The sequence below is a fragment of the Eschrichtius robustus genome, chromosome 4 (assembly GCF_028021215.1).
Source record: "Eschrichtius robustus isolate mEscRob2 chromosome 4, mEscRob2.pri, whole genome shotgun sequence".
In the NCBI taxonomy this organism is placed as follows: Eukaryota; Metazoa; Chordata; class Mammalia; order Artiodactyla; family Eschrichtiidae; genus Eschrichtius; species Eschrichtius robustus.
In genome coordinates, this window is record NC_090827.1 from 151,747,001 (window position 1) to 151,815,501 (window position 68,501).

Here is a 68,501-nt window from a genome sequence, read left to right on the forward strand (position 1 = left end):
GGATCTTCCAGACGGCGCATCTCCTGTGTGGTCCTCTGTGCCGGAGAAGAACGCACACGTCGGAAGTGGAGAAGATCTTCCGGAACAGCTCTGGGTCTCGGGCCGCACGGGGAGCCCCGAGGGCACCGTCGCACCTGTAACAGCCATGCCCGGAAGGACCTGGCGATCTTTGTCGGGTGAGGGTAAACCCTCGGTGGCCCCAGCACCCAATACTCCACATCACAAAGGCACGGCCTGTTAGGACAAGCAGCCCCAAGCGCGTCTCCAGAGGGTCAGGCTGAGCAGAAACAGTCAACCTAGAAGGCTGTGTTCTATGTGCTTCCTCCTGTGTAACGTTGGCGAGAGACGGTTACAGAAATGCAGCAGATCAGTGGTTGCCAGAGATCCTATGTATGTAGGATGTGTATCTATCTATACGTCACCTATATTAACCGATATCTGTATCATCTTTATCTCCCTCTAGCTCTGTGCTGAAAGGTCTAGAAACAGGGAGCAACCTGGCAGTGCCCATCCCTTGGCCCCATGTCGTGGTCTTGAAATAGCATTTCTCACGATAAGGGCCTCTTGGAGAAGTGGCCTGTCCGAGGCGTGGGGCAGGAGTGTCCACCGCGAGCCTGGGCGCGGTATCAGGCCGGGGGCCCCGTGTTGAGGTCCAGTGGGGTCATGTCCAAAGGAGTTGGCAGTGGCCTGAAGAGACCCCCTCACTGGCCAAGACCGCGACAATTTGATCTTCAATGGGGATAAGAAACGCAATGGATGAAAACCCATCGAAATGTTTAAGTTCACGAGTTCAGAATGATACTTTGGAAAAAGAGAAATGGGCCACTTTTGGAGGCTGGTGGGAGCCACCTCACTCGTGAGAGCCGGTGGCGGGAGGGGATGGTCCCAGCATCTCTCCGGCGGCCACCCGCACCAAGCTGCACCCTGCGGGGCCCACACTGGACGGTGTCTGCACGAGGACTCTGACGATCAGTGACAAAGAAGGCAGTGGAGTGTCACCCCTGGGACGGCCACTCAGACTTCCAAGTGACACAGCCAGGCATTTAAGCCGCCCCAGCCTTGCCCAGCACCACCTGTAGTTTGGCCAAAGTTACCGGAGTCTGACTGAGGCCCTGGGTCTGGCTGCTGGTCGGCAGGAAACCCAGAAGAAGGAGCCGGCGCTGGGCTTTGCCCACAGGCCGCAGCAGCCACGTGCAGACCGTGGACCACTCCAGGGAAACAGGCAGGACTGAGCTCCTGTGGGGTCTGGGCACTGCCCCCAGGGCCCGTCAGCTGCTTCTAAAGTCAAGGAAATGAGCGTTTCTGGTCCGGCTGGGGGAGGGTGTGCCTCGGGCCCTGACGAGCCCCCTGGGGAGGCTGCCTTCGTCCTGATTTCTCTCTTTTTTAAGCAGCGTTGTTGAGAACGGTTCACATACCGTGCAATTCACAAAGTGCACAATTCAGTGGCTTTTAGGGCCACAGAGTTGCGTGTTCATCACCACAGTCAACGTTTCACATCCACAAAGAACCCTGCACCCCTCAGCTGTTCCCCGGCCCGCAGCCCTAGACAGCCAGTAACCCCCTTTCTTGTCTCTGTACGTCTGTCTTACCTCGTGTTGTTCCTCGAAGCCCACTCCTGACTCGGGGCTGGGCTGTCCCACCTCCGCCCCCAGCACCCAGCCCTGGCCCGTGGTCTCTGCCTGGACCTCCTCAGAGCCCCCATCCTGGCCTTCTGCCGCCCTAGCCCCACGACCGGCTCCACCCCTGCCCTCTGGCCCCTGGTCGTGAGGCCCCGTTCTTACCATCAGCTGCTTCTCTGGGGCTTCCCGACAGCCCAACCAGGGGGCAGCTCCCCCGCCCCCCAGAGACACTCAGCCACCCCACCCAGCCTCCTCGCAGTGGCCCTGCTGGCTTGCCCTTCTCCCGACGCGAAGCCCGGAGCCACCTCGGGGCCTGGACACCGACAGACCCCTCCGGAAGGCCCGCAATGCAGCTCCCCAACACTGGGTGTCGGCCCTGTGCCACGAGGAGAGCTCAGGCGTGGAGCGGGGCAGGCTGGGCTGACCCCAGGAAGCCTCAGGTCGGTTATGGATTTAGATGTAAAAAATAAAAAAGATATCAGAAGGTGATTTTTGAAAATTTTACATAAACTTTGGGATACAGGTCGGAGACCCTCCAAAACAAGGTAGGAGAAATAGAAGCCAAAAAAGAAGAAGGAAGCAGGAAAGAAAAATGAAAACGAAAAAAGTCACAGCTCTTGTTTACTACGTAAATATTAAAAATAAATGTGGGGGCTTCCCTGGTGGCGCAGTGGTTGAGAATCTGCCTGTCACTGCAGGGGACATGGGTTCGAGCCCTGGTCTGGGAAGATCCCACATGCCGCGGAGCAACTAGGCCCGTGAGCCACAACTACTGAGCCTGTGCGTCTGGAGCCTGTGCTCCGCAACAAGAGAGGCCGCGATAGTGAGAGGCCCCTGCTTGCCACAACTAGAGAAAGCCCTCGCACAGAAACGAAGACCCAACACAGCCAAAAATAAATAAATTAATTAATTAAATATATCCCATAGGCTTTAAAAAAAAAAAAAAAAGATAAAGTCTCTGTAAAAAATGAATGAATGGTGTGAGGCACTGTAGAAAAGCTAAAGTTGAACAACAGAAAAAGTGGTGACCCAGGCGGGTGGGGGAGGGTCGGGGTCTCAGGAGCCCACACTTGGACCTACATTTGCACACTTGTGTTCGCCTGCAAGTGGGCAAGCGTCTTGAGACACCAAGCTGCCCCTCGGGGCGTCGGGGAGGCCTGGACAGACTCACACGTGTCTCCTGGGGTGTTCGTTTACAGGGGGCACAATCCTCACAATCAGAAAACTTAACACCACGGGCCTCATGAAAAGTGTCCCAGTGATTTACCGGATAGAAAATTTCTTTCTGGGCCAGGTTCTGATCCAGGATGGCACGTCATCTCCTTCTACCTGGGCTGGAAGCCCTGACTTTGTCTTTCCAACGTTTGAAGGGTGTAGGTGAGCAGTTTGGCGGGAAGTCCTGAGTGTGTTTGTGATTAGGTCCAGAAAGGGGATCTTCCTGTAGGAACACTTGCTGGGGGTGTCCCTTCTTGCGCACTCGCCAGGAGGCACGTGACGTCACACCACCCGCTAGCCACAAAACTGTGACCACCTGCGTCCGCTCCCAGGTAAAGTCACTGCAGGCCTCTCTGCAGGCACAGGTGTCTTTGGGGAGATGCTTGGAAATTGTGTAAACATCCTGTCTGCCCACTTTCGTTAGCATCTGTATTAGTTTTACCAGTATTTTTACCCTATTGGTTTTAGCATCTGTATTAGTCAGGTTTCTTCAGAGAAAGAGAATCAATAGGATATATATATAATGATATTTGTCCTTCTTCATAAAAATATATATATATATATATATATATATATATATATATATATATATATATATATATATATATCATACAGTATTTGTCCTTTTCTGACTGGCTTATTTCACTTAGCATTACATCCTCAAGTTACATCCATATTTAGCAGGTGTCAGAACGTTCTTCCTTTTCAGGGTTGAATAATATTCCGTTATGTGGATGGACCACAGTTTATTATCTGTTCATCCCTCTGTGGACACTTGGTTATTTCCATACCTGGCTGTTGTGAATAGTGCTGCTACGAACATGGGTGTACAAATATCTCTTCAAGACCCAATTTGCAGTTCTTTTGGGTTTATATCCAGAAGTGGAATTGCTGGACCATATGGTAGTTCCATTTTTAATTTTTTTTTTTTTTTGGTTGCACCGGGTCTTAGTTGTGGCTGGTGGGCTCCTTAGTTGCGGCTCACGGGCTCCTTAGTTACGGCATGCATGTGGGATCTAATTCCTTGATCAGGGATCGAACCTGTGTCCCCCGCATTGGTAGGCGGATTCTTAACCACTGCGCCACCAGGGAAGTCCCTCCATTTTTAATTCTTTGAGGAACTTCCTTACTGTTTTTCATAGCTGCCTTTTAATTTTTTAAACAGTGTGTTTGAAGAGCAAACATTTAAAATTTTGATCAAGTTCAATTTATCAATTTTTAAAAATGTATGGCTTGTGCTTTTTGTGTATTTTAAAATATTTTTGTGTTACTGACTGCTAGTTTAATTCTGTGGTCAGAGGAGGAGCCCTGGTGTGGCACCAGCCCAGGCGCTGTCCCCAGAGAGGTGGGAAAGGGCTGAGCACCTGGGAGGTGGGGGGTGCCAGGCCCACATGCACGTACGTCAGGAGGGTCCCTCCCTGGTGCCCTCTGCCCCTGCAGGTGCCTGGCCTCGGCCCTTCTGTCTGGCATCTTTTTCACTCACTGGCTCAGCATCATTGCATCACGGCCGTTGGCTCTGTGGGGTCTGCGGTCAGAAGCTGACTTTGAAATCCCACCTCTGCAGTTTCCCAGGTCAAGTAAGCTCCTGGGCCTCCGGCCTCAGTTTTCTCATCTGTGAAATGGGATGAAGACACTAGCTCGCAGGGTAGTTTTGAGGACTCAGGGAGCTGGGAAACCTAACGTGCTCAGAGCAGGGCCTGGCGCCCGGGCGTTACTGAGCCTCACCTGTGGGCCCTGGCACCGAGCAGGAGGGCGAGACCAGAGGGGCTGCGGCCAGCAGAGCCATCATGCCGGGGGTCAGAGGCACAAACACACAAGCCAGAGCATTCGGACCAGTGCCCCGGGCATGATGCCTTCCTGGGGAGCAGGAAGCAGCTTGGTCCTCATTGCTCTGCACACAGCCAGCAAGAGCTCACCCAGGGGCTGGCCTGGAGAGCTGGAGGCGGGGACACCCCGCTGGTGACAGGACGGGGGCTTAGGAAGGGCAGCCAGCCAGGCTTGGGGAGTGCGGGCCCGCTCCTCCTGGCCGGGGCTGCTCCCGACATTCAAATTGGGATGGGGGTGGCATCTACCTCCATCACATCTCCTGGGTTCCTGGATGTGCCCCATAACGGAGGATGAAGTGGTGTGCAGGCCAGGGGGCTCCCCCAAACCGCAAGAACCCCTTTTAAGGCTCCAAGGAGTGGTGGCGAGGCTGTAGGTCTGCCGGGCCTGGACCGACTTCGCCCAGGCAGGAACCCCTGCAGGTGGCAGGCAGCTGGCAGCCCGGGCCCTGCGGTCATAGCCTCAGGACGCCCAGGGAGGGGCCTCCTTCCCGGTCCCGGACTCATGGTCTCAGACCAGCCTCAGTCTCGGGACTGTCACCACGGAGGCTGGCTGACCATGGCTTCCTCTTGAGGCAGCTCTGGTGGGGCAGCCCGTCCAAAACACACGTCTCATGGTCCCCGATGGCTACTCAGCCTCTCCCTTTCTGCCGAGGTGACAGAATTATTAGCTCAAGGCCACATTTCCTCAATAGCTGTGGCCACGTGACGAGGTCCTGCCCAGTGGCCTATGACCCACTTCTGGGTTCTGCCCTGAAGGGGAGGGCGTGCTCTCCACTTCCCTATGGTTGGAATGCAGATGAGACGAGCGCAGCTGGGCAGCCGCCTTGCAGCAGGAGACAAAGCCTTCCGTTAAGCCTGGCAGAGCAAGAGGTGGGAGGAGCCTGGTCCCCACATACCAGCTATGCTCAGCAGGGTTTCCCAGAGAAACAGAGCCAACAGTGTGTGTGTGTGTGTGTGTGTGTGTGTTTGCTTTACTCAAAGTCCACCCATCTGAATGTTAATCTCATCCAAAAACACCCTCACAGCAATCCCAGGATAACATTTGACCAAATGTCTGGGCACTCAGTGACCCAGCCAAGCTGACACAGAAATTAACCATCACCCCAGCCTCGGGCTATGACGTGGGGCCTCTAGGTCAGGGCAGCTGGGCCGTGTCCTGTGGGCTCCAGGGTGCTGCCCCCAGGTTAGTGCAGCCCGGCTAAAGCAGCAGGTGCCACCTCAGAAGCACTGATTTCTTGCTTCCCCCAAAATGCTGTGTCAGACACAGGTCAGCCCTGGAGCCACCTCCGTGACGGGCTTGGCTGGGGTGGTCCCACTCCTCCCAGCTGGGAACCCGCTCCTGCTCAGATGCCCCGACAGACACTGTCCCGTGGGCCACACCCCTGGACGGCCCAGCTGGTTGCATAAGGCAGGCAGCCCCACCCGGGCACCTCAGGGGCTCTGGGGTCCCGCTGGCCAGGTTCCTCTGCCCTGTGCCCTGGGCCTCACTTTCCCAAGCGCTTCTGCCCAAGCCTTGCCCTGCGGGCTGCCCGGTGGCGTCCAGAGCAAATCAAGGATTCCGCTGTTCCCTGGGTGGTCCTCCGCTGTCTGTCCAGCGCGATGGCCCTCACCTCACCCAGCCTCTGGACCCTCCTGCCCTGGAGGAAGGGTCTTGCCCCAGAGCATTGCCCCACAGTTTTGGCCCCTAAGTTCCCATGCCCACTCCCCCTGGAGCACAGGACACGTTCTGCAAACCGAGGTGGCACCACAGGCCTGGAGCCCGAGCTCGAAGGGCGGCGGGTTCGGGAGGGAGGCCCCAGGGCCGCCAGGTGGCTCAGGTGCATGAGTGGCACCCTGGAGTCGGGCTGCCTGACTTGCTGAGCCCCTCGGTCCAGACTACCCCGGTGGCTGTCAAGGCTGGTGCTGGGCCACAGGAGGACCCGGACCCCAGCTCTGAGTGGCCGGTTTCCAGACCCATCTCTGGCACAAATGTCACAACCTCCCTGGGTCTCGGTTTTCTTTTTTTTTTTTTTTTTAATCTATTTATTTATTTTTGGCTGCATTGGGTCTTTGTTGCTGCGTGTGGAGTTTCTCCAGTTGAGGGGAGCGGGGGCTACTCTTCGTTGCAGTGCACAGGCTTCTCATTGCGGTGGCTCCTCTTGTTGCAGAGCACGGGCTCTAGGGGCACGGGCTTCAGCAGTTGTGGCTCATGGGCTCCAGAGCGCAGGCTCAGTAGTTCTGGCACACAGGCTTAGTTGCTCCGCGGCATGTGGGATCTTCCCAGACCAGGGCTCGAACCCCTGTCCCCTGCATCGGCAGGCGGATTCTTAACCACTGCGCCACCAGGGAAGCCCCTCGGTTTTCTTATCTGAGAAGTGGGAGCTGAGCCTGAAGGGAAGGACTGGACCCAGGACTCTCTGGAAACAGGATGGCCGCACCCAGAGGCGGACACTGGCGGACGGGCAGGCCAGGGCAGCCCAGGGTAGGCTCTCGCTCCTGGAGGTTAGCCCCTGGGTCAAAAGAGGCGTTCCACTCCTGCCCTCCCATCAGAAAGCCATCCAGGCCCCTGGGGACCCGGAGAGGCTTGTCTAAAAAGCTCTCTCCTCAGCCCAGTCTGAGTGCCGGGTGTCAGGGAAGGGCACGCTGGGCCAGGAAGGCCGGGGAGGCAGGGGGGCGAGGCCCTGGGTGGAAACGTCTGCTCAGGCTTTGTGGGCTGAGAGGGGCCTCCTGGAGACTCTCCCTCCAGGGCTCACCTCCTGACTTTTGCCAGCTTCCTCCTCTCACTTCCACTAGGCTTTAAACCCCCAAGGGGCATCACCTCCTCCAGGCACTTCCTAGCCCAGGTTAGGAGCTCTCCCACCAGCCCACCCATCCTTGCATTCGTTAGCTCGCTCCACACGTGTATCCCTGCTGCGCGCCAGCTACTACCTTTGGTGCGTGGGTGACTCTGGCCGGTGGCAGGTCCCAGGCCTCGTGGCCCCTGCGCAGGGCACAGCGTGGAGCGAGCACCCGCCCCCGCCCGCCCGTGTGGCCAGTGCCCAGCCCTGTCGCTCCCGGTGAAAGCATGAAAGCGCTGCTGGCTTTAAGGCAGCTCCAGCTCCGCCTCCTGGAAGGTGCCCCCGCACCTCCCGCCCCCAGCAGAGGTCAAGCGCCACCGTGCATGCGGCGTGCCCCTTCTGCTGCTCCTGGCCACCCTGGCCGGGGTTGCGGGCTGGGGGGCGCTTGTCCTCACTCCTAACAAGGCTCCGGTAGAGGGAGGATGAGCGCCGGGCGGGGGGGACGAATCCCTTTGCTCCGAGCCTCAGCCTCCTGATCGGAAACAGGTCAGTTCTAGCACCTTCCCTCCCTCGGGCTAATCCATGGCAGGGCCTGACAAAGGGCACTAGTGTGGGCCAAGCCCTCCTGATGGGACAGCCACAGCGGCAGGAGCCCGGAGCATGGGAGCCAGCAAGAGCTGGCAAGGACCTCTGGTCTGTAACTCCATCCCCACAACTTTGTCCCCAGTTGCAGGAGGGTTCTGAGGTGCTTTTCAGTTTTATGTGAAATCATTAAATCCAATGAGAGACATTAATGGGGCACAGACTACGTCTCTTGATCCACTAGAAACCTTCAGTAAATATCCAAATAAGGGCTGAGGGGCAGGGGGATACAACTTAATCAGTCCGAAGGCTTTTGACAAACACAAAGGTGACCTTGGTGACTTGAGGTGGTCATCACGGGTCCAGGTGGGCTACAGCAGAAGACCCAGCTCCCCTCCCCCACACAGGTGCCCCCAGGTGTCTGTGTCCTGCTCTGTCCTGGATCACAGAACCACTTGTTCTTGGGGAACCTGGCCTCACCAGGCCCAGAAACTGCATGGAGGCCCTGGCCTGGCACTCAGGGGCCACATCCCTGATGTCTCCCCCAACACCCAACCCCAGGAATGCCCAGGAGGCTTACATTCTCACCTCCTTTGGGTTTCTTCCCAATGCCACTCCCTTTTCCACCTAAAAGAGCCACCACCCCATCCCTGTCATGCATTTGTCTGGCCTCAGGGCCCACTGCAGGGCCTGGTCAGTGTGGAGCCTCCTCTTCAATGCCCCTGACCCCAGGCCAAGAGTGAGCACCCAGGTGGCAGGTGGCTCTTTCCCATCTGACCCCTTCTCACCACCTGCACAAAGCTCAGGGCCTGGAGACTCAAGTGGGGGAACTGTGGACCACAGGGTCCCTAAGGCCTCTCCCAGCCCCAGTGACCCCTCCCACGGGTGAGGAGCGTTTGCCTGCCCTTACCCTTTTCATGAACCATCTCGTCTGAAACAAGCCCACGCAGACGACCAGGGTGTAGGCGGTGCAGACGCCCGGCCTCAGAGCTGCCCCCTGAGCTGGGGCGGCAGGGCGGGTCTGATGCGGGGGCCAGTGGGCCTGTGGGCCTGGGTCAGGACCCCAGCCGGCCCCCAGGATTGAAGGCTGGAGGGCGAGGCGGGGCCCCTTCCAAGGGCCAGCCCGCTGACCGCCAGCCTCACCTCCTGGAGACCCCCAGAGGTCCGGTCTCAGCCGCCACTGTGCTCGGACGGACGAAGGCCCACCCTTCTCTCCTGCCAGGAGCGCTAACCAAGGCCTCTGAGCCCCTGCCGCCCGGCCGGTCGCACAGGGCGGAGTCGCCGGGAGACCGGAAAAGGCAAGAGACCTGCTCGAGGTCACACAGCGGGTCACAGGCAGGGCGGGGTGGCCGGCGAGGCCGAACCAGGGCTCCAGGCCGGACGGTGTGGGGAGTGGGGACCCCGAACGGCCGGGCCGCCGGCGGGGCCGAGCCCTTCGCGCCGGGGAGGCCACTCGCCCCTGCGCCGAGCGTGCCCTCCCGCTGCCTCAGGTCGCCATCGCTGCCCGCCTTCGCCTTCCTGGACACTGGCTCACGCCCACCGCCCGCAGGCGCGCAGGTGCGTGTAGCCCCGACCCCGGGGGCGGGGCCAGCATGGCGCACGCGCCGTTCGCCCGCCCGCCGGGGAAACGCGCCCCGGCCTGCGCAGGCCCTGCCCCATCGGCTGAAACCCCGCCCCACCCAGAACGCCCCTTCCGCCGTAAGTCCCCGCCCACCCGCCGACCGAGGTCCCGCCCCCACGACATAGGCCCCGCCTCTCCTGCGCGCGGAGAGGCGCGGCTGTGGGAAGGCAAGTGCCGGCCGGCTGATGGGCGGGGCGGGGCGGGGCGGGGCCTGTGTCGTGGGGGCGGGGCGCCGGCCGCGGTCCTGTTGCCTCTGAGGCGCGACGTCCTTTGAGGGAGGAGCGCGGCCTGAGGGCCGGTGCCTCCCTCGTTCAGCCCGCCCGGCCGAGCTCAGGTGCAGGGCCCGGCGTGGCCCGCGAGAAGCCGGGCCGTGCGTGCGCGCGCCCGGGGTCGTGCGCGCGCGCGCCAGCGCGGGGCCGCGCGTGAACTTGGGCCAGACGGTGCACGCTCCTGTCAGCGCGCCCAGCCCGGCCCGCGCGGCCCGATGCTTTTCCACCCGCGTCGGTGCCGAGCGTTTTCGCCGCTGCACACGGAGAGCGCGGCGGGCGGGTCGCTGAGGGCGCGGGGACCCGGGGGCTCGCGACCTGGGGTTGGGACTCCTGCCGCGCGCACCACCCCCGGACCGGCCCGGACCCCGGGCCCCCCACTCCCCGGTCCCCCTGCACCCCAAGACCCTGCCCACCTCGGGGCCCCCTGCGCGCCCCAAGAGTCCCGGGCCCCGGGCCCCCTGCGCCCCGAGAGCTCCGCTCACCCCGGGACCGCCGCGCCCCCCGAGAATCCCTGGCCTTGGGACTCCTGTGCCCCGGAACCCCTGTTCCCCAAGAGCCCCGCGCCCCGGGACCCCCGCGCGCCCCGAGAGCCTGCGTGCCCGGGGCCCCGTGCACTCCACGCGCCCTTGGGCTCTAAGGGGCCCTGCCTGGGGCGCGCTGCCACTTGCTGAACCGACTTTGGGTGTCGCCTTTGCGAGCTGTCGTCGTTCCGGTGCCGAGACGCGCGGCCTGAGCGGTTCCCGGGACTCATGTGCCTGTCATCGTGCAGCGAGAGAGAAGCAGGAAGTTGGACGTGATAAACTGTGCGTCAAGGGAGCCCAAAGGTGGACCCGCACGACGGGGGAGACCAGACCCTCCCCGGCGAACTGTGGAAGGTGATTGGAAGTGGATTCCGAAGCTGCTTTCTCTGCATAGACGAGGGTTGAGTTTCTCAGACTTTTCCTGGGAGTGGAGAGAGGTGCGTTAGGTAGAGTGTGTTTTTCTTTATTTCTACTTTATTTTCCCTTTACTCCAAGTACAGTCGCAGATCTGAAGTGTATGTCTGTGGTAAATTGACTCCAGTTGTTTGCATTTGGTCATGGGCTACCTGTACTCGACTCTGAGCTTCCACAACTTTACAATACTTTTCTTTTTAACTCAATCACTCACTACTTAGTTGAGTTTATGATGACCTCTCTGTATTGAGAGCTTTTCTTGATAGGTTAGTCTGACTTCAAGAATGGCTTCAGTTTTACAATACTTAAGAAATTTAACTTGAGCTTACAGGTTCTGCTGCTTCATCTCACTGTCGTATCAAAGCAGGTCCGAACAGGGAAGTGCAGTCTTGCAGTCTGATGGTAGAAGGCAGGGAAACAGTTTGATTTTGAAGTTCTGGCATATTACCCCCCAGTTGAAATTGAGATAGCAATTGTTCAGGAACAGTGGAACTTTTCTTTAAACTGGTCTCCTCCCGTGGTTCACTGTCCAGAGAACCATTACACCTTGGTTAAGGATCACGGGTGGGTGGCACGTGTGGTGTAAAGGGTTTGCTGTTTGGGTGGATCCCTACATTTTCTTGACTTACGTTGGATTTGGGGAGAGGAGAGGCGTTCTTGTAGCTGCTGGGAATGTGTAATGGAGAGGCTGCCAACGTTATTGTCTTTTTTTTTCCTTTTTAAGTGGGTGCATCAGGACCTTTCCTGGTTATGGAGACATTCGCTCATGCGCACCTGGGTGCACAGGGGGCAGGCACATAAGGAGACCTGTTTGTTTGCTGGTAGATAAAAGAACCAGGGCAACAGTCCGGTGTTTTTTACAGGTGCATTGCAGACATTCAAAAACAGCTTTTTTTTTTTTTTTAAAAAAAGCAAATTAAAATTTTTATGTAAACCCTTTTGGCTTTTTCTGCTGTAATATTTTTGAAAGGAAAGTGGACTTTTACAATCTTTTAAGCATTTGTTATAAGTGGTCGTAATTTAACACGTGTGCCCGGCATTTTCATGCACGTTCCTTAATTTGATTCCTTGCAGCCTCATGATGTGGCTGGTTCTTTCCCAGAGAGGTGAAGTCACGGACCTGGGAGAGCCCAGGTCGGAGCAGGCCAGCCGGGGTCTGACCCTGGGTCTTCTGTCCAGCCGATCAGAGCCCACCCTACGTCCTTTCTCAGAACGAACTTTCTGGGTGTGGTCTTTCTTCTGCAGCGTGGTGTACTCTGCACGCACTAGCAGAGAGGTAACGATCATAGTCTCCTTTTTATTGATAACATGTGAGTTTCTTCTCCTTGTTGGCTTGCAAAGGTCACAGTTCAGACACGGTTTCCGGGCAACTTTAAACTAAAACTCCTGTCGTCTAAACCCTCCAGTTGTGTATTTTAATATTAGCAAGATGTTGGTTAGTTAGGACAGGTGATTTTTGTCTTCTTTTCTCGTTTTGTTTCGAAGTCTTTTCGAAAAGACTTCGGTGGCCTTGCGCACAGTTTTTCGGTGGCACTGACACAGGGCTTTCTTTGCCTCAGACTTTCCCAGGGGTCATGAGTGTGGCACCGAATGTGCCCTGTTAGGGAAGACACCGAACCCCTGATGTGGAGTCGTACCCCAGACCCCACCAACTGAAAATCATCGGGCGTTTGCGGCGGCTGCAGTAACTTTTCCCTCGTGGCTGTGTGGAGCGTGGGGACATGGCTACTCCCCTTTCCTTCCCAGCCTCCGTGTGATGCGGGAGTGGGGACCGTGACTGGCTCCAGCAGCTCGAGGGGGACGCTTGGCTCCATTCGCTTTGCTAACTGTCACTGCTTTGGTTACTATGGCAGCACAACAAATTCACTCCAAAACTGGTGGCTTCAAACAGCAACACTCATTTATTACTGCTCAGGGTCTCAGGGCCCGGAATTTGGAACAGCTTGGCTGGCGTCCTCGTGCAGCTTGGCTGGCTGGGGGCTGGGGCTGAGCGTTCCTTCGGGGGACGTCCTGGCTCTGGGGCTGGGAAGATGTGGAGAGCGGGGTGGCTGGCCTCTCCGTCACTGTGGTCGCCCCATGCGTGGTGCCTCCGGGATGTGTCCCTAAAGGCACCAGGCCTCTGCAGCGCCCGGAGGTCACCTCGCCTCTGTCCGGCCGAGGGGCACCTCAGCTGCACCTTCTCCTGGGGGGCGCTGAGACCGGCACACAAACGGTGCTAGTTAATAACTCATGTGCAGTCAGGTTCTGAGTTTTGTTCGAGTGCTCTTGGTGAGAAAACGAAAGAAAATCTCTGAGAAGCTGGAGGTGGTGCCGCTGTGCCGGCCTCGAGCTTGTGACTGCACGACGCGCCTGGAACTGGGGACAGACGCATTGCTGGGTCTGCGGCGCCGGGGGCTCCGTGCTGTCTTTTCTGTGACAACCCCGGAACCGATGCTTTTGGGTCTAAAGTGGCCTGGCTCTGGCCTCCCTGCGCTCCGGCACCACTGACTGGGCAGGTCCTGGAAACTTTTCTCCCCGTTCCGTGCTTCAGGAGCTGGCGGGGGAGCCGCAGCAGCGTGTCCAGAGCCCAGGCTCGGGCCCGGGGTCTGGGGTGCAGCCAGGGCTGGGGCCCGGCTTGGGGGCCGGAGGGAGGCTGCATTTCCAGTCGCCCCGTCCCCCCCGCCCCCAGCCCGGGCTCCTGCCGTCTGCAGCCCGCTGTCCACGCGGATCCACCTGTCCGGCTCGTCCTCGCTGACCTCCCCGCGTGCCGGGTGGCCCGTGGATGGAGACGCCGTGCAGGCCCCTCCCAGCGTGAAAGGGGAGCAGGGTGACGGGCACAGGGGACACCTCCGGCCTGAAGCTGAGACCAGCCGAGCGGAGTTGGCTGAGGGAACCGAGACACTACAGCAGGGACAGGACGAGGAAACCGTTAGGAGGAGAGCCCTGTGCTGGGTCAGAGCCTCCGAGATGAGCCCACACGGGGGCTCACGGCGCTCGGAGGCGCGCCGGGGCCCTCGGGTTAAACGGGGGAGCAGAAATCAACATGTCACTGGGAGGCGTGGAAGGTGAGGTGTTGGCCATCGTGGAAGCAGATCGACAGCAACGAAAACGAGGCAGAGACGGACGGTCAGGGAGGGCCAGCCCAGGAGCGCAACCCAGCGCACCGGCCGTCCCCGAAACAGACCAGGGGAAGGGGGGACGGGAGGGGCTCGGCAGTGACGCCGTCGAACCTCCGAGGCCCCAGTGGCTCGGGTTCCCGGTTAAGAAGACCCTGCTCAAGGCCCCGTGCATGTTTCCCGGCCCTGGGAGACAGAAGAGTCAGAAAGTCCAGCAGGCATCCAGGGAGGAGAGAAGAGGCGCGGGCATCACACGCCCGCCAGGCACCCTGCTCAGGAAGCCACAAGGTGAGGGTGAGGCCCAGGGCCCAGCTGGCCAGCGCCACTCCGGCCTGAGCAGAGGCCGGGGGGCCAGGAGCGCACGGGCTAACGGCCGTCCTGACGTCTTTGACCAAATGAAGCTTGCTTGCCGAGTCGATAATTCTTTGGGGGAGTTTGAGGGAAGAGTTCGTATCGGCCAGAAACTTTGCGTAGGAGAAAAAGGAGGCAGTTATTAACCTGGGGAAACGGGCTCCCTGTGTGGCTCGGCTGGGGACGCTGTTTACAGTGACAGAATGATGTCGGCGATGACTTACGGAAGTGTTGGTGGGCCCGCGCTGGGAGGCGGGGGAGGTGGGGAGTTGGTGTGGGGACGAGCTGGCAAGACCTCAGCCCTGACGCTCCCCAAGTCAGAGACAACCGAGGACAGCTGTGTGCATGCACCGTCCAGCATGGACTCGGGCGCGAGTGCAGAGCTGCGGGGAGGTGCCCTGGCAGAGGCACTGCTGGTGCCCATGCTCTGCGTTACAGAAACGCAGCAGCGCTGGCTTTCAAACCTATGCGTTGCCGTGATACGATAGACGTGGCTTGTTGTAGGCTGAATTGTGTTGAAATCCTAAACCCCAGTGCCTTGGAAATAGGATTGTTGCACATGTAATTAGTTAAGGTGAACTCGTGCTGGAGGAGGGTGGCCCCTGATCCGAAACGATTGGTGTCCTTATAACAAGGGGGGTTTTGGACAGAGACACAGTGAGAGTGAGGCTGTCACGGGCCCAGGAGCTCCCAGGAGCCGGGACAGAGCCCGGAACAGACTCTTCCCCGGCGCCTTCGGGGGGAGCACGGCCTCCAGCGTCGGGAGACAATACGTGTCTGTTGCTTAAGCCCCCAGCCTGTGGCGCTTTGTTATGGCCGCCCTCAGACACTCATGTATGGCTTTACAAACGCTGTCTGACTCTATGTTAATAAACTGAAGTGAAAAGAACAGAAAAACAGAGCCACTCTGGTGCCCTTGTGGAGGGCGGAGTCCAGAGGATGAGATGGGCCAGAGCGGCCGGCGGAGAGGTCCGCAGAGTCCAGGTCGGGCCCATGCACGGGGCTGCCCGTGGAGCCCTTGCTGTGTGCGTGACACCCCTGGGCCTGGAGGGTGCCTGTGTGGGGACATGAGGGGCCGGAAGGGCCAGGGTGAGGGTTCTGGCCTCTGTCCTGCAGCCACGCAGGGTGTTTCTGGGGGTTGGAGCCCTGTGGCTGCTTCCTGTCGAGGCCAGCTGAGGGCTGCTGAGTGCGCGGGAAGGGGTGGCTTTGCTGCTGCGGCCGCCCAGGCTCACGGGGGTGGGCAGGGGGAGGAGCCCCGGGAGGTGGGCAGCTGGGTCACTGGTTTGGTTGTGAAGAAGGACGACGAGTCTGAATTTCTCACGGTGGGAAAAGTGGCTATGCGTCCATGATTGGGCCTCCTCTGCAGTGGGTCGCCTGACACGGGAGGAAGGTGTCCCCTGGGCGGGGGATGCTCTGGTTCGTGTGCCTGGGGTCTTGGAGCTTCCTGAACTGGGGCTGTGGGTGGAGTCGAGGGTCACCTGTGCTTCCAGGGGTGCCGAGGAGCCCCGGCCACACGTCTGCCTCAGTCGTCTTGGGGGCTTGTGGGACGGAGCCTCCGTTCGCCGGCCCTCAGCGCCGGGCCGGCAGGGCCCGTTAGTTCTCTCGTGTCTGGCGTCTGCGTCCAGCTGGGCCCCCAGGGTGCTGGGCTTGTGCCTCTGTCCTGGCGCCTCCTGCTCAGATTTCAGTGTTGGCTTCGTTGTCCTCCCAGCAGGCCGCCCTGCCGTGGACGGGGTGCTGCGCGCTTCCTTCTAGCACCTGCCACCGGCTGGCATTGTTCCCAGGGAGAACTTGCCTCCCTCAGGGCCAGGACGCTGTCCTGAGCTGCTCCAGCCCCGCTCGTCATGCTAACCGTTGAGCAGGGACGTGCAGGGCATTATGCATTGTGCCTGTGAGGTTCCATCCTGATCGTTTGATTTCTTATAAGGGGAGCTGGCTTGGCCTTGAGGGTTGGCACAGTGTGTCCTTCCAAAAGGTCTGCTCAAGTCCTGACCCCAGGACCTTTCCATGAAGATGTAAATTAAGATGTAGTCATACTGGGGACTTCCCTGGTGGCGCAGTGGTTACGAATCCGCCTGCCCATGCAGGGGACACGGGTTTGGGCCCTGGTCCGGGAGGATCCCACATGCCGCGGAGCCACTAAGCCCATGTGCCTCAACTACTGAGCCTGCACTCCAGGGGCCGTGAGCCACAACTACTGAGCCCGCGTGCCACAACTACTGAATCCCACACACCTAGAGCCCGTGCTCCACAACAAGAGGAGCCGCCGCAGTGAGAAGCCTGCGCACAGCAACGAAGAGTAGCCCCCGCTCGCCACAGCTAGAGAAACCCTGAGCGCAGCAAAGAAGACCCGACACAGCCAAAAATAAATAAATAAATATTTTTAAAAAAGGAAAAAATAAAAGATGTAGTCATACTGGATTAGGGTGGACCTCAACCCAGTCACTGGTGTCCTGATAAGAAGAGGTACAGAGACACAGGACACACGGGAGAGGCTGCCTGAGGATGGAGGCGGAGGGGGGTGTGATGACGACACAACCAGGGACGCCAAGGACCGCCGGCCACCGCCAGAGGCTGGGAGGGAGGCAGGGAGCGGGTGCCCCTCGGAGGCCCCAGGAGGCGCCAACCCTGCCGACACCTCGACTTCTGGCTTTGGGCCTCAGAACCCGGAGGAAGTAGGTTTCTGCTGTCCTAAGCGCCCCGTTTTCGGTGCTTCGTGGGGGCAGCCCCGGGGAGCTGGGATTTGAATCTGCATATTAGCAACCGTGAGTGGCACGCGTTCCTTCCCCAAGACGAAAATGAAAACGTTGCCCAGGACGGTCGTTCTCTTCTGCCCAGTGCTCAGCCCAGCCCCGGGCGGGCAGCTGGGTGTCCCCACTGGCATCTCTTCCTTTGTCCGCAGCTGCTGCGCCCTGCGCGCGCCGGCCCGGCAGCTGCCTGGAGCTGTGTTTGTGCCGACACTGTTTTGTTGCCTTTGCTTGCACGTCTGCAGTGGTGGCGGAGGACCATTCCACGTGGGAGCTGGCCGTGCCCCCTTCGGGCCGCGTGGCTCCTGGCGTCTGTGTCGGACGTGGCGCGGCGCGAGGGTCGGATCGGGACCCGAGGTGCTGGCTCTGACCGCCGTGCCGATGCAGATGTCAGGCGTCGTCCCCTGGAGCCCTTTTTCTGACGCAGGACCTCGTGTCCTCCCAGGGTCGCCGGCGTGGCAGGACCCCCTCACGTCCGTCTTTCCCGGCCCTGACGCTGCTGATGGCTGCCCGTCACTTCGCACAGGTCACGTCATTTGGGTTTGTCTGATTTTTCCTCACGGCTAAATCCAGCTTCTGTGTTTCTGACAGGGATCCCGTGTCCCATGCTGTCACTGTGCCCTGGAACAGGCCGTGCCCACCTTGGCCTCTGGCTCTTGCGGTGGCCTGCAGGCTTCTCTGCTGTGCGGTTCATGATGGAGTGTCTTGCAGGGAGATCCTCTGGGGCCCCGTGATACCCTGCCTCTCCTCGTGCTCCCACCCACTGGCTTTAGCTTCACTGATGATTCTTGCCTGAAACATTATGGGGTGTTTTTCAGGTGGAGATTTAAAAGACATTCCGTCATTCCGTCTACATTTCTGAGTTGGCATTCTACCAAGAGGAAGAGCTTCCCCCTCCCCGATTTCCTTACTTTTTCAATTATTTAGATCCGCGTGGATTCATGCCTCTTATTTTTTCTGTGGAGTAGAGTCCACTGGCCTCATTCGCTTCGCAGCTGCCCTGGGGGCCCTGTCACCACCCTCTGCTCCTGTCCTGATGTTCTGGCACCTGGAGATGGCCCAGCCTTCTCTGGTCCTTTCCTTGCCCCAGCCCTGGACATCAGCCATCTCTCCAAGGACCGTGGGGCCTGTTTTTAAAGTGCTAGTTGTTTTATTATTTTTTTCAAATTTTGCCGTGGCTGCTGTTACCTTTCTAGGGTTGTATGTGCCGTGTGCCACCAAGAGGGTTTGACAGGAGGGTCTGAGAGACCCCCGAGCGGTCGGCTTGGGGTGGAGGGCAGAGGAGCACGCTGCCCCCTTGCCGTCTGTCAGAGGGCAGTGCCGTGGGCGTCGGAGGCTCGGGGGATTGCAGCAAGGGAGGCTGCTCTGTCACATGTTGGGCTGAAGGGGCCCTCATAAAGCCCCTCTCCTGCGAGGGACTTCTGAGTGGGGCCCAGGTGGATTTGTGGGGAGCGGCAGGGAGAGCTCTTCTGTGGCTTGGCTGGTCCTGCCCAGGGACTGGGGGCTGGCGGTGGGCGTGCGGTGTGGCCAGCTCTGATCCGGTTCCCGGGTTCGCAACGCATTGAAGCAGAACCACTGCCGGTGCAGAGCTGCCCCCTGGGGAACTGCTGGCCCTGACCCTCCTATCTGGGCCTTGGGGTCTCCAGCTGTGCTGGAAGAGATGGCCATCTCTACTTAGGACGGGGGGAGCCCAGGGGTGCTGTCAGCGCCAAGCATGCTGGGTGCTAAAGGCCCCGTGGACGGGCTTCAGGCTGAGGGGTGCAGACGTGGACGCTGTGGATGGAGAGCGCCTCTCCTGGCCTAGAGCCAGTCCTGGGCGTGGATGGCACCTCTGGTCAGGGCGAGCTCACGACCTCTGGGTCCACGTGCTGCTGCTGGCGGGAGCGCCCCGCGCTGCCCCGCGTCTGCCGACCTGTGCTCAGTGCAGGCTGACGGTGGGTGCCTCCCCACCCCGTGGCCCGGGTTTGCTGGGACGCCTCCCTTCTCCCACTCGCGAGGATGCTGGCCTTGGGCTTACTGTTTCAGAGTCATGTTGAGGAAGCCTGTTGATACCCGCCGAGAGCACGCACACACGTGTTTTCAGGAGTGGAGCCGGGGTACTGTTGTGTTGGCGTCTTTTCAGCATCTGTGGAAATCTTCATGCGCTTTCTCCCTGGATCTGTCGGTGTGCTTTGCTAACAGGTTTTGTGAAGGTGAGTGCTCCTTGCGTTCCTGGCAGGGCCACTCGGGGTGCTTCCTGCTGGGGGTGAGGCATGTCGCTCATCCACACCGGGCTTAGGGGCCGTGATGCCGACCAGAGGGTGACTGGTGGATCTGAGGTGGGTCCTGGGCGCCTGCCGTGCGGCCTCCGCCTGGGACGGCCTGCCGGGCCCGAGGAGGCCTCTGGGAAGGCAGTCAGGAACCCGGACGCTGAAGATTCCGGAGGTTCCATCACTGCTCTCATGTTTAATTTCCAAGAGCTCTTTTATTTTTCTCTAAATGTTTCTTTTTAGTGATCTTACTGTGTAGACACGGCGCCTTCTCGCTCGGAAGCTCTCGTCCTCTGGCATCACCTGTTTTCTCCAGTTGCTGGGGTCTTCCTGTCTGTCCGCCTCTGTCTATGGCTTCCTGGGCTGGGGGCCCTTGGCAGCTGCTCACGGGCGGCAGCGGGCCACTGAGAAGGGGGTGCGTGCGTGGCGGGCGGGTGGCCGGCCCTCTCCCGTCGGCGTCTGCGGGGAGCCGGGTCCCGGGCACGGGCTCCTCCGTCTCTGCGAGGCCAGTGTCCTCCGAGTGTCCCCCCCGGGCCACTGCCAGCTGGGTCTGCTGCCGACTCTGCACCCCCGCCCCCCTCCCAGGAGGGAACCCCAGCTTCAGTTGGGGGCGGGGCTCTCACTGGCCAGGCGGAGTGGGGGAGGGGTGTCTAACTGCTGCGGTCAGTGGCCAGCAGTGACCGGTCAGCGGCCAGGTGGGTCCAGCCGTTCATGGCCAGCTCGTTTCTGGGGTCTCGCTGCTGCTGGCTGAGGACTTGGTTTCCGGCAGCTTCTCGAGTCCAAAGCGTGGCGGCCGCGCCTCCTCCCATCTGGCGCCTGTGTTTGGAGCAGGGGTGGGGAGGCCTCCCTCGCTGGTTCTCACGCGTGTCCGCCTGCCATCCTTCACCCAGACCGCTGCTTTTATTACATTTTCCGGGAGAGAACTCTTGTGGTAGTTTTCACGCGGGAGGGTCTTTGTCAGGCAGCGAGGTCAGAATATTCACGCACACAGTACTGGCGGGTGACAGTCATTAGCTGAATGGCTTTGCCTGTAATCCTGTATGATGGTTTGTTTCTCTTTGCCAGAAACAGGCACGAAGCTCTGAAGAACCCTTGGAAATGGATCTCTCGTCTTTAAAATGGAAACGTACCCTTGAGGGTTAGCTCAGAGCCAGCAGCGGCCCGGGCCTCCTGAAGCCTGATGTTCCAGAACCCCAGGGCCTGTCGGTGCAGACAGAGGGCACGGGCCCCGGACCATGGTCACCCTCATCACTGAGAAGCTGCAGAACCAGAGCCTGGATGACCTCGCCCGCAAGAGCTACGATGCCGGCCTGGTGAGCTGCCCGCCCCATGTTGGGGGACACTGCCTGGGCTGGGCCCCGGCTGGGGGGAGGTGGGGGGGAGGGGGCAGTGTCCCGGGAGGCCCCGGCGCCTTCGCAGCCCCCAGAGCCCGTCAGCGTCGTGATGGGGGGTTCTCAGCATCCTTGAAAACAAACTTTGAAAGCGTAAGCTACACATAGACGCGTATGGTCCTGGGTGCTGAGTGGGCGAACGTCCACCCTGGTCAGCAGCCGTGCCCACCAGACGCTGCCCGTGCCTCTGGGCACCGCCCCCCCAAGAGCCCCTCTTGAATTCTGTCTCTGTGGGTTAGCTTTGCCCGAGGTGGAGCCGATTTCTAGGGCCGTGTTACCATGACCTTCAGGTCACACCCCGCCTGGTTAAACTGTAGGCCCCGAGGGAGGCGGCTGAGCAGCCGCACCTGCCTGGTGCTGGGGGCCGTGCCTGAGTGTCTCACCGGGCGGGCGCCCAGCGCCGTCGTGTCGCCCGCACCCAGCCCTTGGCCTGTTTGTCGCCTGTGGTGTCCTGCAGGGAAGGGGGCACGCAAGCAGGTTTCACTGTAGAGAGAGCACGACAAGAAAAGTCCCACGTATACTTCTTCCCATCGTGACACAGATCATTTTACTTTGTGTGACTTCCGCACAAGTCTTTCTGCACAGGATACACGTGTGTGGGAAATAATTCCCTTCTGCACCAGTGGGCGTTCCACTGAGTTCCTGGTGAGGCTCGCTGATGCGTCCCAGGGGTTCCTGTGCTGTGGGTGCATAGACGTGGCTTAGAGCACCTGCTCTAACATTCACTTAAAAAAAAAAAAAGAGGAGGGAATTCCCTGGTGGCCTAGTGGTTGGGATTGGTGCTTTCACTGCCCCAGGGCCTGGGTTCAGTCCCTGGTCAGGGAACTGAGATCCTGCTAGCTGCGCAGCCAGAACAAAAAAGAAAAAAGAGGTGTAATTTACATAGTGAAAGACACAAATTACTGTATCTTTCTGAGCAAGAAAGTGCCCGTCCTCTCTATCACTGTTTGATTTTGGGCTCGGGGCCGCCCCAGAGAGCAGGGCAGCTGTTGTGGATGCTGGGGTCGAGGCGAAGCAGATGATGTGCTGGCGACAAGTAGAGTGGGGAGGGGCGTTGGGAGGTGACACAGGACCGGAATTCACTGGAGCCGAGGCGCTGGGCGGCTAGCCAGGTGGAGCCTGGGTCGGACATGGGAGTGAGAGGGTAGCAGGGCCCCAAGGCCCCAGAGCTTGGTGGGGACAGGAGCCGGTGGGGACACGAGCCCGGTGGGGACAGGTGCTTGGCGTCCGTTCTCAATGAGGGCCAGCGCTGGAGCAGAGGCCATGGCTCGGGTCAGGGGAGCAGGCCGCCTCTGCTGCAGGGCTGTGCTGGGGGCCTGGGAAGGGTGCCAGGTGGAGGAGTGAGGGGGGGGGCAAGGTCAGGGCGGGTCAGCGTGTGCTGGCCCCTGTGGACGTAGCCTCAGCGTGCTGTGTGTGTCCTCTAGCACGTCCGGCTGTGCAGGTACAGACTTGGGTTGACGGAGAGCTCAGCTTTGAAAGCCTTGAGTTTAAAAAATACTTTTTTATTGAGGTGTACGTTTCATCTACTGAAATGCGCAGATGGGGTTAGGTGTTGATTGGGTGAGTTTTCCAGTTGTGTATGCGGTAACCTTGTCACCGTCACCCCAAACGTCTCCATTGCCCCAGGAAGTCCCCTGTGGCCCCACGTGGCTTTGCTGTCCCAGAATGTCACAGAAGTGCCAACATGCAGTGTGTACTCCTGGAGACTGGCTTCTCCACTCAAGGCGAATGAATGCCCCTGGGTTCACTGTGCAGACGGTGCATCAGTAGCTGTTCCTTTACTCTGTCGAATGGTCCATGTCTCTTGTTGCCCGATACTTGGAATGTGTCCACGACTGGCTGTTAAGAATAACACCACTGACTGCGTTCGTGTGCAGGCCTCTTGTGGAAGTCTGTTCCCACTGTGTTAAGCGAAGGCCTGCCCAGAGGCCTGTCAGCACCCCAGCCGTGCCTTCTCCCTGGTCGGGAATGGTGATGTCTGCTTATGGCTCTGACCTCATGTCCCTGATGACCAGTGAGATCAGGGCCATTTCCAGTACTTACTGGATGTTTGTATGTCCTTTTTGGTGTCCTTTTGCTCATTTTTCTTTTGGGTTGTGTGCATTTTTCTTATTGCTTTGTAGGAACTCTTTGTATATTCTGGCTACAAGTCTTTTCTTGGATGTGTGTTTTTCAAATATTTTCTCCTATCCCATGGTTTGCCTTGTCACTTTCTTTTTTTAAAAAAATTTTATTTATTTTTGGCTGTGTTGGGTCTCATTGCTGCGCGTGGGCTTTCTCTAGTTGCGGCGAGCGGGGGCTACTCTTCGTTGCAGTGTGTGGGCTTCTCATTGCGGTGGATTCCCTTGTGGTGGTGCACAGGCTCTAGGCGCACAGGCTTCAGTAGTTGCAGCATGCAGGCTCAGTAGTTGTGGCACGTGGGCCCTAGCGTGCACGAGCTTCAGTAGTTGCAGCGCATGGGCTCTAGGGCATGCAGGCTTCAGTAGTTGTGGCTCATGGGCTTTAGAGCGCAGGCTCAGTAGTTGTGGCACATGGGCTTAGTTGCTCCGTGGCATGTGGGAAACCCATGTCCCCTGCATTGGCAGGCGGATTCTTTTTTTTTTTTTTTTTTTTTTAAATATTTCAGCTTTTTTTTTTTTTTTTTTTTTTAAACTTTTGGGTTTATTTACTTATTTATTTATTTATGGCTGTGTTGGGTCTTCGTTCCCGTGCGAGGGCTTTCTCCAGTTGCGGCAAGCGGGGGCCACCCCTCATCGCGGTGCGCGGGCCTCCCACTATCGTGGCCTCTCCTGTTGCGGAGCACAGGCTCCAGACGCGCAGGCTCAGCAGTCGTGCCTCACGGGCCCAGCCGCTCCGCGGCATGTGGGATCCTCCCAGACCAGGGCTCGAACCCGTGTCCCCTGCATTGGCAGGCAGACTCTCAACCACTGCGCCACCAGGGAAGCCCCGGCAGGCGGATTCTTAACCACTGTGCCACCAGGGAAGTCCTGCCTTGTCACTTTCTTAATGGTGTCTTTTGATGAACAGAAATTCCAAATTTCAACGTAGACAAATGTATCAGTGTAAGTTAGTGTTCTTTTTGTATCCCATTTAAGAAGTCTTTGCTAACCTGAGTCTGGAAGATATTCTCTTGTTTCTTCTGGAAGTGCTGCTGTTTCACCTTTAGCTTGAAGCCTGCACTGCCTGAACTGAGTTTGGTGTGTGGGGCGAAGCAGGTCAGGGTTGGATTTTCCCTTCTTGTGTGGACGTGTGGTCGGCCCAGCACCATTTCTACAAACGACCGTTTCTTCTCCATCATGGAGCACGTGGGTTTCCCGTGTTCCCATGTAACCCTAGCAGCAACCCTGCCATGTGTGTCCCACGGTCAGTCCTGTCGTAGATGGGGAGATGGGGCCCACAGAGAGGAGCCGGCCTCCCTGGTGGCAGGCTGGTCGGGGGAGCTGGACTCAAGGCCGGGTTTGCCCAGGCCGCAGCTCCGCTCCTGGCCGCGCACTGCACGGGTTGCCACCTGGCTCTGCCGCGGAGGAGGTGGACCGAGGCGGAGCCTCTGCGAGTGTGGCAGCGCTGGGCCTGCCTCGGCATGAGCCCGTGGCCTCAGCTCCCCTGCGCATCCCCTGCGAATACTCGGACGCCACCTTGTCCGTCAGGGTTCCTGCACGAGGCGTGCCACGTAGGCTGGTCCTGGGAGTCGCAGGCACGCTGTCCAGTGGCCGACCTCCCGCAGAGGCCTGGGCCCAGCCCTGCTCTGCTCCCAGCACGGCTCCGTCCAGAACCAGGGCTCCTGGGCACTCATTGGCTGGGCAGTCTGTCTTTGCACAGCCTGACTGTTGATGGGCCTCCTTTTGCTGGGTGATTTACCCAGCATTTTTATGAGAAGCAGCAAAGGATTTCCTTTCATTTTGTCACGAGTTTATCATCCTATGAAATGGTCCCCTGAGAAGCTGGAGCCCCATGACCGAGAGTTACGTGTTGGGGCGGAGGCGGCTCTGGATGTGAAAGGCAGGGAAAGGTGAAAGGCCATGTCCGCACTCAGGGCCTGGTGGGGCGTGGGGAGAGCACAGGAAGGTAGACAGACAGACAGACACAGGCGTTGAGTGGACATGGCTCCAAGTGGCCGCTCAGCCTCCCGGGGCACATTGTGGCCAAGAAAAGAGTTCTGTGGGCTCAGGCCAGGCCCCATCAGCTGCTGTGTCCCGCAGCTGCCCGCCTCGAGGGATGGAGGTCCCAGCCCGTGTGGACGCGGTCGGGGTGGGAGTGGTCAGGCTGAGGTTGCGAGGACGGCCGTGGCTTGAAGGGGCAGCAGTGGACACGCTTGTGGCTTTTTAAAAATTATTTATTTATTTATTTATTTTTGGCTGCATTGGGTCTTTGCTGCTGTGTGCGGGCTTTCTCTAGTTGTGGCGAGTGGGGGCCACTCTTCGTTGCGGTGCGTGGGTTTCTCATTGCGGTGGCTTCTCGTTGCAGAGCACGGGCTCTAGGCGTGTGGGCTTCAGTAGTTGTGGCTCGTGGGCTCAGTAGTTGTGGCTCGTGGGCTCAGTAGTTGTGGCTCATGGACTCTAGAGCACAGCCTCAGTAGTTGTGGCTCACGAGCTTAGTTGATCCGTGGCATGTGGGATCTTCCCGGACCAGGGCTTGAACCCGTGTCCCCTGCATTAGCAGGCAGATTCTCAACCACTGCACCACCAGGGAAGTCCGCTTGTGGCTTTCTGTGTCCTTTACTCAACTGAATAATTGTGAGGCTTTTAAGAATCTTGATTAAGAAAAGAAATGCATTCTGGGGTTCAGGCTTTTCTTTTTAATCACCAAGAAAGACAGTGTTGGGGAAAAACAAGTTTATTGCAGGGATAAAAATACAGGCCTGTTTCTTGAGTTGGAACTATTTCTGAATCCGCATGTGTAAACCCACAGTATTGAAACTTCTTTCTCTTCACTTTCAGTATTCTGCCCAGAAACTGAGCACAAGTGGCCACTTGTTCCCTTCTGAGACCGATGGTAAGTATTTAAAAGCCCCAGCAGGTCTTTTGGGCTGCTGTGGGCTGGGACCCCGTGAGCAGGGCCGGACGCGGAGGCTGATCCGGAGCGCGAGGCCCCAGCCGCGCCCCCTCCCTCTGCTGGCCTCTCCCTCCTCTGGGCAGCGGTGTGGGTTGGAGAGCTTCCTTTCTGGAAGCGGCCTGGCAGTGCAGAGCTGAAAGGCCCACCTGGTGGGGTCTTGTGGCCACCAGGGAAAGGACGGGGGTCCGGCAGTACGCGCGACCTATGCTGCAGCGCTGGTGTGGCGCACACCCGGCCAGTGGTGGGAGCCGGGGTTGTGCGTGCCTGGAGGGCCTGGGTCTGCCGGACCCTTTCCCTGCACCGCACGCCCCTGCCACGTGTGCCCTGTGGTCTGAATGGGAGCAGGAGGCTCGCCGCCCGAGTGTAAGTCTGTTTGCGTGAGTGTGAGTGTGGGCGCCGTGGCGCCTGTGATGAACCGTGGCTGGTGTCCGTGGTCGCAGTGAGGTGCTAGTGGTGTGACTTCAGGCCGGACAGTCCGAGTGGCATCCGGGTCTTCCCCCTGCGGCCCTGCTCACCTCCACGGTGACGCTGTGCTCGGCGCCCTCCAGGCTGCTCAAGTGTCACCACGGTCTCGGGTGGTATGGGCCTGCACTTGGCCCTGGGCACTGTCTCCATCCCACACAGGGCCTGTCCTGGCTCGGAGCCCCTCGGGCTTCCCGTAGGCCACGGAGCCGGCCCTGCCGTCCTTTCTGACTGACCATGCGTCCTCGTGACCCAGGGTCACCTGGGGCCTTTGCTTGTGCCTCTCCCAGCGGCGGGTCCTGGCCTCCATGCCAAGGCCCCTCAGCTGGGGGTGACCGCAGAGCAGCTGGGCTGGAGGGGCTGCTGGCCGCCTCCGGGCCAGGTCATCGGGGCTCTGGGCTCCCCCGGCCCTGGCCCCACTGCCCTGGCTGTCCCGCTTGCCCAGGTATGCTGCCTGCGTGAGCCCATCCATGTCGAGCTGCTGACCCCGGACGCTCGGCCTCTCGAGTGACCCTTACGCCCCCGTCTGATGGCGAGGAAGCCGGGTCTGTGGCGTCAGGGTCCCCGTGCCCCTAGGCGTCCCCACCGTGGTGCGAGCTGCGACTGTGCAGGGCAGGGGCGGGGAGGAGGGGGGTCCCACGAGCGGGGCCGGGCCCACCCTGAGGCCAGGTAGGGCCGAGGGCGTGGGGGGGCGTGCGCCCCTCACCCGTCTCTCCTTCGTGTTTCCCCAGAAGACAAGCACCCCTGGAAGGTCGTCGGTGGAGGACAGCCCGTCGGAAGCCAGGGGGCCACGGGCCCTGCCGTCCCCTTCCCTCCTGGCCCCTGCGGCCCGAGCGCCAGCCTGGGTGCGGTCAGTGCCAGGGACCTCAGGGACGGCGCAGGGCCGCCCTCAGCACCGCCCACCAAGCGACACTGCCGCTCCCTGTCGGAGCCCGACGAGCTGGCGCGCTGCCGGTCCCCATGGCGCCCCGGCGGCTCCAGAGTCTGGGCTCCTGTCTCCAAGAGGCGGTGCCACAGCGGCGGGAGCGCCGCGCTGCAGGCTGGCAGCGCCTGGTCGCCGGGCCGAGCCCTCCCCGCTGCCAGCTCCGCCTCGCCCCCCGCGCCCCGGCCGGCCTCGGCTTTGGCCAGCAGCGGCCTCCCGGCCCTGGGCCCGGCTCGGCGACCCGCCGGACCTCGCGTGCCCTCGCCGCGCCGCCGCCTGTCCCTGTCGCAGGAGCACCTGTTGCCAGTGGACGCGGCCCCACCCTCGGCGGGCAGCACGCCCGCGTCCACGCCCGCGTCCACGCCCGCGTCCACGCCTGAGCTGGGCCGCCGCCGGGGCCTGCTCCGCTGCCGCTCTCAGCCGTGCGTGCGCGCGGGCGGGAAGGGCCAGCGGAAGCGCAGGCGCGAGGAGGATGCGTGCTGGCCGCGCCCGGCCCTGGACTTCCTGAAAATGACGCGGGTGAGGCTCCCTCTCGCGTCCGGTGCAGGCGCCCCCTCCACGGGGCGGGGCGCTTGTGGGGGGATCCGCCCCGCACGCGGGCCTGGGCCGCCCTTTGCAGGGTGGAGGCGGGAGCCGTTGGTCCGGGCGTCGAGGCTGAGCGGGTGCCGTCCGACACCAAGCCTCTCCTCGCCGTCCTTCGCGGAGCCCGCCACCGATGATACCTCTTTGGAGAAGGTGTTCAGAGTTTGGGTTGTGAACCAACTTGAAGACTCTGGTGTCCGGGGTCACCGCCTGCCCCTGCCACGCTGTTTTCCGATCGCGGGCCGTTCAGAGCAGAGTTAAAGGGAAGAGCCGGTTTCCAGAGGTCTGACCTGTGCATCGTTGCGGGGGGATGGCAGGACCTTCTGGGGGTGCTGAGGAACAAGGACGGGGCTCTGGTGTGAGAAAAGGGAGAGGACGGCCTGCCGGGCCCCCTCATCACAGAGGCGGCTGTGCCTGGGGTCCTGGCGGGGGCGCAGGAGCCCACAGGGTGGGACTGAGGTCTCCGTGGTCCACAGAACCCAGGTGGGATCCAGGCTGCACGATGCCGTCTACGCCCACTCTCGACGTCACTGTCAGCTTTATCTTTCCTGACTGGTGGGTTTTCTGGAAGGTTCTTCCCAGTGGTGGGGCGGGAGCTCCCAACCCACACTTGCTGGCTGTGAAGGTTCTGCGGAGAGCTGGGGTTTAGGAAGGGGATGTCCCGAGCTTTGCCACGTGCCGCGGAGGAAAGCTGGCCGTGAGCCCGACACGCACCCCCCAGCTCCCAGTACTGCAGCGTCGGCGGGCCCTGAGGGGGCAGGACTGTGGGGACGTTCCCACCAGGGACTCCCGAGTAGGCAGGGGGAGCAAAGCAGGGGGAGCCCTCACTGCTGGGGGGGGCGTCCCAACCCCTCGGACCAGGGAGGGGGCAGGGGTAGCGTGAGGAGGAGGCGGGTGTCAGGACCACTGACCACAGATGTGTGTGGATCCAGCCTGGCACCTCTCGGGTTGCTGAGTTCTGGGCCAAGCATGGTCGTGATCACCTTGTGATGGAAAGGCTGCCGTGCAGGGCGGCTGGTGGGGGAGTGGAGAGGAGACGGTAGCTGGGGTGTGGGTGGAGCAGGGCTGAGGCGCCGCCCCACAGAGGGACAAGCCCCAGGAGGTCAGAGGCTACTTGTCTTCTGAGACGGCTCCTCCTGTTACGGGCGCGTGGCTGTGGTCCTAGAGCTAGCTCCCCTGCGCCCCTACCACGTAATTCCCGGGCCCGGCAGTCCCGTCCTGTGTCCCCTTCCTTCTCCAGCCGTCCTGCCCCAGGCTCCTGACAACCTCTCTGCTACTCATCGGTGTCTGCCTCTGATTGAACCCTGATGTCCCCAGCAGAGCCATCTCTGAAATGAAAATATAAGATAGTGTATCAGTCATCTGTTGCCTCGTAACAAACAACCCACATCTAGCAGCGTAAACAGCACACGTCTGTGCTATGTTCTTGTGGCTTGGGCGCCCAGGAGCGGCTCAGCTGGGCGGTTCTGCTCAGGACTCCTCGAGGTCATGGCCGTGCTGTCGGCCAGGGCTGTGGGCACCTAAGACTGGACTGGGGCTGGAGGAGCCACCTCCCAGCTCCCGCACGTGGCGGAGGTTTGGTGGGACTCGCTGGAAAGCCATCTGGGCCTGGGGTGGATGTGGATTTAAACAGACCCGCACCCACTTTTTCCAGTCAGGATCTAGTAGGGTTTTCTGTTTCTTCAGTTTAAGTATTTCTGGGGACTTGTCTGTTACAGTTAAGGTTTCAGTTTGGGGTACAAAGTTGCTCATTGTATTTCTCAGGCCTTTAACATCTGTAGTCTGTACTTTTTTATCTTTAATGTGAATGATGAAATGTGTGTGGCTAGGAACATTGTAAACAAATCACAACGGCTGACTGTTGAGAAGCTTCTGGTGAAGAACCGTCCCCTCTTGCCAGTTCTGACCCTCATTTTGAGGGGTGGGGTCAGTTCCGGGCTGGGTGCAGAGGTCAGTGCCCAAGCTGGCCCCTCGGCCGGGCCGGCAGCCCCTGCGTCCCTCAGCAGAGGACACGACTGTGACCTGTGTGGTCTCACACCACCTCTGAAACTGAATGCCTGGGTTTCCCCACCACACGCCTGCCATTCTCTGCACATGCCAGCCGAGTGTCCAGCAACTCAATTCACTTCTGACACGAACTGCCTGGGGTTAGTGCAGACCCTGCAGGTCAAGGCTCAGTCCCACAAGACGGCCCCACTTCAGGCACCAGCCCCAAGTCCAGGGCCTCCTGTACTTCCGACCAAACAGCTATAAACAGGGGGTTCCCACGACCCCTCCTCAGGCTCCATCATTTGCTATAACGGCTCACAGAACTCGGGAACCTTATTTACTGACACCTGTTTATTATAAAGGCTACAACACAGGAACTGCCAGATGGAAGGGATGCGTAGGGCCAGGCATAGGGAGGGCGCGCAGAACCTCCACACCCTCTCCAGGCGCACCACGCTCCCAGCACCTTGACGAGCTCACCTAGGAACCCCACCATTTAGGGGATTTTATGGAGGTTTCGTTACATTGGTGTGATTGATTAAGCCATTGGCCACTGGTGATTAACTGCCTCCCTGGAGGTGGAGGTGGGGTGGGCTGAAAGTCCGGCCCTGGAATCCCAGGCTTGGTTCCCCTGGTGACCAGCCCCCATCCTGAGGCTGCTGCGGGGTCGAGTCGTGTTGGCGTGAACTCGGGTGTGGTTGGAAGGGGCTCCCCCAGCCCCGTCACTCGGGGAACCCTGAGGGGTTCAGAGCTCTGAGCCAGGCACCCGCAAGAAGACCAAGTATGTTCCGTACTCCGTCACAATGTTACAGCGTACCTAGAAAACGCGATTATTTCAAACGTCAGGGGAGTGAGGTGACAGTGGCCAAGCGGTCACGGGGTCAGGGCGAGGTTCGGGCCTCCCTGCGTTTGGGGTGGGGCCTGTAGGGCGGCAGGCCCGCTGGGGCGTGCTGCGCGGGGAGCGAGCGGAGACTGTCGCGGGTGTTTGCTGCGGCTGCAAGCGGGAGGGCCGAGCACTGTCTGCAGGGGTGACTGGAGTCCCTGGTCCCAGTCCCCTCCCCCGGGCTGGCCGCGGCGGTCACCGGGCTCTGCGGGCGGCTGGGGCATAGAGGACCCGCCGTCACCAGGCGTCCCCTCTGCACAGGATGTCCCCTCGGGGAAATGCCCGTCACTCAGCCTGGGAACCTGGCGAATTCTGTCCGTTTGTACCTGGAGACCCCCAGGTTTCCTGTCCCTTAGTCTGTCTCCCTTCCACGAGGCTTCCTAGGGGCGGGAGGAGCCCCGAGAGATCAGAGTGCACAGGCCCCTGGACGCGGCGCTGGGGCCCCACGCCCGTCCGAGGCCGGCTCCCACCGGGCCTGCCGCCCGCAGCTGCCCGGAGCCGCCAGGCCTGGAAGCTTGCCGGTCAGCTGGGTTCCCACTGCTTTCTCACAGAAGCAGCCTCTTGGCTCTTGTCCTTATTTTTGTGTCATGCACACAGTGCCTTAGAGACTGTGGCCGGAATGCGGCTGTGAGCCTTCCCTGGGGAGGGTCCCCCACGAGGCCAAGGCGCCGACCTGCCTCCCCAGTGGCCACAGGGCCAGCCGGGTCCTGACTCCCAAGTCTCGTGTGGATGTCACTGGGCCAGTGAGAGGGCGGGGGGCCCGGGACCGAGAGGTCGGGCAGTCGCGGCCTTTTCACGGTCTCCTGGACTGAGGGGGGCAGAGGATGAGCAGCTGGAGCAGGGTGGGGGGAGGGCACCTTGGGTGGGTCCCGCAGAGGCAGGGAAAACCCGGGGGGTGGTGGTTGATCTGCAGCTTCTGTCTTTGTGAGGCTTCTTTCCTGTCCACATGTTTAAAGTTCGTTTTCTGAGCAGCTTGTGTCTGCCTTTCATTTCGTCCTTTTTATTCGTGCTTTAGTTTCTCCCAAGTTGAATAAACAGACCATCTCATGGTAGATGTACTCGTCTAGTCTGCTTTAACCTGTTCGCTTCTCCCGATCGACTGTCGCGTGAGCGTATTGCTTTAGACAGACGTGGAAGGTGATGAATGTAAAAACCGCGCGTGGTGGGTACACCCATCTCTCTTGCGGAGGGGATGCTGTTACCGCTGTGGGTGGCACTGTGGGTGGAGGTGTGCCCAGCGGCCTCGGGGCCACGCTCTGTCCCCTCTTCTGAGAGGGTCAGTGCCGGGGTCAGGCGAGGTGCCAGACACGCAGGGCCCAGGGCGCGAGGCGTGAGAAAGGCTGTGCTCGTAAGGCCCCCGTAGCCCTGTTGCTGAGGTCACCATGGGGCTCTCGCTGGTGAAATGAGGGTCCCCGGGCGCTGCAGGCCGCCCAGCGGGAGACACCCCGGTGCCATCCTGGCTGTGCGCCCTGGTGACGGCCCCCCCCGGCCGGTGTCTGGGCCTCCGGAGAGACCCAGAGACAGGTGGCCGTCCACTGCAGAGTGGACTTGCCAACCCCAAGACCCAGGGGTCAGCCTTCCTTGTCACCATCTCTTTCAGCGCGTGGCTTCTTGAGGAAGGAGGGGGGTGGCATGGATTCAGAGGCCTTGCACGTCCTCTCCCGTTGCCCAGGACCGGCCCCTTCAGACTCCAGATGCTGCCCTCAGCTTCCGGGCCCCGCACCGTCCCGTCTGGTCCTGGTTCCCCAGTCTCCTCTCTGTCCTCCAAGCATTTCGTGAGGACAGACCTCGTGTGTCTGTGTTTGTCGGTTATGCCGGGTCCTTGGGGGCCAGTCAGGTCCAGGGGCTCCCGCATCACTGGGGAGATGATTTCGGGGGTGTGATTTTCTTCAGTCTGCCTTCTGGGGCCCCTGTCCTCAGAGGGTGGACCTCCTGACTGGTCCCCTCTTTCCCTTTGTCGGTTCGCAGATGGAGGATCTTATCTCTGGGTGTTGGTGGTCTGGTTTGGGGGATGTTTTCTTTGTCCTGCATCGCCTATTTCCTCCAAACTGCTTCCTCTTTTGGTTTATCCTCACTGCTGCCTTACATAGAAGATGCTGTCCCCAGGTGTTTGGTAAAGTTCGGAAGCCTGCCTGCGTTTAAGACGGGGACCCAAAGGCCGATCGGCGGCCCCATGCGTGTGGGTGTGGCCCTTCGGCCGTGAGCTTTTTGTGGGTTCCTGGTACCCCCCAAGTCTTCACCCCAGTTCCAGAGAGGCCTCTTCCAGTGCTGCCCGGGGAGGCTGGGAGCCCAGACGGGGTGCCGACCCTCAGGCGGCCCCCGTTTCCGCATGTGTCCTGCTCGTGGTGGACCCCCCCCGTCCCCCCAGTCTGTGGTGTCCACCGGGCCGGCCTCCCCCCGTGGCGGGTGAGGAGGGCTTTGGCTCGGCCAGGTCGGCCGCGGTGCGTGTCCGGGTTCCTTTCCTCGGCTGGAGCCCAGGCTGGACCCGCGCCCGGGTGCTGGGCTCCAGGGGCTCCGGGCAGTCGGAGGCTCCTGCCTTGGCTGTGGCCGTGGCCTGTGGGCAGGGCCAGCTCTGGTCTCGAGCATGGACGCTGGGCTGTGCTTCCAGGAGGAGACCTGACGAGCCTGCGGCTGGGCCGGGCCGGCCGTTTGCTCGCAGGATGGTGTCTGTTCTGCTTTCAGAAGCTCGCGGCTCAGTCTCAGGGGGCCTCTTGGCTCCGGCCGCGGAGAGTTGAGCGCGAGCTCTTGCCCGCGTAAGTTGGGTGGTCTGTGGTGGGCGCGTCCCCCAGGCTGAGTGTTTTGCACACAAGGTGAAAGACCCTCTAAAATTGAGGGCCCCTGATTCAGAACTCAAAGTTTTGACCTTTGATTGTTTTTTAAAAATAAATTTATTTATTTATTTATTTACTTATTTACGTTTGGCTGTGTTGGGTCTCTGTTGCTGCGTGCAGGCTTTCTCTAGTTGCGGCGAGCTGGGGCTACTCTTCGTTGTGGTGCGTGGGCTTCTCATTGCGGGGACTTCTCTTGTTGCGGAGCACCGGCTCTAGGCGTGCGGGCTTCAGCAGTTGTAGCACGTGAGCTCAGTAGTTGTGGCGCACGGGCTTAGTTGCCCCACCGCCTGTGGGATCTTCCTGGACCAGGGATCAAACCTGTGTTCTCTGCATTGGCAGGAGGTTTCCTAACCACTGTGCCACCAGGGAAGTCCTGACCTTTGATTTTTGAAGATATTTTCTGTTCATCTGCTTAGATGCAGGTCACCGTGAAACAGGAGCAGGACCGTCCAGCAGCGAGGGTCCCACCTGTCAGGCCAGGCCCCGGCCCAGATCAGGGTCGCTGTCTGGAGCTTTGTGACGCCCCTTTTTGGGCGCTTCAGTGTGAAGAGTCAGTGGCTTCGAGCTGTGCGTGGCCTGGGCCGGGCGTGTCCAGAGCTGCCGCATTCACGCTTGAGCCGCAGTTGTGGTCGTAGACAGGCCTCTGTCCTGGCCACCGAGAGGACCTTTGGGCCGTGATCCTCCCGCCAGCTGTCAGGTTACTACCGTCTGGTTAGGGGTTCGACTTCCACGCTGTGAATCAAAAGGAGAATTCTGTAGGTGGAGATGTGAGGAGGGACACGTCGGCTTCTGTTGCCGTGGGTGCAGGGCTGGGCCCGCCGTGCTGTGGGGTCTGCGTATGAAAGTGACCTTGACTGTGGTGTCCACCTTGATTTGAACGAAGAAGAAATTATCTCACGCGTCCTCATTTTGTGACCAGGACTTGTGGCCAGTTGTCAAATCTTCAGAGACTTGATCCTTCAGTTTTACTTCTTGCGGGCTCACTCATTACAGTAGAACAGCAGCGGAAATAAGGCCGTTGGTCCGGTGGAGCTGAATGGCACCCCCGAAAGCGCTGGTTCCAGAGGGAGATGCGTGTGTGGTTCTGGGGGGCCTGTTCCAGGGAGACGTGTGTGCAGGAGCCTGACCGCGGGAGGCCTGGGGGCACCCTCGCCCTGTGGCCGCCACCCCCACACACGTCGCCACGTCGGATTCTGCCAACGCCCTGAGAAGCCCCGAAGCACGCGGTGACGTGTCTGCGGGGCAGGGTGGGCAGCCCAGGGGTGACGCCTGGGCACGCCGTGGACAGCACGTGGCACTGCACGAAGCTGCGGGACCAGGAGTTCATGGCGGCGGGAGGGTGCTGGCCACGCGAGGGGCTGCTGCTGAGTGCACGGCCCGGTCAGCACCCCGAGGGTGGACTGGGGTGGCCTCCGGGCCCTGGGCCCCTGTGGGACAGCCAAGGAGAGGGGCCACCGAGCGGGTGGGGCTGTGTCTGCTGTCAGGGGCAGGGCTCTGGTCTGGGGGTGCAGACCTCTGGTCTGGGGGTGCAGACCTCTGGTCTGGGGGTGCAGACCGGGGATGTGCTTGTTGGGGGGCAGGGCCGGGGCTGGGGGGAGCTGGCCACGGGGGCGGGGGGCAGCGGCAGACCATCGGCAGAGCGGCTCTCAGCTGGGCGCTGTGGGCCGGCCGTCCGGGGGCACGGTGTGGGGAGATGCCCGCCAGGCCGTGGGGGGTGGAGGCTCAGGGGAGGCCCCCTGCGTAGAGTGTGCGTCTCAGGCGTTCTAAGGTGAGGACAGTCGCGGCGCATTGGTGTTGAAAGCGGAACCACTGGAAGAGGGAGGGCTGAGGGGAGAGGAAGGTGGGCACCGGGGGTGGCTGTGGGGCTCGCCTGGCAGGAGCTGGGGACCCTGGCAGGGGTCCCCCGAGGCAGGCTGCGGAGGTGGGCGCCGGGTGGGCTGACGAGCGGGGCCGTTGTTGCGTGAGGACCCCGGACCTCCGGCCAGTCCTTCCCCGGGTATTTGATGGGATCGTGGACGCACCTCTGGCCTCGAGTCCCCGGGCCCCCATCCCCCGTTGCACCGGGTCTCAGTGGGGCCGTGGCCCTGGGCAAGGCAGGGGCGCGGGCAGGCAGGGCTCTGAGAAAGTGGCCCCGGGGGTGGGAGGGCGTGTGGTGGGGCTCCGGGAACCGAGGACACCTTATGTGACCTCGGGGACCCCTCTTGGTGGGATGCCACCCCCCCTGTGGCCTCCTGGAGATGCTTCAAGCCCGTGTCTTTTCTGTTGCAGACGTTAAAAAATTCAAAAAGCCTTTGCTCCCTCGATTATGAAGACGAGGATGAGGATGACACCCGAGTGAAGACCGCCGTGTCCTCCCCACGTGACCCGCACGGCCCCACGGGCATCGCTGTGCCAGGCCCCGGCCCCGCCAGCCCCAGCCCGGGGGTCTGGCGCGGGTGGGTGGCCGGTGAGGGCGAGGGCGGGAGTGGCGGGGACCCGAGTGACTGGGACAGCGCTGGGGAGGAGGGCGTCTTCCCCCTGGGCCGCGGCGAGCTGGACCTGGAGCAGATCGAGAACAACTGACTGGCAGGCGGGGGAGCCCCGCGAACGCGCTGTTTTGAACTCAAGGTGTCGCTTTGATCCAGTCTTTCCTAAAGAATTGTTCTGTATTTTTACGGCTTTTACGGTTCCGAGAAAGCGTCTCTATTTTGAAGTGAATTTTCGTGAGGGCATTCTGTTCACAGGGTCTGTGCACAGGCCCTGGGGTGGGTTTGTGTTCCTTTGGTGAAATGCCTGCTGTGAAGGGCACTGCGCGTGGTTCAGCTGCCCGGAGACCCCGGGCGCGTGGCCGGCCCCTCTGTGGACGCGGTCGTCGTGTGCTGGGCTGTTGGGAGCAGGGCCGCGTCGCTGAGGACTTGGGACGGGCCGTGAGGACGTGGTCCTGGCAGCCCTGCGCTGTCACTTCAATAAAAGGCGTTCATTTGCTTTGCAGCGTGGCTTCTGCTTCTTGCTCTTCTCACCAGGTCACGCAGGCCTGCTCGGCCTCGGATCTCTTTTTGTTCATTCTAACTTAATAAAATCATAGGCTTTCTACCAAAGATGTTGATTTAAGGAACTTTGGGGAAGAGGAAGGAGTTTGCGATAGCGAAAGGAAACGTTTATAATCTTTGGAGAAATATTCTTGGTTTTCTTTCCTGAGAAAATGGTCGTGGGGCCCTGTTGTTAACTGGAAGCGCCTTCTGAACTGGTTTGGGCTTAGCTGGGGGCCGGGCAAGGCTGGGAAGCGTGCTCTTCCCCACGGGCTCCCCTTGGTCCTGCCCTGCGAGGTGCGGGACAGGGTCTTCCGGCGCTGCGCAGCCGCCTGCCGGGCACCCACCCACCTCGTGCCTCTTGGGAAACTCAGCAGCACCTGTTCTGACACATTTACTTGCAGAACTGAAGTGGCGGTAAAGGCTTCTTTTCCCATCAATGTCAAAGAGGTCTTTCTTCTCTTAAAACCTCGGCGGCAGCCTGAGGGCCCCGCTGTCCTCAGAGGCACAGTTCGGCTCCTGGGTGTTCTCCTGGGGAAGTGGGGGGTGGATGTCTGTGCCTCAGACAGACGCAGAAGGGGCCTCCTGCCTTTTCTGAACAGTCCGCCGCTGGCTGGGCCCGTCTGGGGTGTCACCTGGACAGCGGGGATTTGGAAGCTGCCCGGATTTTTTGGAGTTTTTTTTGGCCACGCCGCGCAGCATGTGGGATCTTAGTTCCCTGACCAGGGATTGAACCCTTGTCCCCTGCAGTGGGAGCGCGGAATCTTAACCACTGGACCTCCAGGGAAGCCCCAGAAGCTGCCCAGGTTTAGCTGAAAGAGAAAAGCACAAAAATAAGGTGCCGAGGGGGCCGGGGTGCTGCAGACCCACGGGTCGGTGGGGCGAGACGGGAAGGTGGCCGCGAGGGACGTGGTGGTGGTGGTGTCAGGACGTCTGGAGAGCCCCCAGGATGGCTCTTCGGCGGGGGCTGGAGGAGGGGACCCTGGCCCGGCCGAGGCTGCTGTAGGGCCCAGGCGGGGAAGCGCGGGAGAGAGCCGGCGACGGCAGGGGCAGCGCTGTGTGCAGGAGGGAGCCCAGCCGGGCCCAGCCCGGGGGACCCTGGGCAGGTGGCGGGCGGGCAGGGGAGGGCTCCCCACATCCCTGTGCAGCTGGGCCGGCCGTGGCGCTCCAGGCCGAGCACGCCTGCGTCGCCCCAAGCTGCTCGGGGTCAGCCTGCAGGCGTGGGCGGCCGCGGAGGGGCGTCTTGGGAGCCCAGGTGAGACCGCTGCTCCGCAGCTCCCAGCCTCCTGACCTCTTCCCGGTGAGTGCCTTGTGACCCCCATGCTGGTTGCCCCCAGGTAGTAAATACCTTGGATTTGGAGGGTCACATCCAGTCTTCTCCCCCCAGAAGTGGAAAATCCACCTGAGCTCTCTCGGCCAGTCACCGTTCAGGGGTCGCTTGCTGATGCCTGAATTCGGGGAATTAAAGGATAAAGTCAAAGAAAGAAGAAGGGAAGCGATAATAAAATAAGAGCAGAAACGAAGGAAGCGGACAGAGCCAGGGCGAGGAGGCTCGGAGTCTTGCCTCTGATGGACTCAGGTGACGGGCCGAGCGGGGCGGAGCCCAGAGGGACAGTCAGGGGCGACAAGAGGACAAAGCCTGAGGGCAGCAGGGACCCTGACGATGGTGAGAGGGCGAGGTGGGCAGCAGAGAGGAAAGGGCAAATTCCCGGGAAAATAGTGCAGAAACTGGTGCCGGAAGTCAGAACCCAGGGGTAGTCCTGCAACCACTGAACAAAAAGGGCCGTGGCTCAACATTTTCCTGCAAAGACCACACCCACCCCAGACGACTTTGGGCAAATCCTACAAAATACACAAGATGGAGGAGATTCCAGTTGGAGAAGACACGCCCCCGAGAATCGAGTGTGGCCAGGGAGACCCTGACATGACGGCGTGGAGGGATGGTGGGGGTGGGGTGGAGCTCAGCGGTGGTCAGGGTCAAGGGTCAGAGTGGTCAGGGTCGAGGGCAAGCAGGGTCCGTCTCCTGGCCTCCACCCCAGGCCTCCGGACAGCAGGGAGAGGGCCCTGGTCCCCTCACAGGGGCCACCAGCCCGTAGACGCCAAGCCCCTCCTACCTTTCCCCGGGCCCCCTGACCTTGACCCCCTCCCCCGACCAGTGCTCAGCCGGGCCCCCCTCCCGAGGTGCCCGCAGCCCATGGACTTCCCGACTGGGGGCCTCTGCCCTGGTGTCGAGTGGGAGGGGAGGTGGCTGCCCGTCATGCACCTTTTTCTATTTTTCTGCAGCTGTGGATATAGCTTTTAAAAACCTATTAAAGTTGATTTTGGTAATTTATATTGTCTTAGAATGTTGTCAGTTTCATCAAGAATATCCCATGTACTAACCTGTCACTTTTAATCCCGGCTCTCTGGTCCCCTCTTCTGGGCCCGCACGGTGTCTGGGTTCTCTCGCTCTGTTGATTAGCCCGGTCAGACGTTTGTTTATTTTATTTATTTATTTTGAGGAACCAGCGCTTGGATTTACTGATGAGTTCCCCCATTTTTCTTGTTTCCAATTCATTAATTCGCCTTTATCTGTACTCCTCGCTCCTGCCTCCCGTGGATTTACTTTATTGTTCTGTTTTCCCTCCTTGTGTCGAATGTTTAGTTCATTTATTTTCAGTCTCTCTCGCTCAGTAATAAAAACATTTAAGGTTGTGAATTCTCTGACAACCCCTCCTGAAGCTGGCCCCGGGGATGTGCAGTCTCTCTCCCAACACTTGTAAAATCGTCTGTCACAGCAACTTTCATTTGCTCTCTGACCTAGGAGTTATTTAGGAGAGTAGCTTTGAATTTCCAAATCATCTGGCTTCTTTTTTAGATCCTTTTAGCAATTTTTAGTTTCACTGCATTGGTTTAAATAATGAGGCCTATAAATGTTTCACCGTTTGGAATGTGGTGAGGCATGCGTGCATGTGTGTGCATGTGTGTACCTACGTGCACACATATGCAAGTGTGCACACCCACGTGCCCACACATGAACCTGCGTGCACCTGCATGTGTGCACCTGTGGGCCCACATGTGTGTATGTGCACGCATGGGTTTGTGTGCCTGCCCTTGTATGGCCGTATACATGTGTAATGTGTGTGTGCATGCACGGGTGTGTATATGCACGTGTGGGGCTGTGCCCACCTGCATGTGTGTGCATGCACACGTGTGGGGAATGTTCTGTGGTTTCTGGCCGGGCGAGGGCTGTCCAGTCAAGGGCGTCCAGGAGGGGACTCAGGCCTCGTCCACCTTCCAGTTTTGTCCACCCGGTCCTGGGTCTCTCTGGCTGAGGTCTGGTCGCTGGAGCTGGGTTCCCCAGATGCTCACGGCGACATCCCTGATCTCGCGCCCCTTGGTGGGTCTCGACGGCCAGGACTGCTTGTTAACAGGCTGAAAAGACACCTTGGAGGCCCCCCAGCGGGCGACCTGGGAAGGGCTTGTTGGGGATCCTTGTGCTGGTGGCAGAGGGTGGGGCTCGTCCTGTGGCCCCAGGTCCTCCCTCCACCCCCGAAGACAAGGAGCAGAGCGCGGGGAAGACCCGGGAGATTCACAGAAAGTCCAATTTTATTCCTAGTTTGCTAATGATAAAAAATCATGAACGAATGTTGAATTTTCGTTTATTCGTCTGTTGAGATGATCATACGATGTTTCTACTTTAATCTGTACATGAGTTTTCTAGGGCTGCTGCAACAAATACCACAGACTTGGGGGGTGGTGCGTTGGGGGGCCTCAGACAACAGGCATTTGCTCCCCACGGTCCTGGGGGCTGCAAGTCCCATTTCAGGGTGTGCGTGGGGCTGGGTCCTCCTGAGGCGGCCTCTCCTGGGCGTGCAGATGGCCATCTCCTCCCTGTGTCCTCACATGGTCGTCCCTCTGTGTGTGTCTGTGTTCTAATCTCCTCCTCCTATAAGGACACCAGTCAGATTGGATCAGGGCCCACCCTTGGGACCTCATTTTACATTATTCACCTCTTTAAAGACCCTGTCTCCAATTTTTTTTTTATTGTGGTGAAATACATATAACATAACATTTACCACGTTAACCATTAAAAAAATTTTTTTATTGGGGTATAGTTGATTTACAATGTTGTATTAGTTTCAGGTGTCCAGCAAAGTGAATCGGTTATACCTATACATATATCCACTCTTTTTTAGATTCTTTCCCCATATAGGCCATTACAGAGTATTTAGTAGAGTTCCCTGTGCTCTACAGTAGGCCCTTATGAGTTACCTATTTTATATATAGTAGTGTGTCTATGCCCATCCCAGTCTCCCAATTTATCCCTCCCCCCCTTACCCCCTGGTAACCATAAGTTTGTTTTCTACATCCATGACTCTACTCCTGTTTTTAAGTGCACAGTTCAGTGGCATTAAGTACATCACGTTGCTGTGCAGCCGTCACCATCCTTCTCCAGAACTTTTCCATCTTCCCAAACTGAGCTCTGCACCCATTAAACACTAACCTTCCGTCCCCCTCCCCTGGATCCCCCTCATCTGCTTTCTGTCTCTATGGATTTGACTCCTTTAGGTACTCATATAAGTGGGATCACACAGTATTTTTTTTTAACTGACTTATGTCACTTAAATGCCCTCAAGGTTCATCCATGTTGTAGCAGGTGTCAGAATCTCCTTCCTTTTTAAGGCTGAATAACATTCCACTGTGTGGATGGACGCTTGGGTTGCGTCTACCTCTTGCCTGTTGTGAATAACGCTGCTATGAACATGGGGGTACAAATACCCCACTGAGACCCTGCTTTCAGTTCTTTTGAGCATGAGACCAGAAATGGAATTGCTGGGTCCAGTGGTGACTGTTTAGTTTTTTGAGGAACCTCCACACTGTTCTCCAGCAGCTGCGCCGTTTCACGTTCGGCCAGCCTTGCACAGGGCTCCAGTTTCTCCACATCCTGGCTGACGCTTGTTGTTTTCTGTTGTTTTGGATAGTAGCCATCCTCATGGGGTGAGGTGGTGCCTGTGGAGTTTGTTTGTTTTCTGTTATGTTGTATTTAACTTACCTGCATCATAGTAGGAAATTTGCTGGAAGTTTATGGCCTGACATATGGCCAATTTTTATAGATATTCCACCTGTGCTTGAAAAGAATATATATTCTGAAGGTGTAGTGTTCCATATATGTCTGTGAGATCTAGGTTTATTGTACGAATCTTTATCCTTACTGAATTTTTTTGTCTACCTGATATATCAAGTATTGATAGCTGTGTTAGATTCTATGATGGCCAAATTGTCTATTTCTCCTTGTAGTTTTGTAGGCGCATTCACGTTTAGAATTATATATTTCTGTTGAGTTGAATCTTTTATGGTTGCAAGTTAACCCTCTTTGTCTCTACTGATAATTTTGATTAAATTCTATTTGTGTAATGTTAAAATAGCTATAATGTCTTTCTTTTGGTCGCCATGTTTACCATTTTTGATGCCCTTCATTCCTTCCAGCAGATCTGAGTTTCCACTGGATATCATTTGTCTTCAGCCTGAAAACCCCCCTTTAGCATGTATTGTAATTGGGTATGATGGCTCAGCTTTCATTTATCTGAAAATATCTTCATTTCGCCTTAATTTTTTTTTTTTTAAGTTTTTTTTTTTTTCTGCAGTTGCATTATTTATTTATTTATTTATTTATTTATTTATTTATTTATTTATTTATGTTTGGCTGTGCTGGGTCCTCGTTTCTGTGCGAGGGCTTTCTCTAGTTGCGGTAAGTGGGGGGCCACTCTTCATCGCGGTGCGCGGGCCTCTCACTGTCGCGGCCTCTCTTGTTGCGGAGCACAGGCTCCAGATGCGCAGGCTCAGCAGTTGTGGCTCACGGGCCCAGCTGCTCTGCGGCACGTGGGATCTTCCCAGACCAGGGCTCGAACCCGCGTCCCCCGCATTGGCAGGCAGACTCTCAACCACTGCGCCACCAGGGAAGCCCTCGCCTTAATTTTTGAAGGATAGTTTTGCCACACATGGAATTCTAGTTTGTCTCGTTCCTTCTTTAAAGAAACAATTCCATTGTCTTCGGGCTTGCATAGTTTTTGGTGAGAGGTCAGAAGTGATTTTATTGTTGAATCCCTGTAAGTGATGTGTCTTTTATTTTTTTTTTTCCGGAAGTGTTTGAGATTTTCTCTTTAGTTTTGGTTTTCAGCAGTTGGCCACATCTAGGAATGGTTTTTCTTTGTATTTATCTTACATGGTTGCTGCTGTTTCAGCCAGCTTCTGAACTCAGTGGGTTGTTAGATTTTTTTCTGTAGTCTTCTGTCTTCTGCCCTCTGGGCCTCCAGCTCCATGCCTGTTAGACACTTGAGAGTTTGGACTGTGGACCGAGCCCGCTGACCCCCCACCATTCCAGACAGGTGCCCACCCCGGGTGCCCGTGAGGAGAGGCTCGAATCTCTGTGCAACTCAATTCTTCAGGCTGCCCTGCAGGCACTGCTTTTCCCACATCCCTGGCTTTAATGTGATGAGTTTTCTTGTCGGGAGCTGAGGGTTTCAACATCCTCTGCATTCTGACCAGAAGCGGACGTCACTGGGTGTATATTTTTACATCCTTTTGTGTTAAATCTTTCAGTAGCCTTGTATGTTAGGTCTTTGGTGAACAGACCAGAGTGGTTTTCTTAATCCCACCTCCAGCTTTACCTGGAGAAGTAGGCGTTTTTTCACTTATTGTAAGTCTTCTGTCACTGGATTCTGTGGCTTCTCCCTCTCCTGGTCGTGACGTTATGAGTTCTGTTTCTGCTCTGTGAGTGGGTGCCCCGCCGTCACAATGAGCTTCCTTACCTCGCAAAGTCTGAAGCTCACCCAGGTCTTTGCCTCCCCCCAACACCAGGACCTTGGTCACTTTAATTCTGGCCCTGCCCTCTTGGCTTTCTGTCCTCCTCTTGTGCACGGGCAGCCTCGTTTTACCCACAGGACGTTGACAGTCCTGTCATGTGCTGTCAGTGGCTCTGGGTGTCCCCACATATGTCCCACCCCGATGGCTCTTCCTTGCCCTTTGCACAGCACACGTTTCCTCGGGGTCACCCTCGGTCCTGCCGCCGGGGCTTCTCCAAGGAAACTTGCAAGCAGCCGGCTTCCCTCGGCGGGCCAGCTAGCCACAGCACACCCAACGTCTGCGGAGCCTGATGGAAGTGTGGGTGCGGCCCATGGTCGGCGTGAACCCAGGAGGCGGGGGTCATGGGCTGTCTCAGAGGCCGCTCTCTGCTCAGTTAATGCCCTTTCAGCTTAGGGGAACTTTCTCTGGGTCCTGCATGTGCCCCGTGCTGGGACCCCTCCCCAGGGAGCTCCCCTTCAGCTGGGAACTCGCTCCCGGAACAAGAAACCACAGTGACAGATGACAAATGAGACCCCACGGCATTGCAGGGAGAGAGCGTGCTGCGGTACCTGGGATGAACACCAGCCCTGCCGCTCCCGGGGCGAGACCTGGGACGTGTGGGGTGACAGAGACGCTTGCTGTGGGTGCCGCCGTGCGGGAGGGTCATGTTGTCCGCACCTGCACAGCCAGGAGCTCCCTGGGGCAAGGCTGTGGGGAGCCCAGGCAGGCACAGGTGGGCGGGCACAGGTGAGGGGGCTGGAGGGGAGCTGGGGCCAGGCAGATGCAGCGGCCACAGGACCAAAGCCTTCCCTCTCCGGTATTATTTTAAAAGTCTTACCTGATTAATTGCAAACATCTTTTTACTGTTAGTGTATGAGATTTATTGACTTAGGTATTAATTTCATTTATTACTATACATCCAAGTTATCTCATTGTCTTTTTTCTTTTAAATATGGAACGCTTCACGAATTTGCGAGTCATTCTTGCACAGGGACCATGCTAATCGTCTCTGTATCCTTCCAATCTAATTGTCTTTTTAAAACTTGCTTTGAGGTGAAATTCACGTGACATAAAATTAACCAGTTTAAAGTGGCAGTTACTAGATTGACAGGGTTGTGCAGGCACCATCTCCATCCAGTTCCGAGGCATTTCACCCCATGGCCCCAGAGAAACCCCCTACCCTTGGCCATCACCCCACCAGCCTGCTCTGTTTCGGTGGATTTACCTATTCTGGACATTTCACGGAAATGGAATCGTATACATCAGGGCCCTTCGTGCGGGAGAGGAAGAGACCTCGGGAGGCGGGGGATGGGTTCTGGGCTGAGCGTCCCCACGTGATCAAGGCTCGGCAACCGGCAGCCCTCGGGCCAAACCCAGCGTCTTGCTGTTTCCGAAGCGCAGCGCATCAGGCGGCAGAGGTGAGCAGGGGCGGCAGAGGCTGTCGGGCCCGCAAGAGGGAAATGCCGCCTCTGGCGCTTCGTGGAATCTGCGGACCCCGCGGTCAGTGCCCAGTTCTCCCAGCCACCCAGCCCCGCCGCCGACGCCTGGCTGGATGCGTGGCCGCCGCTGGCCTGGAGGTGGTGCTCGCCGTCGACAGAAGGACACAGGGTGCTGGACCGGGGTCGGGAGGTCCGGGGCCTGGCCTGGAGCTGCAGTGTGTCTCCCGGGAGCCCCAGTTCTTTGGGCCCCAGCGTAGCATCTGTCCAATGGGGATCTGCGCCCATTCTCCTGGCTTCCTGGGAGTGCGGCCAGACTGCTGTGCGCCCGCCTCGTGGGTGCAGCTCGGCTCAGGGCGGCTGGCAGGGGCAGCTGATGCGCTTGTGCGCGAGGCGCGGGTCCTCTGTCCTGCTGTCCTGGCACAGACCTCCACCAGCCCCGGCAGGCGGGCGGCAGGACACCCTGTCCATTAACAGATACCAAGGCCTCCTCCTTCAGGGGCGCTGGGGACACAGGGGGCAGGGGGTCCTCACCCAGGCCCAGGGCCTGGCTTCTCCTTGCAGCATGGTACCTCCTCTGTCTGAATGGACCCGGGGTGTGAGGGCGAGGCGGACTGACCGGGGCAGGGTGTCGAGCGGCCGCGGTTTTCGCCCCTCTGTCGTGGTTTTGGCCTTTGTGGGGGGGGGGAGCCCTGATCTCAGAGCTGCCTTGGGTGGCCCAGGTGGGTCTGTGTGGTGAGGACAGCCACGGCAACCCTGGGACTACCAGGGACTCAGGGCTGGCTCCCCCTTCCCGAGGGGCTGGCTTGGGCCTGAGACACTTGCTCTGGGAGCCCCCAGTATGCCCTCCATGAAAGCCGGGTGTGGGCAGGGCTGCCCTGGGCGTCAGGCTCCCGTCTGCCAAGGGTCCGCTCTGTGCCGGGCCCGGGCGGTTCTCCACGCTGGGCCAAGGCCACGCTGCAGGGGCTGCGGGGGGAGACTGCAGGTGGACCTGACGGGTGACAGGCCAGTGCACAGAGGGGCCTCTGGGGGGTGGAGCCTGTGGCCTGGGGGGCTTTGTCCCTTCACGGGTGAGGGAGGGAGAGGCTGGGCCTCACCTTGCCAGGCAGTGTGTGCCGCCTAGGGCTCCCCGGCCCATCCCACCTGCCCTCCGCAGCCCTCCGGAGCCGGCTCAGAGACCCCAGACCAGGGCAGGGAGGGGCAGAGCTGCCCTGGGGCTCTGCAGCCATACAAGGCCCCTCCCAGCCAGGGTTCTGCCGCAAATGGCCCCTGAGATGCTCACCGGGCAGCCGGTGATGCCCCAACTGCTCACGCTTGGATGCGGGTGGGCCCAGAGCAGCTGGGATCACAGGCCGGGGCCGGCGGGAGCGCCTCCCTCCCCATCCTCCTGAGGGTGTGGACTGGGGCCGAGGGCCCGAGGGGAGCAGCTGCGCGTGGGCATCGCAGTGTGGCTGCTCAAGCTGGCCGGGGGTCTTGGATCGAGGCCTGTTTCTCAACTTGAAGCCTGAGGGTCCAGACGCCGGACGCTCCCAGCGTGTGGCGCTAGGGGTCCTGGCCTCACGGGGCGACCGGGACGCTCGTGCAGGAATTGGAGGCTGGATGCTCACCTTCTCCCCACAGCTGGCGGGGCCAGGTGGCCCTAGACCGAGGCAGTGGCTGCTCTGCCCAGAACTCAGCCCCACCCCCTTGGTCCCCAGCTGCCCTCTGGCTGGGCCTCTGGGGTGCACGGTCCAGGCCCAAAGAGGGGCTCTGTTTCCACTGGCCGGCTCCTGGAGGCCCCTGGTCACTCACCCTGTGGCTGGGTGGTCCTGCGGTGGCCGGAGGCTCCACCTGCACTGCCCCTGGCGGTCGCTGGGTGGCAGCAAAGATTGCCCCTGGCAGTGGCTGAGACCTCAGCCCGCCCGGCATGTGGGCAAGCCTGCGGGGGTGGGTGGGGGGTGGGGGGTGGAGGGTGATCTGAAACCTGGGGTGGGAGTGGAGGTGGCGCAGACCCTGGGGCCCCAGGTGTGGTGGCGATGGTGTCCCCCTGTCAGTCCCCCCACTTCAGTGTCCTCAGGGCTTCTGGTGGCTCATTCTACTTCCCAGAGAGGGCTGGGTCCAGGAAGGGGATCAATGCCATTCCCCAAAGAGCGCTGGGCACCCTGGGGAGTGTGGACAAGATGAGATGCCCCCACCCCAGGGAGTCCAGCCATCCAGGAGGCTTGTCAGGAGTGCAGGAGCCCAGGGTCGGATGGGGCAGGGTGAACTGTGGGTGTGGCCCCAGTGGCTGTGGGTGTGGCCCCAGTGGCTGTGGCCCCCAGTGGCTGTGGGCGTGGCCAGGTGGCTGTGGGTGTGGCCCCAGTGGCTGTGGGCGTGGCCAGGTGGCTGTGGGTGTGGCCCCAGTGGCTGTGTGCCCCAGGGCTTACTGAATCCAGCGCTGGTCACTGGACACTGCAATTTACAGATGGGGCTCTGTGCCCAGAGAGGGTGCGGGACTCAAGGCCACAGAGCTCACACAGCCGAATCCCACAGGGGCCTCTCCACGGCGGGTGGGTTGCCAGCGGGAGCCCGGGGAAATTGAGGTTCAAGCCCCAGGCTCCCACCAACCTGCTGCGTGACCTTGGGAGGAGCCACCCCACTGAGTGGAGACCCTGGGAGGGACTGCTGCTGGGACCGGCGCCCGAAGGGTGAGGGCCTGAGACCCCCTTTTCCTGGGCTCCCTCCCCCACTCCCCCTCTCTCCACGTCCCGGCCTCGGCCTGGCTGCAGCTCTTGGCTGCTCAGCCCGGCCTAGACCCTGGCTCTGTCTGGCCAGTGAGTCTGGCACAGGTGATGGGAGGACAAGTAGGACGGGACCCAGGCCCGATGGGGGTGGATGGGAGGGGCGGAGAGCTGGGTGGGCCCCTCAGGGTCCCTCGGTCTGGGGCCCCTGGTACCATTGATCCTGCAGTTATTGGAGAAGTGATGTTGGCACGTACCTCTCCTGGGAAACGTGCACCTGCAGACATTTCACCTGAACCAACTGTCACCGATGGTGGGAATTAGTCAAGAACAGTGCCAACTGCTGAGCAGCTGCCGTGGTCTCGGCAGTGCCCTGGGGTCAAAGGTGGAGCTTGTGTCCCCTCCACCTGCTGGGTCAGGTGGTACTTGGCCCATGGGGACCTGGGTGGCTGGGCATACAGGGCAGGCTGGGGTGGCTTCCTGGCCGGGCACTGAGCAGGAGGCCTGGTGGGGCGAGAGGTAACAGCTGGGTCGGGGGGGACCCTCGGGAGCTTGGGGCCTAACAGTCCACGGGCAGAAGTGGCTGGGAGACGTGAGGCCCCCCTCCTGCACCAGGCCCGGGAGAGGCAGCGGGCCCTCCCCTTGAAGGTGGGCTGGGTGGGGGTGACTGTCCGGGCCTCCCCAGAACCCTAGTGGTGCCCCAGTGCTGACCCCACACACCACCAGAACCCGAAGCCCAGAGATAGCCCCCACGGGTCCCCAGTGCCCAGCCCGAGGTGCCCACCCAGCCCTCCCCATCGCGTCTCACCCTGACTTGCCCACCCCGCTCCTGTGAAATCACTTGAACTTGGCACTGACAGCCTCCTGGCTGCCTCTGAGTGTCCTGCCCCCTCCTCACTGCGCTCCCCCCCCAGGCCCCAGCCAGCATCCCACCTCCTCTCCAATCCCTGCGTCGCCTCGGGCTCCCCGGCCCTGACCGCACGCGCTGAGACCCTGGACAGTGGGCTCCTCTCAGCCGTGGGCGATGTCCCCGAGCGGTTCCTGCAGGAAAGGCGCTGGGTGAGAGCCCATGGCAGGGAATGTTCCGCCTGGCATCTGGGACCCAACCCCGGGGCCAGCCTTCCCTTGGAGAGGTCCGCAGACGGCCGGTGTCCTGCAGCGGGGCCGGGGGGCCAGGCCAGCCTGGCTCTGTCACCTCCCTCCTTTTTGGAGGGCTTCTGAGGATGTAAAATGTCCCGTCTGCGGGGTCTGCGGTGGGCGTCTCCCTGAGGGTCCTGCCCGGAATCCCGATTCCCCCAGACCCCCCTCTGGCAGCTGAACGGTTTGCCGGTGCCCCTGGGCCGTGGCGTCTGCCTGTCAAGCTCCATTCCCTCACTGCGTGGCGGGTCCCTGCGGGTCCCTCGAGCCCTGCTCCCCTGTCACCTGGGGCCTTGGAAGCTTTTCCCGGTGCCACACGGCTGAGAGGGACACCGTACAGCTTGTACTCCAGCTGCCTGGCCGTAGCGGGGCTGCGCCCTGGGGACCTGCCCTCTCTCTTTGCATGTGGAGGACAATTCACTGACCCTCCCGAGGGGCCTTGGGGCGACCCGGCCTGCAGCACCCTGGGCGGGGGTTGCCGCCACCCCCTTTCATGGACAGGGAGATGAGGCCTGAGCGGGTGGGCGGGCGTCCAGGCGGAGACGTGAGCGGACGGTGGCTCACCCGCCCTCGCCCTGCCAGCCGCTCCCCGTCCCGCTGGGCAAAGGGGTTTCTCTGCTCCTTGGTGACCAGGGGGCACCCGGCAGGAGGCGACTGGCTACCCCTGCAGACAGGGATCCGGACAGTCGGACAGGCTGCCCGCAGCTGGCCGGGAGCTGCCGAGGCAGGGAGGCTGGGCCTCGCACCCCTTCCCTGGGTCCTCGGGTGTCCTGGGGTCCCTGGGAGGGGACACCCCGTCTGCCGGGCCGGGGGCTGTACCCAGTCGGGCACCAAGCTTCTCAGCGGCCACCGGCGACGGAGCCCGTCAGCGCCGCCCCCTCGACTTTTTTCTCCTCCCCAATTAATTAATTTAAATTGACCATTAAGTCAGCTGAGTTTTTGATTGATATTTTCATTAGCAGCCCTGTCCGCCGCCCCAGGAATGTATGGTAATGTCCAATCTGCAGCGGCCGCGCTCCTCCAGCCGCGCTGAGTTATGGCTGGCACGGCGCGCGTCTCCCGGGGTAATTTGAATTCAGATGAGCTGCCGCAGTGTTCCGGAGCCTGGCGGCCGGCCGCTGACGGATGGCACTCGGGTTATCACAAGGTCACTGGCGCAGCCAACACCCGCTGCGGGAGGGGCCGGTGGGCCTCGGGCGCCGGGGAAGGTGGGCGGCCAAGTGGACTCCGGGAAACTGGCGGACGGGAGCATCTTTGGGAGAGCGCGGCCACCGGCCCTCCAGCTGCTGTCCGTGGGGTGGGGCGGGAGCAGCTAGACGCCCGCCCTTGCTGGCACCGAGGCCGCCCCTCCGCGGGAGGGTAGGGCGGGGGCCTCATCCCTGGAAAGCTCTGACCAGCACGTCCCGGAGAGCTCGGCCAGTCCCCTGGAGCTGGGGGTAGAGGCTGGGATCCGCCTGTAGCCACGCACCCCCGCCCTGCAGCCGGGGCTCCCAGGCCCGGTCACCGCCAGTCCCGAGAGCTGGACTTGCCTTACCCCATGCTTCTCAGGGCGGGGAAGGGATGCCGGGCTGGTGGCCACGGCGGGAGGCCGTCCAGCTACGTGGCCAGGGCAGCTCACCTCTGTGCTCTGTGCCTCGGTTTCCTCATCGGTACCGCGGGGTGACGTGGGGCCTCCTCTTCGGCTTGGGGTGAGGGGCTCAGGCAAAGCACGACTCCTCTCCAGGCCTCTCCTGCAGGCTCCTGCTGACCTGCCGAGGAGGGGGTAGGACCTCCTGGCTGGCCCCTCTCCTGGGCCCTCCGGGGCTAGGGTGCTGCCTGCTGACCCTAGGCCTAGGCAGGGGCTCCCAGGGGCCCTCGAGGTGCTTGGAAACATGGTGCCCGACGCAGAGACCCCGAGGGCTGGCGTCTGGGCTGGGCCAGAGCGAGGCAGGGCAAGCGTGGATGGGATCTGCGTGGCCATCCTGTGGGACCACTGGGTCGGGGAGCAGGCCATGGGCAGGGGCTGAGAAGGAGCCCCACTGAAGGGCCACTCCAGACAGATCTGCCTCTGGTCCAGGCGTCCAGGCCCAAGCTTGGACCGTCACGAGGGCTGGACAATGCGACCCAAGGCTGAGCTGTGTCCTGAGTGAGTGGACTGCAGAGGGTTGGCTGGACCTCGCCCCAGGCACCGTGACAGAGACGGTGCGAGATCAGAAGTTTGCCCCAATCCGTGGGTCCTGCTGGTCCCTGAAGACCCTGCTGGGGTCTCAGAGCTGCAGAGGCGGGGCCTTGGGACAACCAGGGAGGGGGCATGAGTCCCGCCCAAGTCCCGCAGGGAGGAGTTGGCACTGGTCTGTGTCCTTGGCCAGAACTCTGTGGGGCTCGTCCTGGCCCGTGTCCTCGCTCTCTGCTGGGTTGGGGGGCAGACTTGCCCCACAGGGCTCCCGCATCCCAAGTTTCTGGGCCCTCGTCATCCTGGCCAAGCCAGATATCCTCTCTGGACCCCTCATCACGATATTCCTTGCAGCTGTGTGCGACCAAATAATGAAGGTCTGGCCAAGGAGATGTGAGTAAAAGTGCTGGGCAGAGCTTTGGGAGGGATCCTTAAAAGTAGCTGACTCACCTGGGAAAAGCACCCCCTGTCCTTTGCGTTTCTTTTTTTCTGCTTCCTGAACAGAGGTGTGATGGCTGGGGCTCTGGCAACAGTTTGAACCATGAGGCGACCTTGAGACAGAAAGCCATGTGCAAGGAGGTGGAGCAGGACAGAGATGCCTGGGTCTCCGATGACTGTGGAGACCCAGACCTCCCTGGTTGGCCACCTGCAACTCTTGTCTCATGAGAGACATGTGAACGCCTAACTTACCGAAGCCACTTTTGTTGTTGGTGGTGGTGTTTTGGTGGTGTATGCAGCCAGCGCAATTCCTGACCGAGGCAGGAACCAAGGAGGATCCACCGTGTGTGGAAGCAGCTCCTAGAGAGGCCTCGCTTGTTCCGGGACAGAGCAGAGGCTCGCAGGGCCAGTCCTGTGGGGCATTCTACAGCGGGAGGGTCTGTTTCACCCAACAGCTGAGGTCAAGGTTATTTGGCTGTGGTCTATTACTGGAAAACACAGTGGCTTTTATGAGGCATCGACTTGTTTTTTAATACAATGTAAGGAAACGTGGGGACAGAGAAAAGGGGGCGGAGACAGGACGGTGGGTGGGAGAGGACAAGTGAGGTGGAACCACCCCAGAGCCAGCTGGGGAGGAAGGGCCCCCCTCACCGGGTCCTCTCCGGCCTCCCCACCCAGCCCACCTGTCTGGGCTCAGCCTGGCTGAGGGCCCCGTGCTCTGCAGTGTCCCCGCCCTCCACATCGCCTCCCCCTCCCACCGCCCCATCCCCACTCCCAGGACCTTGTGGGTTGCCCGCACGTTTGGATGTGGGAGCGCCCGTCTCAGAATCACTTCCTCATGGGTCAGGGAGACGCCGGGGTCACCAGCCTGCGGGGTCTTCCGCGAGGTGCCGCCTCCCCTCCCGGGGGTGCACTTCCGGGAGGGGTCCTCCCTTGCTCAGGTGCAGAGAGCAAGGCGCTGTCAGCCTCACGATGCAGGGGAAGCGAGGGAAGGTTGCGCCGGCCGCCTGCCCTAGAAGATGGGCCAAAGGAAATCCTTGCAACAGACCAGAGGAGCCCGGGACCTCAGCAGGAAGAGCGACGGGGACAGACCAGCCGAGTCGGGCGAACATGAAGGTCCCCGTCCCCCGCGTCCTCTGAATTCTGAGTGATGGTCGGAGCCAAGTTGCACGCGGCCCATGTGGTTCCCAGCGAGCGGGAAGGAAACAGTGCAGATGATAGTGTTACAGAGGGGGCAGGAGAAGGACAGAAGGGGGCAAGGCTTGCACACGTCTTGAGGGTACCCTGTGTCTGAATAACACCCCAGAAGCTCTGGAAAGGGACCCCCTCAAAATCACCAAGGTGAATCCGTAAACGACCCCCAAAGTCCAGGAGCAGCTCTCCTGTGCTTTTCCTAAACCAGTAGCCTTGGCTTTTGGGTTAGACCTGTGACCTGTGTTGCGTTAATTTGGGGTGTGTTACGAGGAAGGAGGGGAGTCCGTCTCTTTCCAAAGACTTTCCTTCCCCCATTAATAAGCACTGGTGTCTTGTCACAAGTAAACGCACCATGTTTCTACACGTCCACTTCTGGACTCTGTTCTGTCCTGCTGTCTGTTGGTCCGTCTGTCTCACTGCAGCTTTGCAGTAAGTCTTGACATCAGTCTTTCCCGTCCTTTCAAAAATTTTAGGCCAGGTTTCAAAAGTGTTTTACAAAAAATGCCATTGGCATTTTGATTGGGATTGTGCTAAATCTATATACCAGTTTTGGGAGAATTTCCATCCTGATGGGACTGAGTTTTCCAACCCACAGACACACTCGGTGTCTCCATTTATTTGCCTTTAATTTCTCTCTGTTATCCGTGTGGAGGTCTTGCACATGTTTTGTTAAATTTATTCTCATGTATTTTATTTTTGGTGCTAATTTAAATAGATTAAAAAATTTCATTTTCTAATTGTTTACTAGTAGTTTACAGAAATACAATTGCATTTTGTGTATCGACCTTGTATCTTGTGACCTTGCTAACTCTATTTGTTAGTTCTAGGAGCTGTTTTCGGGATTCCTTTGTGTATTAGTTACCTGTTGCTGCATAACAAATTACCCCTAAAACTTGTTTGCTTTAAGCTTTTTATGATCTCATGGCTTCTGAGGGTCAGTAGTCTGTGTGTGGCTTAACTGGGGGCCTCTGGCTTGAGGGCTCACAAGGTTGTAGTCAAGCTGCTGGCTGGGGCTGTGGTCTCACCTGACTCCCCCCGCCACCAGGCATGGCAGCCGCTCTCCCGGCGTGAGTGGGCCAGTTCGGAGGGGCAGGGGGGCGCCCCACGATGGAGGCCAGTCTTTTACGGCCGAATCTCGGAAGTGGCGTTGTTCTGGTCCCCACATCCAGCCCACACCGAAGGTGTGAGCGTCGGGGGCCACCTTGGAGGCTCCCTCCAGGGTAGGGTTGTGCGTAAGGAATTTCATCCTTGAATAAGCTGTCAGGTTTTGAAACAAGATTATGACGTGATCATTCTAGGCAGAGCTGTTTCCCAAAACGTAAAGATACTGAAACACATTCTGAAATATGAAAGGACCCTGAGAAAAATCCCTCCCCCTACGTCTTCTTCCTTTAAAAATTACTGAGGGGGGGCTTCCCTGGTGGCGCAGTGGTTGAGAGTCTGCCTGCTAATGCAGGGGACACGGGTTCGAGCCCTGGTCTGGGAAGATCCCACATGCCGCGGAGCAACTGGGCCCGTGAGCCACAACTACTGAGCCTGCGCGACTGGAGCCTGTGCTCCGCAACAAGAGAGGCCGCGATGGCGAGAGGCCCGCGCACCGCGATGAAGAGTGGCCCCCACTTGCCACAACTGGAGAGAGCCCTCGCACAGAACCGAAGACCCAACACAGCCAAAAATAAATATATAGAAAAATAAATAAATAAATAAAAGATTACTATTTAAAAAAAAAAATTACTGAAGGATGTTCACCTGAGAAATGAGCCAAGGTAAGAAGAATCGAGAAATGGAGAAATGGAGGGTTTTTTCCAGGTTCCATTGCTCCTTCTTTTCACAGCGCTGATGGGACGCGAGGGGCTCGAGGACAGTGCCCTCTCGCGGCGTTTCTCCGGCTGGCACCCGCTGCTTCCGGCCGGCCGGCACCTCCTGGTGGGATAACAGCCCTGTCCTGACAGCAGTCCTGCTGGGGCCTTGGCCGCCGGGTGAGCGGCTCCGGTCTCGGCGCAGGTCTGCCGGCTGCTCCCACCGTCCCTGGGCCGACGGGCCTCAGCCTTTCCTGGGTGGTGTGGCCGGTGTCCTGGAGACTCTGTAGCCACCTCTCCATTGCGTTTCTGCCTCAAACATGCACGAGACATCCCTTCCCTGCGCTCAGTGGTGTCCATGCCGACGGGACTCCCGGGGTCCTACACCCTCTCACAGGGGTCGCGGCCAGTCCACGGGGAGGTGGGGGGCCTCGGGCAGGTAGGTGGCGGGGCTGGGCGCGGGCTTGGGGCACACGTCCTCGTCCCCTCGGTCAGCCTGCGCCAGGCTCTCAGCCTTCTTCCCCGGCCTCCAATCCAGTTCACGTTTTTAATGCAAATATAACCAACATATAAATTTTAAAACACTGTAAATCAACTATACTCCAATAAAAATTTTTAAAAAGTTAAAAGAATAAAAATAAAGCAAAAATAAACAAAAATAAAAACACAGGATGCCTGTTTATGAATCACGAATGAGAAAAAAGCAAAGAAACCATAACTCCTAAGCCAAAAGACAGAAGCAGAGAGAGACCAGGAAGCAAGCATAAAAACAGCACCTGAAAGAACACTGTAGATGTGAGAGCAAATATATGTCATGACAATCAGTGTAAATGAGCCACGCGCCCCGTGGAAACGTAACGGCCGCGTCTGCGTCCGAAGCGGGGACCGTCTGCTAGTGCAGCTGTTGCCGGGGACAGCTGTGCTGGGCAGCCTGCCCCGACCTGCTGGCGGCTCCTGTTCTCGGCCGCCAGGCGCCACGCTCACGTCGGCCCGCGTCCTCCTTCCCGCTGTTCTGTCGGTGCTGGGGCCGCCATCTGCTTCCTGCTGGAATGCCGACGTTTGCACCTGCAATGAACTTCAGGGAGAGGTTACAAATGAAGGAGAGTAAAACCATGCTGGGTAAACACTGAGCCATAATGGGAGGTCAGGTAAAATAACGTTATCAAGCTGGATTCGTTATCCTTTTCTGTGTAATAAATCACCCCAAACTGAGCAGCCTGAGAAACAGTCATTACCTCATGGCTTCTGAGGGGCAGGAGTCGGGGGGCAGCTTGGCTGGGGGTTCGGGGCTGGGCCAGAGCGAGGCAGAGCAAGCGTGGATGGGATCTGCGTCATCCAAAGGCTTGAGCGGGGTGGGGTCTCCCAGGCCCCTCGCTCACCGGGCTGCTTCCGTCCACGTGGGCCTCGGCACGGGCTGGAGGCCGCCCTCTCCTTCGCTCTCTGGTCACCACGTCTGGGCCACCCTCCGGCCTGGTGGGGGGTAGGTACCATGTCTGGAGCAGGAGAGTCTGCAGGCCTGTACAAATGTCCATAGGCCAAGTATGATTAAAGGCAGAAAGCATGAGAATGGAGAAAAAGTAAACTTATATTGACAAGAGGTAAACTCCACAATGAAGAAGAGACTGGAGGGATAAACTTCTATGGGATGAACAATATAGCATCAAAGTATTTAAAGCACCCTTATAACAACAGCAAAGAAAACACGATAGGGACACAATTGTGATGAAAGTCTTTGACCAGATCAGGGTCTAAAAATTCACATGTGTACATAGGATTTGAATAAAATTATCCAGAGATAATTTAACATATACATGTATATATGCATCAAACTTCCTACTCTACATTCAGAAGACCCTCATTTTAAGCAATTAGGGAACATTTACTAAAAGGAGGTATCTAGTGGCCCACGAAGACAATCTCAAGAAATTCCTCAAACAGAAGGAACCCCGTTTATAGTCTCTGGCTGCAGTATAACAACACTAGGAGTCACTAACAGAAGCTGAAACAAGTCAACATCCTCACACCATCGAAAAATCTCATCTCTTTCTTTCTTCCCTAAATACCCATTGACTCAAAGAGGAAACAAAAGCCCAATCACTAAGGGCAGTTTAGAAAATGGTGATACTGAGACTGTTACACATCGAAACTCGGGAGCTCGGGTGTTTGATGAGGATCTTTTAAACAAAAAAGGACACTAACGAACTGCCCTTGAAGCGCTCCTGTGCACCTCCCCTCCTGGCGCCCCGGCCAGCTCACATGCCCCCTGCGCCCCACCCCATGGCATTTCCAGCCCCGGATGCCCCCCGCGCCCCACCCCATGGCATTTCCAGCCCCGGATGCCCCCCGCGTCCCACCCCATGGCATTTCTAGCCCCGGATGCCCCCCGCGCCCCACCCCATGGCATTTCCAGCCCCAGATGCCCCCGCGCCCCACCCCATGGCATTTCCAGCCCCGGATGCCCCCCACGTCCCACCCCATGGCATTTCCAGCCCCGGATGCCCCCCGCGCCCCACCCCATGGCATTTCCAGCCCCGATGCCCCCGCACCCCACCCCATGGCATTTCCAGCCTCGGATGCGGAGCTGAGTGAGTCTCCCGTGCAGTTCAAGGAGCTTTTCCTTCCCAGTCGGTGCAAGGCCTGCCTCTTATATTTTACTTTACTTTATTTTATTTTGTCTCATTTTTGTCTTCGGTCTCACCGTCCCCTGATATCCAGTCTCTCCTTCTTCCCTTGTTGTAGCCCATCTCCCCGCCTTCCTGGGGGCCGGGTGGGGCGCGCCTGGGTGCAGCGCTCCAGGGAGGGTGAACGGCCGAGCCAGGATCCTGGCCCGATGGCCAGAGGCCATTGAGTTGCGGTCAGCTGGTCTCTGTCGGAACGACAAGGGGATGTCCCTCAAATGCCGGCCCCCGGCCCCTCCCCGGCCTGGGCACCTGCTGGCCTGTGTCTTCGCGTGTGGCCGGCTCGCAGGAGCAGGGCGAGGCGCTGGTTCTGGACAGACGGCGGTCTTAGGTATTCGCGGAGCCTGTCTTGGCGAGCCCGCCTGCTCACGAAGACCCGCTTGTCCCACCGTCGTCAACGCTCGCGGCGCCTTCAAGGCTGTCCGCGGATGGACGTGCACGGAGCAGCGGCGACGGGCCCTGCCTTCTCGCTTCTGCTCACCCGTGAGCGAGCCCTCTTCCTGCCCCTTCGGGGCCGCGTTTCCGCTCTTGTGCTTTCGGTGGTGATTCTGCGGCTTCCGTGGCCCCCGGCCCAGGGCTTGTCACATCCAGAGTCCTGAGCGCGGGAGGCCGGGACGTGCCCTGCGGAGGAACCCGTGTGCCGGGCGAGCTCCGTCCAGGCCGAGGGACAGCGCTGCCGGTGGGTCGGTGCTTAACGAGCCAACGACGGTGTCTGTTCACTAAGTGGTCTTTTTGTGTTGACCCATCGGGGAAAACGCCGTGACGAGAGGCTGGCAGGAAGCAGCCCGGTGTTTCCCGGGAGCGGCGGGTGAGCGCTCACGGGTCCCGAGATTCCAAGCTCGCGGGGACAATAGAGCATGCAGGCCACGAGCAGCGAGGAGGGCCGCTTTGGCTCAGATGTGGCCTCTGGCTGCACTTCCCTCCTTTCCCACGGCCTTTGTGGTGACGATCTGCCTGTGGCTGCGTTCCCCCCCCCCCGCCCCGCTCCCCGCACCCGGTGTTCTGGGACGACTTCCGCTGCCGTCATTCCTTCCCCTGGTGGCAGATGTCTGGCTGCTCTGACTCCGCAAACGTCAAGCCCGCCCGTGGCGGGGCTCCCAGGACCCTGGAGGTGCGGGCCCGGGAGTGGGGCTGCAGGCCTGGGCTCTGCACGGGCTCTGGGACCTGCTGCACAGCTGCTCCGGCGGCCAGGCTCTGCCAGCATCGGCTCTGGGCTGACCTCAGAAGCCCACAATCCCGCAGGGCACTGAGTGTGTCCAATTCTGCGTTTATCTGATTCCTGGCTGGGTCGACCTCTTCGTGAATGGGTTAGCCTACCGGCTCTCCCCTAAGTGATTTGCCTGCTCGTTTATTCTGTTGGGTTCTCCAGCTTTTTCGCATCAATTTCCAAAACTTGCTGATGTGGCCTCAACCCCTAGATCTTTGCATTTGGCCTGAGCTGGGAATGCAGCTCTATTTTTCTCTGTATAATAATCCAATCCCCTTTCATACCTAGTTTTTAAGAGATTTAACAAAACAATAAATAGATGTTGAACTTTACCAAACACACTTCCTGATCTTTTGAGATGCTCGTGTCATTTTTCTCCCTTTGGCTCTCGGTGGAGCTGAGTCACTTTGACACATGAAGTACGAGGTGTCATTTAGAACACACCGCTGGGTTCGGTTAGAAGAGCTTCATTTAAAATGAAAATGTACTTGTGGTACATACATGTACGCCTGTGTGCATACACACACATCCGCACATGTACACACATCTGAACATACACACACGAACACACACATGCCTGCACACATCCCCTCCACATTTGATTTCTTTTCAGAGCTGTCTGCATGCCCTTATTTTGGTGTAGGGGCCATCACCTCGGTTCACAAGGTAGGGACTGCCCTCTTCTGTTTCCGGAACAGCCTGTGTCAGGCAGTGAGAGAGGCCTGGGGGGTTCGGGGTCTTCGGTGGGGAAGGTGGTACTTTTCAAAAACATCCATTTGGGGAAAGGCGCCCCTGGTGGCGCAGTGACTGAGAATCCACCCGCCAACGCAGGGGACGCAGGTTCGAGCCCTGGTCCGGGAAGATCCCACGTGCCGCAGAGCAACTAAGCCCGTGCGCCACAACTACTGAGCCCGTGCACCACAACTACTGAAGCCCACGCGCCTAGAGCCCGCGCACCGCAACGAAGAGTAGCCCCCGCTCGCCGCAACTAGAGAAAGCCCGCGCGCAGCAACAAAGACCCAATGCAGCCAAAAAAACAAAAACAATAAACTCCCACTCATTTGGCTGCATTTTCTGGATGCTGTTTTGAGCGCTTGCTCTGGTTGCCGTGGGGCAGCTGTGGGAGACCAGCTGGACAGCTGGCCGTGGGGAGTGGTGGGGGAGGGATGGGGACCTGGGTGTGGGGAGGGCTGGCTTCCGCAGAGAATCAGCCTGGGCGGGGGCGCTGGGTGGGATGCTGGAGAGGTGTGGCAGGGCGCCTGTGGCCGCTGGGTGCGTGCGTCTGAGCTCTGCAGGGCTGCCGGCGAGGGAGGGGAGTCCCTGAGAAGGGGGAGGACGGGGCGTGGTGTCCGGCAGTGAGGACCACCCCGTCCAGGCAGGCAGGCAGGACTCGGAGGGTGGGTGGGATCCGGCTCTGGAGAGAATGGGTGGGTGTCTGGGGACAGCATGTGTGGCTGGGAGGGCTGACGGGAGGTACCCCAGTGCCGTCTCTTCCTGGGGGAGGTTCCAGCCTCCGGATAAGGGTCCGGAGCTCTGGCCCCACCCCTCCCCCCAGACTTAGTCTCCCAATCTGATGTTCCCGACACTCATGTCATCGGGTGAGGGTGCTTTTTGTGGCCCTTCCTTGGGGATCCGCTGCTGCTGGCGGGCAGCAAAGCCCCCTCCAGCCCAAGTGGTCAGCTTAGGGACGGGAGCCCTTGGGGCTCGCCAGTGGGCATGGATGGAGGCCGGGCACAGATGCCCTGAGAGAGTTTCTGGAAGGGCTGGTCCATGCGAGACATGCCTGATGGCCTGGAGCCCAAACCAGGGGCGGAAGACTGTGCTCATCCCCTGGGCTCAGCACTGGTGTCGCCTCCCGCAGGAAGCCTTCCTGGATGCCCAGCTGGCATCTTTAATGACTCAGAGGCTCCTGGTGCCTGGCCTGCCTCTTCCTGCAGGTCATGTAGGTATGAGGAGGCTGGAGGGCACCTGTGTGTAGGTGCCAGGCATGGGCAGCAGCCGGGAGCTCAGAACCGCAATGGGGAGACTTCGCTTCCAGAACCAGGCCAGGTCGGGTGGAGCCCACAGTGCTGAGAAGATGCTGCGACTCGGGGAGAGATCCTGGTGTGGCCTGAGCCCTCGGGTCCTGGGGAGAGCCTTGAGGTGAGTGCGTGTGTGCGTGTGCATTCCTGTGTTATCGGATTTGTGCCGTTGTGCACGTGTGTGTGTCTGGCGTGTTTGTTGCAGGACAGCATGCGTACATGTGGGTGCTGCGTGCTCATGTGTCTGTGTGTACAGGTGGGGGTCTGTGATGGTGTGGGGTGATGGCCACGTGTGCGAATCTACTGTGTGTACACGTGCCATGTGCATGTGCTAGTGTGTGTATGCTTGTTCATGCTTGTGCACAGGCAGACACGCGTACCCACCTGCTCCTTTTACCTGCACAAACATCCGTGCACGTGGGTCACTCAAGCACGCTCAGACGCACAAGCTCACTTGTGCCATGTACATTTTCACGTGTGTACGCGTGCGTGTGTGTTCACGTGAGCATGATTATGTGTGCTGTGTGTGCATGTGTGTCGAGGGGCCTGGCTGTGGGCACTGGTGGGCGCCGGGGCTGGGCGTCACCTGGCCCCTCGTGGGCTTCTCTGGAGGGACCTTGTGTGGGACCCCGCGGCACAGAGACCTTCACCTTCACGGGCAGTGCCATCAGATGCCCCGCATGACCTGGTGTAAATACAGCAATCCCCACTTCAGATAAATACAAGATGCATCAAAAGATTTAAGGCACCTGTTGTGTATTTAAAAGAATTATATCTTGTTTATTGTTCCGTATAAAATGCACAGCTGATTTATATAGCGGCTGGTCCATCGCAGAGGAAATCTCATTTCAATCATAAATGGCAGGATTTGATTTAAGAATTCATTCTTTAATGGGTCTGCAATGTTCAAATTTAAACCCATTCAATTCATCAGCCAAATATTCAATATGGGGCACAGGGAACTCATTTAGGCAAACAGAGACTTTTAATATAAATTTTCCGGGAGATTTCTCCATCGATTCCGCAGTTTAGCGCAAAATGATTTGTGCGATACATTCTCGGGGATCAATGGTACTGGTCAATGGCTCCTGTAAAACGCCCCCCCCGCCTGGCGTGGGTCAAGGAACTTTGGCTCTCGGGGAGCCGTTCCCACGGCAGGCACGGCTGAGTCATCCCACCTCTGTGCGCGCGCCCGCTGCCAGCCCACTGCAGGGCCATCTCCCCATGTGCTGACCCGGGGAGGGCGGGCGCCCCTCTCCGCTCCGCGCTGGCCTGCCGTCCCCTGAGCTGAGGAGACCCCTCGGTGGACCTGCTCTGCTTGGTGTGGCCACCGTCCCCTTGGGCCCTGGTGCCCCTCTGTCTCGGTGCCCAGCAAGGGTGCACACAGCCAGGGAAGCTGGCTGCCCGCTCACGGGCCCAGGCCACCTGTGCCGGCCAGTGGCTCACCGCCCTGGGATCTGGTGAAAGGCGTTTAGGGCTAGGCCAGAGCTGCCCTTCGTAGCCAGTGTGTAGGTCTGAGGGTTGGTCTCTGAGACAGACGGTGGGGTAGACGGACCGCTGGCAGCAAGGCCTCAGACTAGGGTGGCCTGGACTGGAGTCTGCCAGCAAGAGGGTCTCGGGGGGCGCAGGGGCTGGACCCTGCAGCCCCCATACCCTGGCCCAGTCTGAGCAAGTAAACGGGGGTGCCCCCTTCCACACGCCTGGCCGGGCTGAGTGCCAGACTGCTCGCTGGACAGCCCGGGGGCCTTTTCCTGTGCCCCCATTTCCCAGGCGAGGGGCTGGGCCTCAAGGACCTGCCCAAGGTCACAGGCAGGTTTCAAAGCCACGCCGCTGGCACGAGCGGCTCTGACCTCTGGGTGGCTGAGAGGGCCCTGCTGAACGCTGCTGCCGTGGGTTAGGGGTGGCTCCTGGGGAGCGGGGCGGAGGTGGGCAGCTGTGCAGGCCGGTGTGCTGAGTAGGACGGGGCAGGACAGCCAGCCCAGCACCCAGACGGCTGCAGCGTGGGCAGCTGGGAGGGCACATCCTGGTGGGGCTCTGGGATGGCTGAGGGGTGGGTGGGACAGTGGGGTGGCCTCCTCACTGATGGTTGACCATGAACGCTGAGGGCCGGCTGCAGTGAGCCCTGGGGACAGGTCCTCAGGCCTGGCCCCCCTCCCCTGACCTGCCCCACCCCACCTGGGGGGTCCTGCTCCCCAGCCTAGCGTTGGGGTGTCCCTTGCTGCTCTGGCCCCCAAACTGGGGCTCCCCTGGGTCCTCAGGTCGCTGTCCCCATGCACGCTGGGCAGCCCTCACGTCCTTCCTGAGAGCCCAGCTCATCCCCTGGCCCTTCCCCTGGCCCTTCTCTGGCTGGTTCAGCCCGCACTCATCCCTGCTGCCTCTGCCCCGGGATGAGCCAGCAGGCCTTCCCTCAAGCAGCTCTGGGTCTGGGGGGTTGGATCTGCAGGACTAACGCCACCCCTCCCTGACCATGAGAGGAGAGCTGGCAGGCCGAGTCGGGAGTGGGCTTCGGGGGAGCCGCATGGGCGCGATTGCCCCTGGGCTCTGCTCACTGGGGGTGGGCAGTGCTCCGGCCCTGGCAGGATCCTGGCGATGGGCAGGCCCGTGCGTGCTGCAGCGAGGAAGGGCACGGACGGGCTGGCAGGGAACTCAGCAGCCATGATCTGGGGGTCACGGGTAACCACAAGCTCAGGGAAGCCACAGTGAACGTGGTTGAGCCTCAGCGAAAACCCGGGCTTCGAGGGAGGCGGGGTGGGTGCAGATCTGGGCCTCCCTGTGAGAGCGAGGGATAGAGGGAGATGTGGCCCTGCGTCCTGGGGTGGGTGGGCCCCAGGCGGGGGACAGACAGTCCCTGCAAGGACCCCAAGGCAAAGGTCCTGGCCATTCACTGGTTCAGGCGCCGGCCATCTGCAGAGAACTCAAGGTGAGTATAAGTCAGGTCAGCACATGTGTGGAGGCCACGCCACCCCGGCCCCGCCGGTGGCCCCAGGCGCGGGGATACTCCAGGAACGAAAAGCACAGCCCGTATTGATTTCATTTCCAAATTATTAATCAACTTCACAGCTCAACAGAAATATTGTATTGTTCAGCTTGGGCAGATCCAAATGGCTCTCCCTCAGGCGAGGCGCAGGGGCCGGTGAAGGACGCGGGTGATAAACGTCCCGGCCTCCACGGAGGACACTGCGCGCCCACCGGGCCAGGTGGGCGCTGGGAGGGGCCTGGGATCGGAGCAAACCAAAAAAGCCCAAAAAACAGAGAACAGCAAGTTCTGATGAGGATGTGGAGAAATTGACACCCTTGGCACTGCTGGTGGGAATGTAAAATGGTGCAGCTGCTGAGGAAAACAGTATGGAGGCCCCTCAAAAAATTAAAAGTAGAATTAACATACGATCCAGCAATCCCACTCTTTGGTTTATACCCCAAAGAATTGAAAGCAGGGTCTTGAAGAGATGTCTGTACACCTATTTCATAGCAGCATTGTTCAACAGCTAAGACATGGAAGCCACCCAAGTGTCCAGGGAGGGATGAATGTAGTCCGTCCACATGGTGGAATATTATTCAGGCTCAGAAGGAAGGAAACTCCGACACCTGCTATGACACGGATAAACCTGAGGACATTCTGCCCTGGTATCTAGAGGAGTCAAATTCATAGAGACAAGAGTGCACTGTGGGCGCCAGGGGCTGAGGGAGGGGGAGGGGGAGTTAACATTTGTTAAGTACAGAGATTTTTTTTTTTTTAAGTACAGAGTTTTTAATGAGAGAGTGAAAGAAGTTCTGTGGGGACTTCCCTGGTGGCGCAGTGGTTAAGAATCCGCCTGCCCATGCAGGGGACACAGGTTCGAGCCCTGGTCCGGGAAGATCCCACATGCCGCAGAGCAACTAAGCCCGTGCGCCACAACTACTGAGCCTGCGCTCTAGAGCCCGCGAGCCACAACTACTGAAGCCTGCGTGCCTAGAGCCCGTGCTCCGCAACAAGAGAAGCCACCGCAATGAGAAGCCCCCGCTCACCGCAACTAGAGAAAAACAGCGCGCAGCAACGAAGACCCAACGCAGCCAAAAATATATAAATAAATAAATAAACTAATTAATTAAAAAAAAAAAGTTCTGTGGACTGATGGTGGCAGTGGCTGCGCAACAGTGTGAATGAATTTCGTGCCACTGAACCGTAGACCTAAAGATGGTTATGACAGTAGATCTTATCTTACATATTTTACCTCAATTAAAATAATAATGTAATATACCAAAACCCATTGGATTATGTAGTTTATGTGGGTGACCTGCATGATATGTGGATTATAACTCCATAAAGCTTTTTTTAGAAAAGTGTTTGTGTGTGGGTGTATATGTTAGCTCAGGGGCCCAGCTTCTGGGTCGGGGCCCGAGGGCCGCGGAGCACGGGGCTCCAGTGGACACGCCAGGCCAGGTGTCACACAGGCCTCTGGGGAATTTCAGGTCTGGGTGTCACAGCCCCTGGCGGGCGACGTCACGCCCCAGTGAAGCTGCTCGACAGTGGCAGCACTTGGGGTTTGGACTGAAGGCGTGGGGAGGGCGCAGGGCCTTCAGCGGCTGCGTTTGCAGAAACAGAGGGTGACCAGAGGGCTGGCCGGGAGCCCAGAGCCCGGCAGACTCTCGGGGAGGAGGGGTCGCACCTGGCCCCACGAGCAGGCCGCTCCCCGCTTTGGGGGCACGTCGGGGGCCCCTCGCCCAGCGCCGTCGTGCTGTGCTGTGCGGGCAGGCCGAGGGGCACAGGGAGGGTTCAGGAGCTTCCCGAGAGGCCACCCGAGGAGCCTCACCCCCACCTGGACCCAGAGTGGACGGGGCTGCAGACCGGGCCTGACCTGCTGCTGGAAGGGGCGGGAGTCCGTTTGCACGGGGACGGCACTGAGCCAGGTCACCTGTCAGGAGGCCGTCCACGGGCGTGGGCACCGTCCCCCTTGGAGGCGGGCCGTGCTCCCACCGCTGGAAGTGGGTGGATGTGACGCCGGGGCTTCCCAGGTCCTCGAAAGTGAGACCACTCCCCCTGGTCCCCCTGAGACAGTGTTCCTGGGCACTCGGAGGGGTCGTGTTGGAGCTCCTGGCCGGAGGTCCCTGCTGTGGCCCGTGTCAAGCACGGGTGCGGGACCACACAGGAGGACGGGCCCAGCCTCTGAGCTTCTCCAGTGGACGCCGGACTTGGTGCTGGGAGGGCAGCGGCTGCCTGAGCGTCTGCAGCAAGAGAGCCACGGCGGGGGGCTGTCATGCCGCAGTGGACCGGGGACACCACAGAGGGAGAGTGGCGACAAGGGAAGGGGCCAGACGGGGCTGGGGGTGGTGTCTGCACACCAGGAGGGGGTTCTGGCTGAGGAGAGGCGGAGGCGGGAGGAGCCGGAACCTGCCCAGGAGCCCAGAGAGCAGGTGTGGCCCGAGGAGGCCGGGGCTCAGCCCAGGGGTGTGGGGTGTGGGGTGCAGTACACTATGTGGGGTGGGGCTGGATGCAGGCCCCACTCCATGCTGCTTTAGGCGGGGATTCTAGAGCATGCCTTGCACTTCCTGGGGCCTCCCGGGGTCGGGCGGGGATGTGCTGCCTGGGAGGCTGGGGTAATTCCTCCCCTGGAGGCCTCACCTCGACCCCAGGACCAGCCGAGCCCCTCCCTCCCCGGGCACCCCCTCCTGCCTGCAGTGACCTCCGTGTGAATTCGGGGCTGCGGCACCCCTGGCCCCAGAGGCCCCTTCCAGGAGAGACCCTCCCCTGCTGGAGCCCCCGCCTGGCCCCGCCCTCCCCTGATAGCAGAGTGGAGTCTTCCCGGAGGAGGTGGAAGCAGGGATTGTGCTGGACCCTGAGCGGTCCAGGGCGTGTGGCCCGGGTGACACACCTGCTGGGCGATAGGGCAGCACCCAGGACTGCCGGGCAGCGGTGGGAGCGCTGGTGGTGCCACAGGCCTGGCGGCTTCTGTTCTGGGCGGGGGGCCTTGGTCCAGCATCGGGGGGGCACATGTTGTGACCTCTCTTCTTACTCTTAAGTTTGCTTTAACCCTTTCTTCTGAGGGGCCCTCTGGGTCACATCTCGTGGTGGCAGAGGTGTGCAGAGCCCTGTGCACAAAGGACGCCCGCCCCGTGGGATGGACTGGGCCTCCCACCGGGACTGCTGCCGGGAGGTGGGTCCCACCTGCCGAAGCAAAGCCAGACTGTCCCAAGCCTGGGGGGGAGCCCGAGACCACTCTCTCAGGGCTGCCCCATAATCGGGGGGGCGGAGGTGCCTCTGCCTGGCCGGCCTCACAGCGGGGCTGCCGCGGGTCCCGGGATCCAGGGGACCAGGGCTGGCAGGAGGTGCAGCGGAGGAGGGTGCGGTGCTGTGCGTGGCCACAGGCCCGGCCCTGCCCCCAGGGCCCCTGGGTCCTGCCATCCGGCCTCACTGCCACGCAGGTGCCAGAGCCCGAGGCTCTGGCCACCACAGGCCTCGGCGGCGGCTCTCTCTCCCGCCCGCTGTGCCCGCGGCCTTGTCCCCTGCAGACGGGCATCCCCTCTTGGCTGCGTGGCTGGCCTGGCAGGTGCTCGTAGGTGAGGCGGGTCTGGGTTCAGCCGACTCTGCTTCCCCGGGTGCGACAGCTGGGGTTCAAGGGAGCACCTCCGCCCAGAAGTTTCTGCTCAAGCCCCATGCCCGCGTCCTTCCCTGGACGCCGGCCCATCGTCCCCAGCCCTCCCCAGACCCTCTTGGAGAGTTCAGCTTCTGCAGATGGGAGGGGACTTCATCTCGGCCCTGAGAGCCCACCTGTGCAGTTCCAGCGGGTCCTGGAAGGCAGGAGGCTGAGGGGCCGGAGCGGCAGGAGGGCGGCCACGGCCAGGCCATCCCTGAGGACTTGGGCTGAAAGGCGGCCCCTCCTCCAAGCCTCCCTCCTGCCGCCCCAGGGGAGGGGCAGAGCCGGGGCTCTGAGCCACGGCCGAAATCATTCCCTCGCCCCCACCCCCGGTGTTGAAGCGAGTCCATTTTTTCAAACCGCATTTGCTGTCTTATTGTTTATTTTCGGGCAGCAGCAGCAATTTTCGATACCCACCTCAGATATGGCTCGGGTCACCTGTCATTCCAGAAAGGTCAGCGATTCATTTAGAGTTTCATCACTCTTCCCATAAGCAGGCAAACACCATTTCACCTGCCACAGCCTTTGTGTGGGCCACAGACCGGCTGGTTGTCTCCCTCCTATCCCGCAAATGGACAGCAAGGCCATCACCCCATGCCGGGGGGTCGCACCCACGCCCGCTCCGGGCTCCCCACGCTCCCCCAGGCACGCTTTCACTTAGAGGCAGTTCCGGGGCCGGGCCCCAGCCTGGCCCTTCCTGCGCCGGCTCTTAAGATGGAATCGTCCAATTGTGTGCCCCCTCACCCCGCTGCGTCTCGCCGGCCCCCTGGCCCCCGCCCTGAGGCAGGCCCTGGGGCGGAGCCGCAGACTGACCGTGGACCAGCCATCCACCCTCGGGCCCAGGATGTGACGGGAGGCTGACGCAGGTGCGACTGGGGTCCGGGGCTCCGAGGGCCACGGAGCCTCCCGAGGTACTCAGGGGAGGCCCAGCGTCATCGTGGCGACTGGGGCGGGGCTGGGCTGACGGCCCCACGGTCAGGACAAGGACGGGGAGGGCTCTCGTGTCCCGGAGGACAGGCAGCCCCAAGGCCTGGGTGGCCCTTGTCCGGCTGCCCCCAGCTGTGGCTCTGGGTGTTCTCTGGAGGCCTTTGGGCTCTTCCCGCAGCTGTGGGAGCTTCCTGCTGCCTCTCCACCTCCCTATAGGGTGTGGGCCCCCAGGGCAGGGCTAGGTCCTGGAGTGCCCAGGGTCCGGAGCCCTGCACAGCCTGAGCCTGACAGACCTCTGTCCATCTGTCTTGTTTGCGCCCCACCTGCTGCAGGAGGAGAGCACGAGACAGGAAGGTGCGACGTAAGCGGTGGGCGCGCGCTGGGGCAGTGGCGGCATGGTGAGCACGTGGGCCACGGTGGCCGGAAAGGAGAGCGAACCCAGTAGGCTGCTCTCCACGCCCACCCAGGGCCACTCCGGCGGCTGGGCAGCTAGACTCGGCCTGCTCGCCTGCCTGGTGGTGTAGGCTTTGCATCCCAGGGCCGCCCGGTCCTGAGGCGCAGTGGATGGGGGTGCGTGTGAGTGGGGGGCCCCCCCGGACTGCAGTGCCTCCCCACATCCTTCACCGAGGCCCTCCTGGACTGGGGGCCGTGTGTGGGGGGCTTGTTCCCCTCCTGGCCCTGCCCGCCGGTACAGGTGGTGTTTCCGGCTTCTTCCCACCTGTTCACACAAGCGGCCGCCTCCGTGGTGGGCTCCTGGGAGGGTGGTGAACACACAGCCCCTGCCCGCCCCGCCCCGCCCAGGCCACAGCCCTCCCCTACAGAGGACCTACCTCCTCCCCCGACTCCGACTCCTTCCGGGGTCCTGTGGCCCCCCCCATCCCACCTCTATGCCCCAGCCCCCTGCTCCCTGACGCCCCAACTCCCCGGGCACGGCTCCCCCAGCTAGGAGCCAGCCCACCACCCTCACCTGCGGGATTGTCCCTTCGCCTCCAACG

The 68,501-nt window shown here is 59.9% G+C and overlaps 1 protein-coding gene and 1 pseudogene across 3 annotated transcripts; one reads left to right on the forward strand and one right to left on the reverse strand.

The window, feature by feature from the left end:
* Positions 1–10,044: 10,044 nt before the first annotated feature.
* FAM53A (family with sequence similarity 53 member A) lies at positions 10,045–36,338 on the forward strand. Of its 3 annotated transcripts, none has more exons than XM_068542360.1 (5): positions 10,045–10,855; positions 20,328–20,575; positions 25,591–25,645; positions 26,899–27,608; positions 35,643–36,338. In XM_068542360.1, exons 2-5 carry the CDS (start codon positions 20,498–20,500, stop codon positions 35,934–35,936), a joined length of 1,137 nt encoding a protein of 378 aa, XP_068398461.1. In that variant the 5' UTR covers positions 10,045–10,855; positions 20,328–20,497; the 3' UTR covers positions 35,937–36,338. The 3 variants fall into 3 exon arrangements, with proteins under 3 accessions (XP_068398461.1, XP_068398460.1, XP_068398462.1); XM_068542359.1 differs by having other exon boundaries at positions 10,045–10,846; XM_068542361.1 differs by having other exon boundaries at positions 10,045–10,763.
* Positions 36,339–44,153: 7,815 nt separating this feature from the next.
* On the reverse strand, positions 44,154–44,249 carry LOC137764539 (U6 spliceosomal RNA; annotated as a pseudogene).
* Positions 44,250–68,501: the final 24,252 nt, after the last annotated feature.

Bases quoted from the DNA above. Each gene is read 5' to 3' on its own strand.
- FAM53A (XM_068542360.1), top strand. From the start codon at position 20,498: ATGGTCACCCTCATCACTGAGAAGCTGCAGAACCAGAGCCTGGATGAC. The intron at 20,576-25,590 runs GTGAGCTGCCCG...CTTCACTTTCAG, and splicing joins AGAGCTACGATGCCGGCCTG to TATTCTGCCCAGAAACTGAG. The intron at 25,646-26,898 runs GTAAGTATTTAA...GTGTTTCCCCAG, and splicing joins GTTCCCTTCTGAGACCGATG to AAGACAAGCACCCCTGGAAG.